The sequence below is a fragment of the Saimiri boliviensis genome, chromosome 14 (genome assembly GCF_048565385.1).
Source record: "Saimiri boliviensis isolate mSaiBol1 chromosome 14, mSaiBol1.pri, whole genome shotgun sequence".
Lineage (NCBI taxonomy): Eukaryota > Metazoa > Chordata > Mammalia > Primates > Cebidae > Saimiri > Saimiri boliviensis.
This window is the reverse complement of record NC_133462.1, coordinates 40,108,952-40,162,139: the sequence shown is the minus strand read 5'-3', so window position 1 is coordinate 40,162,139 and position 53,188 is coordinate 40,108,952. Positions and strand designations below refer to the sequence as shown.

General features: G+C 51.9%; 4 protein-coding genes across 4 annotated transcripts; 2 read left to right on the top strand and 2 right to left on the bottom strand.

Moving 5' to 3' along the window:
• Positions 1–18,733: 18,733 nt before the first annotated feature.
• Positions 18,734–25,643, top strand: CLPP (caseinolytic mitochondrial matrix peptidase proteolytic subunit). The gene is made up of 6 exons (XM_003938854.3): positions 18,734–19,005; positions 19,104–19,175; positions 19,684–19,780; positions 21,701–21,888; positions 22,448–22,553; positions 25,277–25,643. The coding sequence occupies exons 1-6, from the start codon at positions 18,820–18,822 to the stop codon at positions 25,447–25,449; spliced, it is 822 nt and encodes a 273-aa protein (XP_003938903.1). The 5' UTR covers positions 18,734–18,819; the 3' UTR covers positions 25,450–25,643.
• A 5,373-nt stretch (positions 25,644–31,016) lies between these two features.
• ALKBH7 (alkB homolog 7) lies at positions 31,017–32,931 on the top strand. Its single transcript, XM_003938855.2, has 4 exons — positions 31,017–31,269; positions 32,120–32,293; positions 32,382–32,506; positions 32,714–32,931. The coding sequence occupies exons 1-4, from the start codon at positions 31,066–31,068 to the stop codon at positions 32,874–32,876; spliced, it is 666 nt and encodes a 221-aa protein (XP_003938904.1). The 5' UTR covers positions 31,017–31,065; the 3' UTR covers positions 32,877–32,931.
• Positions 32,932–32,987: 56 nt separating this feature from the next.
• On the bottom strand, positions 32,988–35,407 carry PSPN (persephin). Its single transcript, XM_039466090.2, has 2 exons — positions 33,590–35,407; positions 32,988–33,505 (listed from the first exon to the last, which is right to left on the bottom strand). Exons 1-2 carry the CDS (start codon positions 33,897–33,899, stop codon positions 33,183–33,185), a joined length of 633 nt encoding a protein of 210 aa, XP_039322024.2. The 5' UTR covers positions 33,900–35,407; the 3' UTR covers positions 32,988–33,182.
• A 4,122-nt stretch (positions 35,408–39,529) lies between these two features.
• GTF2F1 (general transcription factor IIF subunit 1) lies at positions 39,530–51,492 on the bottom strand. Its single transcript, XM_003938853.4, has 13 exons — positions 51,053–51,492; positions 50,923–50,969; positions 49,947–50,019; positions 45,861–46,054; positions 43,564–43,734; positions 42,880–43,064; positions 40,969–41,122; positions 40,827–40,888; positions 40,628–40,747; positions 40,409–40,482; positions 40,183–40,321; positions 39,855–39,972; positions 39,530–39,768 (listed from the first exon to the last, which is right to left on the bottom strand). The coding sequence occupies exons 1-13, from the start codon at positions 51,062–51,064 to the stop codon at positions 39,564–39,566; spliced, it is 1,554 nt and encodes a 517-aa protein (XP_003938902.1). The 5' UTR covers positions 51,065–51,492; the 3' UTR covers positions 39,530–39,563.
• Positions 51,493–53,188: the final 1,696 nt, after the last annotated feature.

Below are 53,188 nucleotides of genomic sequence, written 5' to 3'. Positions count from 1 at the left end.
GGAATAGGCAGACATACAAGACTTATAAAGAGACTTAGACTCCCACACAATAATAGTGGGAGACTTCAACATTAATATTAGAGAGATCAGTGAGACAGAAAATTAACAACGATATCCAAGACTTGAACTCAGATCTGGAACAAGTAAATGTAATTAACATTTATAGAACTCTCCACTTTAAATACACAAAATACACACTCTTATCAGCACCACATCATATCAACTTAGAAGTTTAAACGAAATGTTGGTTGGCTCCTTGTTTTTCTCTTCCCTCATTTTCTTTCATGTCTCCATTATTAAGGACAATTACAGGCATACCCATATTTAGACTGCATTCTAGCCCGGGCAATAAAGCAATACCCCCATCCTCTCTCCCTCTTCCTCTTTCTCTTTCTTCCTCTTCTTTATTCTTTTTCTTATAAAAAAAAATAAAAAATAAAAAATAAATAAATAAATAAAAAAGGAAGGAAATTCTGATACAGACAATGTGAACGAACGTTAAGGACATCAAGCTTGGTGAAATAAGCCAGACACAAAAGGACAAATCCTGCATGATCCCACTCCTAGGAGGTCCCTAAGTCCTTAGAGTCACTGAGACAGGAAGTTGAACGGGAGGTACCAGGGGCTGGGGAGGGGGATAGGGAGTGCGTGTTTCTTGCAGACAGAGTCGCAGTTTGGGAAGATGAGAAAGTTCTGGAGAGGGTGGTGGTGATGGTTGCACAGACACATGAATGTGCTTAATGCCACTGAACTGTGTACTCAATGATAATTAAAATGGTCAGTTTCTTGTTATGTAACTTTTACCACAATTTAACAAAGTATCGATTTAGGTTTTTTTTTTTTTTTTTTTTTTTTTGAGACGGAGTTTCGCTCTTGTTACCCAGGCTGGAGTGCAATGGCGCGATCTCGGCTCACCGCAACCTCCGCCTCCTGGGTTCAGGCAATTCTCCTGCCTCAGCCTCCTGAGTAGCTGGGATTACAGGCATGTGCCACCATGCCCAGCTAATTTTTTGTATTTTTACTAAAGACGGGGTTTCACCATGTTGACCAGGATGGTCTCGATCTTTTAACCTCGTGATCCACCCGTCTCGGCCTCCCAAAGTGCTGGGATTACAGGCTTGAGCCACCCTTAGGTTTTTAAAAGAGAGGTTTGAAGCCGAGCACGGTGGCTCAAGCCTGTAATCCCAGCACTTTGGGAGGCTGAGGCGGGTGGATCACGAGGTCAAGAGATCGAGGCCATCCTGGCTGACATAGTGAAACCCCATCTCGAAAAAATAAATAAGAAATTTTTGTTTATGGATCTGATAAAATCTAGATCTCTAATATTTTTAAGCCCAGGCTCCTTGGACACTGCAACTCTTTTCAGAAAGTTTTTTGCTTATACACCAGGAGTCCCCAAACTACGGCCCGCAGGCCGCATGCGGCCCCCTGAGGCCATTTATCCGGCCCCCCACCGCACTTCAGGAAGGGGCACCTCTTTCATTGGTGGTCAGTGAGAGGAGCACAGTATGTGGCGGCCTTCCAACGGTCTGAGGGACAGTGAACTGGCCCCCTGTGTAAAAAGTTTGGGGTTTGGGGACGCCTGTTACACACAATTCATTCTTGGCAGCTAATTAAGCCGAAGAAGCCTGGGAATCAAGTTTGAAACCAAGGTTAATAAAGTTCTTTGCCTAGTATTTAGTTTTATTTTTTATTTCATTAACACTAATCTGTATGCAGTAAACAAAATTGCTTATAGAAAGCTAATCATGGCATGTAATATGGCTGATAACCTTTGGAATTTGATTAAAGATTTAAAATCAGCCGGGCGCGGTGGCTCAAGCCTGTAATCCCAGCACTTTGGGAGGCTGAGGCGGGTGGATCACGAGGTCAAAAGATCGAGACCATCCTGGTCAACATGGTGAAACCCCGTCTCTACTAAAAATACAAAAAATTAGCTGGGCGTGGTGGCGTGTGCCTGTAATCCCAGCTACTCAGGAGGCTGAGGGAGGAGAATTGCCTGAACCCAGGAGGCGGAGGTTGCGGTGAGCCGAGATCGCGCCATTGCACTCCAGCCTGGATAACAAGAGCGAAACTACGTCTCAAAAAAAAAAAAAAAAGATTTAAAATCACGGTGTAGTAAAAAAAAAAGAAGAAGAAGAAAACAACTAAAGCTTGACCTGACTCTGTATAGCACCCTTCCACAAATATACACCATTTAGCTACAGCCCTAGCCCCCAAATATCCTCCCCAGGTAGACCAGTGGGACAAACAGACATCACCTCCACCACCCAGCTCCCCAGCAGCAACACTGGCTCCTTCCCCACGGAGCAATCTTGAAACAGTCTCTGCTCTTGAGTGTGGGGGAAGCAGACGGTCTCTGAGGCCCCTTTAGCTGCTGAGATCCCGAATCTGGGCGAGGGTTTAAGAGCAGGCAGTAAGGTAGTGACTGGTGCCCACGCCCAGCCCAGCCTGGAGCACTTGGGCAATCTTGGCAATGACTAGGGAGGACAGAGCAGCCAGGCGGCTGGGTGGGAGCCCAGGGAGAGCTCTGCCTCTGCTAGGGGGAGAGGAGGGGCCAGAGAGAGGGTGACAAACAGAGGCGTGTGAGCTCCCAGCAGTTACTGTAACAAATGCCACAACCTTAATAGCTTAGAACAACACACATTTATCCTCTTACCTTTCTACAGGTCTGGACGCTGGAATGAGTTTTACAGGCTACAGGTGTCATCACAGCTGTGTTCCTCGTGGAGGCTCCAGGAGAGAAGCCATTTCCTGCCCTGGCCAGTGTCTAGAGGCCACCCATGTCCCTCAACTGGGGGTACGGTCCTCCACCTTCACAGCCACAGTGCAGCCTCTTCCAGTCTCTCTCTCTCTTTTTTTTTTTCTTTGAGATGGAGTCTTGCTCTGTTGCTTAGGCTGGAGTGCAGGGGTGCAATCTCGGCTCACTGCGACCTTCACCTCCCGGGTTCAAACAATTCTCCTGCCTCAGCCTCCGGAGCAGCTGAGATTGCAGGCATGCACCACCACGCTTGGCTAATTTTGTATTTTCAGTAGAGACGGGTTTTCTCCGTGTTGGTCAGGCTGGTCTCTCCCAACCTCAGGTGATCCACCCGCCTCAGTCTCCCAAAGTGCAGGGATTACAGGTGTGAGCTACTGCACCCAGCCTCTTCTTTTTTGAGATGAAATCTTGCTCTGTTGCCCAGGCTGGAGCGCAATGGCACGATCTCGGCTCACTGCAACCTCTGCCTCCCAGGTTCAAACAATTCTCCTGCTTCAGCCTCCTGAGTAGCTGGGATTACAGGCACCTGCCACCACACTTGGCTACTTTTTGTATTTTTAGTAGAAATGGAGTTTCACTATGAGCCAGGCATGGTGGCTCACGCTTGTAATCCTAGCACTTTGGGAGACCGAGGTGGGCGGATCAAGAGCTCAAGAGATGGAGACCAACCTTGCCAACATGGTGAAACCCGTCTGTACTAAAAATACAAAAAAATTGCTGGGCGTGGTGGTGCGTGCCTGTAATCCCAGCAACTGAGGAGACTGAGGCAGGATAATCGCTTGAACCTGGGAGGCAGAGGTTGCAGTGAGACAAGATTGCGCCATTGCACTCCGGCTTAGTTAACAGAGTGAGGCTCTGTCTCAAACAAACAAAAAAAAAAAATTAGAAGTGTGTGATGTTTGCAATTCACTTTGAAGAGCAGCAAAAAGATAAGATGGTGACTAGATGAAAGTGTGGCTATGTTAACAGCTCTGTGATTGAGCAAACAGAACGAAATACTAACTGTAAAATCTAGGCCAGGCATTGGCAACCACAACCAGTCTATTGTTTGGTTTATTTATTTATGCATTTTAAGACAGAATCTCGTCCTGTCGCCCAGGCTGGATTGCAATGGCACTATCTTGGCTCACTGCAACCTCTGCTTCCTGGATTCAAGTAATTCCTCCACAGCCTCAGCTTCCTCCTCAGCTGGGACTAGAGGCGCCCGCCACCACACCCGCCTAATTTTTGTATTTTTAGTAGATACAGTGTTTCGCCATTTTGGTCAGGCTGGTCTCAAACTCCTGACCTCAGATGATCTGCCTGCCTCTGCCATTCAAAGTGCTGGGATGACAGGCGTGAGCCACGGGGCCAGCCTCCGTGTGCTGTTTGTAAATGAAGTTACATGAATAAATTTGTACTGGCACACAGCCCCACCTGTTTGTAAGTTGTCAATGGCGACTTTTATGGTATCATGCAGCAATCCCCAATCTTTTCCTCATCCCGGCCCAGTTTTGTGGATGACGATTTTATCACAGAGGTGGAGGATGCTTTCAGGATGATTCAAATGCATTATATTTATTGTTCACTTTATTTCTGTTATGATTACACTGTCATACATAAGGAACTAGTTAAACAGCGCACATCATGTAGAATCAGTGGGAGCTCTGTGCTTGTTTTCCTGCAACTAGACAGCCCCATCTCGGGGTGATGGGGGGCCAGGAGACACTGACACATCATCAGCCATTAGACGTTTTGTTTTTTTTTCGAGATGAAGTCTCACTCTGTTGCCCAGGCTGGAGTGCAGGGGTGCGAGCTCGGCTCACTGCAACCTCCGCTTCCCAGGCTCAAGCAATTCTCCTGCCTCAGCCTCCTGAGTAGCTGAGACTACAGGCACACACCTCCACGCCTGGCTAATTTTTGTATTTTTTGTAAAGACAGAGTTTCGCCATGTTGCCCAGGGCTGGTCTCAAACTCCTGACCTCAGATGATCCACCCGCCTCGGCCTCCCAACGTGCTGGGATTACAGGGGTGAGCCACCACACCCGGCCCAGCTAATTTTGTAATTGTAACTACTGGAAACGGGGTCTCCCTATGTGGCCCAGGCTGCTCTCAAATTCCCAGGCTCAAGTGATCCTCCCACCTCGGCCTCCTAAACTGCTGGGATTCTAGGTGTGAGCCACTGTGTCTGGTGTGGGTTAATTCCATGATTCAGTAGAAGGGTTTTCAGATAAAATACAGGACACCCAGTTAAATCAGAATTTCAGATCAACGATGGATAAGTTTTTAGCATAAATATATTCCAAATACTGCAGAGAATCGGATTAGCCTAAAAATTATTCTTCATGTATCTGAAATTCAAATTTAAATGAGCCTTTTTTATGTACTAAATCTGGAAACACTAATCTGAAAGTATCTCTTGAACTGAGCCTGTCTCATTCTTTCCTCTAAAAAAAAAGTTCCAAAAAAAGTTTTCATTAAGTGGCATTATGTCACTTCTTTTTCTTTTTCTTTCCTTTCTTTCTTTCTTTTCTTTTTTTTTTTTTTTTGGAGATGGAGTTTCACTCTTGTTGCCCAGGCTGCAGTGCAATGGCAAAATCTCGGCTCACTGAACCTTGCACCTCCCTGGTTCAAGCAATTCTCCTGTCTCAGCTTCCAGAGTCGCTGGGATTACAGTCAGGTGCCACCACTCCCGGCTACTTTTTTATTTGTGGTAGGGATGAGGTTTCTCCGTGTTGGTCAAACTGGTCTCAAACTCCTGACCTCAGGTGACCTGCCTGCCTCGGCCTCCCAAAGTACTGGGATTACAGGCATGAGCCAGCACAGCTGGCCGGCATTACGTCATTTCTATTGCCTCCTCCACCAAAATCCAATAGCACCAAATGGGTATTCTGAGATTAATCTTTTCTTTCACTCTTTTCTTTCTTTTCCTTATCTTTTTCCTTCCTTCCTTCCTTTGTTTTCTTTCTCTTTCTTTTTCTCTCTTTCTTTTTTTTTCTGGATCTCACTCTGTCACCCAGGCTGGAATACAGTGTTGCAATCACAGCTCACTGCAGACTCGACCTCCTGGGCTCAAGCGATCCTCCCACCTTGGCCTCCCAAAATGCTGGGATAATCCTGAGGCCTCTTTCCTTGGCTTGTAGGTGGCTGTCCACGCACCATCTATATCTGGTGGTCAGCCATCACTCCCAGCCCCTTTTTCCCCCAGTCGTCTGCAGGAAAGTGCTAACAGCTTGCCCCCAAATGTATTGCTGCTAGGATTTCTGCCAGATTCTAAGATTCAAAGGTTTAAAACTTGTCCATCTAGCTGAGAACTCATGTTTTTTTCTTCAACATCACACTGGAACTTACTCTGGTCCAGCAGAGAGACGGTTCTCTGCCCTCTCTCTCTTTTCTTTCCTTCTTGAAGGCTGAGCCCGAGGAGGGAAAATAGGAAAAGGAAAGATAAAGAGGGAACTTACCGTTATGGCTTGGATTGTATCCTCTAAAAAGATCTGCTGGCCAGGCGCAGTGGCTCATGCCTGAATTCCAGCAATGTGGGGAGCCGAGGCGAGCAGATTATGAGATTAGGAGATCGAGACCTTCCTGGCTACCACAGTGAAACCTAGTCCCTACTAAAAATACAAAAAAGTAGCCAGGTGTACTGGCACATGCCTGAAATCCCAGCTATTCAGAAGGCTGAGGCAGGAGAATCGCTTGAACCCAGGAGGCAGAGGTTGCAGCGAGCTGAGATTGCACCACTGCACTCCAGCCTGGGTGACAGAGCGAGACTCCGTCTCAAAAAAAAAACATGTGTTAGCCGGGCGCGGTGGCTCAAGCCTGTAATCCCAGCACTTTGGGAGGCCGAGGCGGGTGGATCACGAGGTCGAGAGATCGAGACCATCCTGGTCAACATGGTGAAACCCCGTCTCTACTAAAAACACAAAAAAGTAGTTGGGCAGGGTGGCGCATGCCTGTAATCCCAGCTACTCAGGAGGCTGAGGCAGGAGAATTGCCTGAACCCAGGAGGCAGAGGTTGCGGTGAGCCGAGATCGCGCCATTGCACTCCAGCCTGGGTAACAAGAGCGAAACTCCATCTCAAAAACAACAACAACAACAACAACAAAAACAAAAAACAAAAAAAAAAACATGTGTTGAAGGCAGGACCCAGTGACTCACACCTGTAATCTCAGCACTTTGGGAGGCCAAGGATGGAGAATTGCTTGAAGTCAGGAGTTTGAGACCAGCCTGGCCAACACCACAAGTCCCAGTCTCTACAAAAATAATATTTTTTTTTAAAAAAAAGATAAGGTACAGAACCCCTGGTCCCTCAGAATGTGACCTTGTTTGGAAATAGGCTCTTTTTCTTTTTCTTTTTTTTGAGACAGACTCTCACTTTGTCGCCCAGGCTGGAGCGGAGTGGTGCGATTTCAGCTCACTGCAGCCTTAATCTCCCGGGTTAAAGCCATCCTCCCACCTCAGCCTCCTTAGTGGCATCTACAGGTGTGTACCTCCAAGCTTGGCTAATCTTTTTGCATTTTTTTGTAGAGACAGGGTTTCACCACATAACCCAAGCTGGTCTTGAACTCCTGGCTCAAGTGATCTGCCAGCCGTGGCCTCCCAAAGTGCTGGGAGTATAGGCATGAACCACCACGTGGAAATACAGTCTTTAGAAAGGTAATAGAGTTAAGATGATGGCCCGTCCCGGTGGTTCGAATCTGTTATCCCAGCACTTTGGGAGGCCAAGGCGGGTGAATTACCCGATGTCAGGAGTTCAAGACCAGCCTGACCAACATGGCAAAGCCCCATCTCTACTAAAAATACAAAAATTAGCCAGTCTGTATATCTTGATTGAGGTAGTGATTACATGAATATGTACATACATCAAAATTCATCAAACTGGGGCTGGGCTCGGTGGCTCACACCTATATAATCTCAGCACTTTGGGAGGATGAGGTAGGAGGATCACTTGAGCCCAGGAGTTTGAGAAAGGCCTGAGCAACATGTTTAAATAATGTGTCTTCTAAAAATATGAAAATTAGCTGGGCGTGGTGGCACATGCCTATAATCCCAGCTACTCAGGAGGCTGAGGCAGGAGAATCCCTTGAGCCCGGGAAGTGGAGGTTGCAGTGAGCCAAGATCATACCACTGCACTGTAGCCTAGGTGACAGAGTGAGATTCAGTCTCAAAAAAAAACAAAAAACTCAAACCATAAACTCAAAATGGATACTTTTATTAGATGAGCATTATACTTCATTAGAATTAACTTCAAAATGACCATACCTCTACCTCTGGCCCTCAAGTAATCCTTCTGCCTCGGCCTCCCAAAGTGCTGGAATTACAGGCCTGAGCTACTGTGTGGGGCCTCACTTGAGTTTTGAAAGGATCCCTCTGACCACTGTAGGGAGAAGAGTTTGCAGGTGAGCAAGAGCTGAAGCTATAACAAAACGGAGGAAGTCTGGCATGGCATGGTGGCTCAGGCCTGCAATCCGAGAACTTTGGGAGTGAGAGGATCACTTGAGGCCAGAAGTTTGAGGCTAGCCTGCACAACACAGTGAGACTCCCATATCCACAAAAAAATAAGAAAAAAGAAAAAAGCCCAGGTACTGTGGCTTCCGCCTGTAATCCCAGCATTCTGGGAGGCCAAGGCAGGCAGATCGCGAGGTCAAAAGATCGAGACCATCCTGGTCAACATGGTGAAACCCCACCTCTACTGAAAATATAAACATTAGCTGGGCGTGGTGGTGCACGTCTGTAGTCCCAGCTACTCGGGAAGCTGAGGCAGGAGAATTGCTTGAACCTGGGTGGCAGAGGTTGCAGTGAGCCGAGATCACGCCATTGCACTCCAGCCTGGGTGACAGAGTGAGACTCCACCTCAAAAAAAAAAAAAAGAAGATTAAAGACTGAGCCCAGGGGCTCTCCAAGACAGAAGGGTCTCTTAAAGGACCAATCTGATAAAAGGGAAAAAAATCTTTCATCACAAAGAAAACATACATTTACAGGAATTGGTTAACTAAATTATGGGTTTTGATATCATCGACATGGAATTCTCCACAGGCAAAAAAAAAAAAAAGACGACAAAGCTCTGAGTCATGGTTTGGATTCTCCAGAAGCAGATCCTGAGATAGATTTTGGTATGTGAGATGTTTATCGGGAATTCACAGTTGTTAAGGACAGAAGCAGGGCAGGCCGGGCGCGGTGGCTCACGCCTGTAATCCCAGCACTTCGGGAAGCCAAGGCTGGCGGATCATGAGGTCAAGAGTTCCAGACCAGCCTGGCCAATATGGTAAAACCCCGTCTCTACTACAAATACAAAATTAACTGGGCATGGTGGTGGCCGCCTGTAGTTCCAGCTACTTGGGAGGCTGAGGCAGAAGAATTGCTTGAACCCAGGAGGCAGAGGTTGCAGTAAGCCGAGATCGCACCACTGCATTACAGCCTGGATGACAGAGTGAGATTTGCCTCAAAAAAAAAAAAAAGAAAGAAAGAAAGAAAGAAAGAAAAGGAAGGAAGGAAGCAAACAAGCAGGGCTGGGCTTACCTGTGCTCCCAGTGCCTTGGCAAGCAGAGGCAGGTGGAAGATGGCTTCAGCCTGGAGTTTGAGATCAGCCTGGGCAACATAATGAGATTACCATCTCTACAAAAGAAAAGAGGCCGGGCACAGTGCTCACACCTGTGATCCCAGCACTTTGAGAGGCTGAGGTGGGTGGATCATGAGGTCAGGAGATTGAGACCATCCTGGCCAACATGGTGAAACCTCTTCTCTACTAAAAATACAAAAATTGGGCATGGTGGTGGGCACCTGTGGTCCCAGGTACTCGGGAGGCTGGGGCAGGAGAATAGCTCGAACCCGGGAAGTGGAGATTGCAGTGAGCTGAGATCACGCCACTGCACTCCAGCATGGCAAGAGATCAAGACTCATCTCAAAAGAGAGAGAGAGAGAGAGAGAGAAAGAGAGAGAGAGAGAGAGAGGAGGGAAGGAGGGAGAAGCAGAAGAAGGGAGGGAAGAAAGGAAGGAAGGGAGGGAAGGAGGCAGGGAAAGAAGGAAGGAAAGGCAGGCAGGCAAACAGGACTGGCAAAGGGAGAAGCTGAAGTGGTATTAAGCATGGGCAAAGCCTTGGCTATTTAGGGAAGGACTCTGGAGCCAGTGCGCCCCATCAGAGCAACCCAGGTGAAGTCAGAATACCCGGACCTTTATTCCTCTGCCTCACCCAGTCACTGGCTGTGGGCTGCCCTGGGACAGATGGGACTTTGAGGGAGGTGGCTCTCTGCACCTGAAGGTGACCCTAAACGTGGAAGCTGGAGGTTTCTGCTCACCATACATCCCTGGCTGGGCAGCAAGTTTCTCCCTGAAAGGCGATCTGGACGCCACGCGTGGTGGCTCACGCCTGTAATCCCAGTACTTTGGGAAGCTGAGGTGGAACAATCATTTGAGCCCAGGAGTTCAAGACCAGCTTAGGCAACATAGCAAGACCTCATCTCTACCAAAAATACAAGAAGTAGCCCAGAGTGGTGGTGCATGCCTGTGGTCCCAGCTTCTCTGGAGGCTAAGGCAGGAAGATCACTTGAGCCCAGGAGGTTGAGGCTGCAGTGAGCCATGATTGCACTACTGCACTCTGCCTGGGTGGCACAGTGAGACCTTGCCCTGTGTCAAAAGAAGAAAGAAAGGAGAGGAAAGGAGAGAGAAGAGAGGAGAGGAGAGGGGAGAGGAAGGAAGGAAGGGAAGAGGAGGGGAGGGGAGGGGAAGGGGAGGGAGGAGGGGAGGGAGGAGGGGAGAAGAGGGGAGGGGAGGGGGGATGAGATGGGGGAGGAGAGGGGAGAGGAGGGGAGGGGAGGGAGGATGAGATGGGGAGGGGAGGAAAGAGGAGGGGAGGGGAGGGGGAGGGGAGGGGAGGGGAGGGGAGGGGAGGGGAGAGGAGGGGAGGGGAGAGGAGGAGGGAAGGGAGGAGAGCAGGGAGGGGAGAGGAAAGGAGAGAAAAAGAAAAGAGGCCGGGCACAGTGGCTCACGCCTGTAATCCCAGCACTTTGGGAGGCCAAGGTGGATGGATCACAAGGTCAAGAGATCAAGACCATCTTGGCCAACACAGTGAAATCCCATCTCTACTAAAAATACAAAAATGGGCTGGGTGTGGTGGCACGCACTCGTAGTCCCAGCTACTCGAGAGGCTGAGGCAGGAGAATCACTTGAACCCAGAAGGCAGAGGTTGCAGTGAGCCAAGATTGCGCCACTGTACTCCAGCCTGGGCAACAGAGCTAGACTCCATCTCAAAAGAAAAATAAAGAAAAGAAAAGAAGGAAGAAAGGAAGGAAGGAAGGAAAGGAGGGAGTAAGGGAGGGCAAAATAAAAGGAAAGAGAGAAGGAAGGAAGGAAGGAAGGAAGAGAAAGAGGGTGTGGGTACTACAGAAGGAACACTCCGTGACAGCAGGGATTGCTGTCTTTCTTTGAGTTTGTTCACTCTATCTTACAGGACTAAAAATAGCAGGAGCTGTACCCCAATGCTGTGCACATGGTGAATGCTCAGTCAGTATCAACGGATGAATACACGCATTTCCCAGCTCCTCTGCAGCCAGGTGTGGCCATGCGAGTAGCTCCTGGCCAATGGAGACCTCATGTGACAGAATCACCCTCCCAGCTCTGGACGCCAACCTCCAGACTGACTGGGAGAGAAAGACATGTCTATCTTGTCTGAGTCATTGGTACTTCTCTCCCTCAGTCATACCTAACTATATAATTAAACCAGCGACGGTGCTCAGTAAATAGGAGTTATACTCCATAATATGGACACTTAATAATCTGGTTTAAAATCTGGCCAGGATCGGTGGTTCATGTCTGTAATCCCAGCACTTTGGGAGGCCAAGGAGGGAGAATCATTTGAGCCCAGGAGTTTGAGTTCTGCCTGGACAACATAGCAAGACCCTGCCCTTACAGGAAAAAAAAAAAAAAATAGCCAAGTGTATTGGCATGCACCTGTGGTCCCAGATACTCAGAAGGCTGAGGCAGGAGGATTGCTTGAGCCCGGGAGGTCAAGGCTGCAGTGAGCCATGACTGGGCTACTGCATGCCAGCCTGGGTGACAGAGTGAGACACTGTCTCCAAAAATTAAATAATAAAATAATTTTAAAATTCAAGGCATTAGACTAGTCCCCTCTTACAAGATGTTTATTTGCCATTCTTTGCTAATGTGGATGTGACAAACTATCTCCAGAGATAGCCGCCATCACTTTTCATCCCATTATGCCCCTGCCACTCCTCCCTGAAGTCTATTTCACCTCCTCTTCCCCTTGAATTTGGGTTTGGCCATGTTACTCGCTCTGACCAATGCAATGGGGCAGAAGAGCTACCATGTGACTTCCAAGGCAAGCATTTAAGAAGATTTTGCTAAGTCTCTCTGAAGCCAGTTACCATATGGGGAGTAAAGACCACCATACTGTGAGGGAGCCCAAGCAGCCATGTGGAGAGAGAGATGCCTAGCTGGGGCTCCAGACGTGTGACTGAAAAATGTTTCTTGTGGATATTCCAGCCCCAGCAAATCCTAGCTGAGCTCAGTCCAGATTCTCAAATTAAGAGAAATGATAAGGTGTGGTTGTTTAAACTCCTAAGTTGAGGGGTGGTTTGTTACACAGTGTTAGCTAACTGAAACACAGGTGTATGAACAACTCCGCCATAAGCAACTTTGGGGTCAAATCTTAGTGCACAGGTGCACAACTTTAATCGTTTCCTAAAAACAAATAGCTGAACGTGGGTTCTGTGAATTTGAAATTTAGTGTCAACTTTGTTCCCAGAGAAGCTGTAGCAATGTCCATGACCCATCTGTCGGGGCATCCATTGACCCACAGCCTCTTCCGCACTGAGGGTTTCCCTTACTTTTCCTAATTTTCCATTTTTTTTTTCATTTCAATAAGCCCATTTGCATTCATTCCAGAGAAGGTAACAGTGATGACAGCTTTTCTCTGATCATAACTGAGTGATAACCAAAAACAAGTAGGGCAGGTCGATTTGCAGCCGAGAGCCAAAAGACTCATTTATTCAGAACTTACCCAGCAAGGTTTGGAAGAAGGAAAACAACAACATTAAACATTTATGGAGTCCGGGTGCGATGGCTCACGCCTGTAATCCCAGCACTGAGAGGCCAACGTGTGAGGATCACTTGAGGACAAGAGTTCAAGACCAGCTTGGACAACATAAGAGAAACTCTGTCTCTACAAAAACAAAAATTAGCTGAGCATGACGGTTGTACCTGTAGTCTCAGCTACTTGGCAAGCTAAAGTGGGAGGATTGCTTGAACCCAGAAGGTCGAGGCTGCAGTGAGCCATGTTCATGACACTGTACTCTAGCCTGAGTGACAAAACAAGACTGTACTCAAAAAAAAAAAAAAGAAGAAGAAGAAGGTGAAGAAGAGGAGGAGAAAGAAGGAAAAGGAAAGGTTGGGCGTGTGGCTCACACCAATATCCCAGCACTTTGAGAGGCTGAGGTAAGAAGATCACTTGAGTCCAGGAATTTGAGACCAGCCTGGACAACAGAGTGAGACTCTACCTCTACAAAATAAAAATAAGTCAAGATAAATAAAGTTGCTTTTTCTTATTCTTCTTCTATTTCAGATCACTATCCACTATAATTTAAATCATGGTTCTTGGCTGGGCACCGTAGCTCACGCCTGTAATCTCAGCACCTTGGGAGGGAGAGGCAAGTGGATCACCTAAGGTCAGGAGTTCGAGACCAGCCTGACCAATATGGTGAAACCCCATCTCTACTAAAAATACAGAATTAGCCGGGTATGGGCCGGGCGCAGTGGCTCAAGCCTGTAATCCCAGCACTTCGGGAGGCCGAGGCGGGTGGATCACGAGGTCAAGAGATCGAGACCATCCTGGTCAACATGGTGAAACCCCGTCTCCACTAAAAAATACAAAAAATTAGCTGTGCATGGTGGCGCGTGCCTGTAATCCCAGCTGCTCAGGAGGCTGAGGCAGGAGAGTTGCCTGAACCTAGGAGGAAGAGGCTGCGGTGAGCCAAGATTGCGCCATTGCACTCCAGCCTGGGTAACAAGAGCGAAACTCCGTCTCAAAAAAGGAAAAGACTTAGCCGGGTATGGTGGCACATGCCTGTATTCTCAGCTACTTGGGAGGCTGAGGCAGGAGAATCACTTGGACCTGGAAAGCGGAGATTGCAGTGAGCTGAGATCCAATCATTGTGCTCCAGCCTGGGCAATAAGAGCAAAACTCTGTCTCAAAAATACAAATAAAATAAAATACATAAATCATGGTTCTCAGGCCAGGTGCGATGGCTAACACCTACAATCCCAGCACTTGTGGAGGCTCAGGTGGGCGGATCGCCTGAGTTCAGGATTTTGAGACAAGCCTGGCCACACAGAGAAACCCCGTCTCTACTAAAAATACAAAAATTAGCCAGGCATGGTGGTACATGCCTGCAGTCCCAGCTACTGGGGAGGTTGAGGCAGGAGAATCACTTGAACCAGGGAAATGGAGGTTGCGGTGAGCCAAGATCGCACAACTGAACTCCAGCCTGGGCAACAGAGCGAGAGTCTGTCTCAAAAAAAAAAAATAAATATAATAAATAAGTATATAAATAAATAAATCGTGATTCTCAACTGGGAGCGACTCCGCCCCCTGGGGGATACTTGGCAATGTCTGAGACACTTTTTATTGTTAGGGGGGCATTTTTGGGGGGCATTTCTTAAATTGATGAGGGTAGGGATGGAGGCCCTTCTGTTATCCAGTGGGCGGAGGCCAGGGATACAGCTCAGCACCCTACAGTGGCCTGGATGGCCTTTTGTCCTCCCAAAGAATTCTCCAACTCAGATTTTCAATCATGCCAAGGTTGAAAAACCCTAGTTTAAGTGAAACGCAATAGAATAGGATAAAATAGAATAGAAAATATCAAAGGACATTGCTCAAATGCTAAGTATCATTTCATAAGACTTTTGCATTTTTGTGTACTCAGACACTAGATTAGATATGCTTCTCCTTGGGAGCCCTAATCAAAAAGGTTTAACCGGCCGGGTCCAGTGGCTCACGCCTGTAATCCCAGAATTTTGGGAGGCCAAGGCAGGAGGGTCGCTTGAGCTCAGAAATTTGAGACCAGCCTGAGCAACATATTGAGTGAGACCTTGTCTCTACAATTAAGAAAACTTTTTTTTTTTTTTTGAGACGAAGTTTTGCTCTTGTTGCCCAGGCTGGAGTGTGATGTCGTGATCTTGGCTCACTACAACCTCTGCCACCCAGGTTCAAGCGATTCTCCTGCCTCAGTCTCCCAAGTAGCTGGGACTACAGGCATGGGCCACCATGCCAGGCTAAGTTTTCTACGTTTAGTAGAGACAGGGTTTCACTATGTTGGTCAGGCTGGTCTTGAACTCCTGACCTCAGGTGATCTGCCCGCCTCAGCCTCCCAAAGTGCTGTGATTACAGAGGTGAGCTACAGTGCCGGCCTTGCCTTGACTTGAGATTTACATGTTGGAAAGAAGCTGGACTCCCAGCAGAGTAAAGCAAAGGCCTTGTGGCTGGATTGAGCTTGGTGTATGGGGTATGAAAAGCAGACCAGGGCAGGGAAGGAGATAAGGAACCGTGGTTCAATTTAGCTTTCTCAGCCAGGTGCGGTGGCTCAACGCCTGTAATCCCAGCACTTTGGGAGGCCCAGGTGGGTGGATTAATTAGCTGACGTCAGGAATTTGAGACCAGCCTGTCCAACATGGGGAAACCTCATCTTCTAAAAATATAAAACTTAGCTGGGCGGGTGGCAGGTGCCTGTAATCCCAGCTACTTGGGAGGCCGAGGCAGGAGGCTGCAGTGAACAGAGATTGCTTCACTGCACTCCAGCCTGGACTACAGAGCGAGACCCTGTCTCAAAAAATAAATAAATAAATAAAAGCTTTCTCATGGATCTCTTAGAGTGAATCGTGAAGAAGAGACAGTGGGTCACAGTGACATGGGCGAAACTGGAGCACCTGTTAGGGAGCTATTAACAATGAAGAAGGTGAAAAGCAGTTGCAATGCAATTAGAAGTGAGGCTGATTAAACAAAGGGAGACAGGGAGGGCATCTAAGAGGACCCCACCACCCCACGACAGAGACTGGGAGGGCATGGGGTGCGGGCCAGCGTCCGGAGGAGCGGAGGAGTGGTTGCAGGGATGGTGGCAGCTGCTGTCCCGGCCCTTCTCCCCAGGGCGGGGGCAGGAGCTAGGGCCCTGGGGGAACCGGCTGGGCAGGACCACCCACCTGACTCACAGCAGAAACTGGGACAGCGGCTGCCCTCCTACCTCCTCAATCCCAGTGTAAATGAAGGTAAGATTCAAGACTTCTGGCCAACACCCTCTGAGCCCCAAGGCCGGCTCCCCACTCTGAGGCCCTGCCTGCCAGCGTTAGCTGCCATGTGGGCGTTCTGCTTCCAGTACCTTCAAGGCATTCTCCGAACTCTGCCACCTTCATCTCCTTCCCTCCGTCTTACTCCTGATTTTACAACACTGGGAGGGTCTGTGTCCCCTTCTACCCCCCCGTCAGGCTGGAGTCCTCTTGAGGTTACAGAGGGCACAAAACTATTCTTATCTAGGGCACCCAGCATCAAGTTTAAGAGTCCAGCGCGCACAAACACACACACACACACACACACACACACACACACACAAGGAGTCCAGCACAGCCAAGCATGATGGTTCACGCCTGTAATCCCAGCAGTCTGGGAGGCTGCGGCAGGAGGATCGCTTAAGTCCAGGAGTTCAAGACCAGCCTAGGCAACATAGGGAGACCCTGTCTCTACAAATAATTTTAAAATTAGCCAGGTGTGGTGGCATGCGCCTGTAATCCCAGCTACTAGGGAGGCTGAAGTGGGAGGACAGCTTGAGCCCAGAGATTCAAGGCTGCAGCATGCTATGTTCGCATGACTGTATCCCAGTCTGGGTGACAGAGCAAGACCCTGACTCAAAATAAAAAAAAAGAGTCCACTGAACCAGGCGCGGTGGCTCACACCTGTAATCCCAGCATTTTGGGAGGCCAAAGGTGGATCACTTGAGGTTGGGAGTTTGAGAGTAGCCTGACCAACATGGAGAAACCCCATCTCTAGTAAAAATACAAAAATTAGCCAGGCGTGGTGGTGCATGCCTATATCCCCAGATACTCGGGAGGCTGAGGCAGGAGAATCACTTGAACCCTGGGAGGCAAAGATTGCTGTGAGCCAAGATCACACCATTGCACTCCAGCCTGGGCAATAAGGGCAAAACTCCATCTCAAAAAAAAAAAAAAAAAAAAAAAAAAAAGAGTCTACCATTTATCTCTTAGTAAACTACATCAAAATCCCTTTCGAGAGTCTCTCTGAATCTGCTGTGATTCTTTTGTTTTGTTTTGTTTTTGAACCCTGCCTCCTGGGTTCAAGTGATTCTCCTGCCTCAGCCTCCCAAGTAGCTGGGATTGTATAGGCATGTGCCACCACACCCAGTTAATTTCGTATTTTTTTTTTTTTTTTTGAGACGGAGTTTCGCTCTTGTTACCCAGGTTGGAGTGCAATGGCGCGATCTCGGCTCACCGCAACCTCCGCCTCCTGGGTTCAAGCAATTCTCCTGCCTCAGCCTCCTGAGTAGCTGGGATTACAGGCACACGCCACCATGCCCAGCTAATTTTTTGTGTTTTTAGTAGAGACGGGGTTTCACCATGTTGACCAGGATGGTCTCGATCTCTCGACCTCGTGATCCACCCGCCTCGGCCTCCCAAAGTGCTGGGATTACAGGCTTGAGCCACCGCGCCCGGCCCTAATTTCGTATTTTTAATAGAGATGAAGTTTCACGATGTTGGTCAGGCTGGTCTCAAACTTCTGACCTCAGGTAATTCACCACCCCTCAGGCTCCCAAAGTGCTGGGATTACAGGCGTGAGCCATCACACCTGGCCTGAATCTGCTGTGATTCAAAGGACTGCCGGGGAAAAGAAAAAAAGAAACACTTCAAACAGACCCCCATGTGAGAGGACTTGAGGACCTCTCACACTTGCACGGACCCCATCTAACGAATCAATAACTAATTCAAATTGGGCACTTTTTTACACATTTTTGGACCCTTTCTGAGGACCTTCAGCGCAAATCTAGGAGGTAGGTTATCATTATCCCCACCCTGCAGATGCCTCCAAAGCCCTCTGCCCTTTACCTAAGTCGTTTATCACCTCTTCACCTCTTGGTTCAGTGCGTATTTAATGAGCACCTACTCGTGCCAGACACCATTCTAGACTTTGGGGATTAAGTGGCAGCTCTTAGGTAGTGACATTGAACCCAATGATGAAAAAGCGAAGGTGTGACAAAAAAGAGAAGACCCAACATTACCAAGAATCTTCCTACTTCCTCCCTTTTGCCCATTCTTTTCCCTCTGCTGGAAATGCCTTTCCCGAGCTAACAAACTTCTTACTCTTCAAAGCCCAATTCCAATAACAGCTTTTCCTAGGAAGGCTTTCCGGTCTTCTCTCCAAGCAGAATCCATAACACCCTTCTCTGGGCTCTCACAGCCTAAGGTCCCTTGCTCTAGTCCACAGGTGGCCAAAGAATGAATGAAGAGGCCTCAGTAAGAATCGGCTACACCAGGCTGTACATTACAGTACAATTGCACGCTACCACACCCGCAAATACATACATATAAAATATATATAAAAATATATATTATATATATATAATAAATATATATATTTGCGGGTGTGGTAGCGTGCAACTGTAGTCCCAGCTACTCCAGAGAGCAAGGTGGGAGGGAGGGTCTCTTGAGCACAGCAGTTTGAGACTGCATTGAGCTAGGATAGCGCCACTGCACTCCAGCCTGGGCTACAGAGGCTGTCTCAAAAAAATAAAAATAGATAAAATAAAACAGAAAAAATATAAAACGAAGCCAATTGGTCGGTTAGGTGACTCGAACCGGAGGCTCTAAAACTTCTCCGGCCCCGCCCACTCTATTTCCTCCACTGGCTCCGCCCTTTTAGGCTCCGCCCCTAGCCCCGTCCCACCCTTAACGGCGCCCGCCCAGCCTTCCGGAAGTGGGCGGCCTAGCGAGCGCGCCACCCGGGCGCAAAGCACACCGGGCGTTGTAGTTCCGCCATCGGACGGAAGCCAACCGGGACGCGCTGAGGGATGTGGCCCGGAATATTGGTGGGGGGGGCCCGGGTGGCGGCAGGCAGGTACCCCGCGCTGGGGCTTCGCCTCGCCTCTCGCTTTGCAGCGCAGCGGACGCCCCAGAGCGGCCTGGCCCTGCAGCGGAGCCTGCACGTGACGGCGGCCCGAGCTCTCCCGCTCATTCCCATCGTGGTGGAGCAGACAGTACGGCAGCCGGGCGGGGACACGGCCCGGGGGCTCCGGGCCGGGTGGGGATCGGCAGTGTGCCCCCCGATCCCCCACCTCCATCTTTCTGTCCACAGGGTCGCGGGGAGCGCGCCTATGACATCTACTCGCGGCTGCTGCGGGAGCGCATCGTGTGCGTCATGGGGCCGGTGAGCGCCCCGCGCCGGGACCCTCCCGAGCGCCTGCCCAGACCTCCTCCGCCCCTTCTTCCCGAAGCCTTGACTTTCTTCCCGCAGGCTCCACTCTCCTTCCAGCCTCCTCCCCTCTCCCTCTGCCTCCCCTCCTGGCTCCCGCCCCATCACGCGCTCCTCACCCCTTCCCCTCTGCTCCTCACCTCTTGATCTCCGACTGCCTTCCTGACACCTGGTGGCACCGCTGCCTTCATTCCTAGGCTCAAGACTCACCCCAGCCATTCTGACCCCTTCCTTTCCTGTGTCCTGAGCCCCCTGACGACCCCTTTTCTGTGCTCCAGACCCCCTGGGTTCTAGCCACTACTCTCTCCCATCCCCTTCTGGGTCCTAAATTCTTCCCGACCCCTTTTACTTGGGCTCTGGCCCCACTTCCTGGTTCCCTGACCCATCCCCAGTCTCCTTAAAACTCTCTCTCCCCACCCCAAATCTGGTGTCAATCCCCACCCCCCACCCTCTCCACCTACAGATAGATGACAGCGTTGCCAGTCTGGTCATCGCACAGCTCCTCTTCCTGCAATCCGAGAGCAACAAGAAGCCCATCCACATGTACATCAACAGCCCTGGTGAGCAGGGCCTTTCCTAGGTGCCAGGGACACTCATCAGGGCACACGGGTGACTCGGGACCAGAATCCCGGGTCAGCGATGTTCTCTCTTTGGGAAAGGGTGCAGAGTGTTGGAGTTCCACAAGTGGCTTGAAACCGCCAAAAGGTGCCTGTGGCTGGCTTTTAAGCCTGGGTTCACAAGTCAGGATGTGGCCTCTTTGATCCTGCACGTCCTGTTATGCCAACTTGACCCAGCTGACATTTAAAATTGGTAGATTTTAGGCTGGGCACAGTGGCTCACGCCCATAATTCCAACACTTTGGGAGGCTGAGGCAGGCCGATCACTTGTGCTCAGGAGTTCAAGACTAGCCTGGGCAACATAGTGAGACCCCCATCTGTATTTAAAAAATACAAAAATTAGCCAGGGGTGGTGGTGCTTGCCTGTAGTCCCAGGTACTCAGAAGGCTGAGGCAGAAGGATCACTTGAGCCCAGGAGGTCAAGGCTGTGGTGAGCCCGTCTCAAAAATAATAATAATTGGTAGATTTTTTTCCCCCTCTTAAAAAAAAGTAGTCTATTTTGATTGAGCACTTATGATGCAGTCATTTTGCTTTTTTTTTTTTTTTTTTTTTTTTTTTTTTTTTTTTTGAGACACAGTCTTGCTCTGTTACCCAGGCTACAGTGTAGTGGCACAGTCTTGGCTCACTGCAACCTCCGTCTCCTGGGTTCAAGCGATTCTCTGGCTTCAGCCTCCCAAGTAGCTGGGATTACAGGCATATGCCACCATGATGACTGTCTAATTTTTTGTATTTAGTAGAGATGAGGTTTCACCATGTTGGTTAAACTGGTCTTGAACTCCTGACCTCAAGTGATCCACCCTGGGCCTCAAAGTGCTGGGATTACAGGCGTGAGCCACCACACCTGGCTTGGTTTCTAGTTTCTCTTGGAAATTTAGTAGATGTGGTCCCGTGGGCCCACTGGCACATGTGGCAAGAGTCAGCTGACTGTGAAGCAATGGCTGTCCCTTTTGCCCATACCTGGTCCTTGTCACCTGTTTTTGTCACTTCCCTGGAAGCATTTGTGTTTGTGAACCCTGCTTTAAGGAGCTGTTTCTAGGTACAGTACAGTGGCTCATGCCTGTAATCGCAGCCACTTGGGAGGCTGAGGCAGGCGGATCACTTAAGGTCAGAAGCAGCCTGGTCAACATGGTGAAACCCCATCTCTACTAAAAATACAAAAATTAGCTGGGCGTGGTGGCGTGTGCCTGTAATCCCAGCTACTTGGGAGGCTGAGGCAGGAGAATTGCATGAACCCGGCAGGCAGAGGTTGCAGTGAGCTAAGATCGTGCCACTGCACTCCAGCCTGGGTGACAGAGTGAGACTCCATCTTAAAAAATTTTTAAAAGGGCTGCTTCTGTCCACTTATGGTGGCCTGTGCCTATAATCCCAGCACTTTGGGAGGATCGCTTGAGCCCTGGAGTTTGAGACTAGCCTTGGGCAACACAGTGAGACCAAGGCTTAATTCTTTAAAAAAGGAGGGGGTCGTGACCAGGCACAGTGGCTCACGCCTATAATCCCAGTCCTTTGGGAGGCCAAGGCCAGTGGATCTCAAGGTCAGGAGTTCAAGACCAGCCTGACCAATATGATGAAACCCCATCTCTACTAAAAATATAAAAATTACCCAGGCATCATGGTGCATGCCTGTAATCCCGGCTACAGGGGAGGCTGAGGCAGGAGAATGGCTTGAACCCAGGAGGCGGACATTGCAGTGAGCTGAGATTGCACCACTGCACTCCAGCATGGGTGACAGAGCAAGACTGTCTCAAAAAAGAAAAAAAAAAAGGAGGGGGGCTGTGTCTGTTCCACCCTCCCCAGGGTTAGGAGATGGAACAGGGAAAGCATCGGGGGGCCTGGTCCAGCCCCTCACTTGCCCCCTGCCCACAGGTGGTGTGGTGACCGCGGGCCTGGCCATCTACGACACGATGCAGTATATCCTCAACCCAATCTGCACATGGTGCGTGGGCCAGGCCGCCAGCATGGGCTCCCTGCTCCTTGCCGCCGGCAGCCCGGGCATGCGCCACTCGCTTCCCAACTCCCGCATCATGATCCACCAGCCCTCAGGGGGCGCTCGGGTGAGTGCCAGACATGTCAGCTGCTGTCGGGGTTCAGGACACGGTCTAGGCAGAAGGACTGACTAGGCAGAAATCAGGCGTGGGACTGGATGTCTTAAACTGTGCAGGCTTGGCTACATGTGGCAGCTCAGGCCTATAACCCTAGCACTTTGGGAGACAGAGGCGGGAGGATCACGTGAGCTCAGGAGTTCGAGACCAGCCAGGGGAACATAGTGATACCCCATCTCTTTAAAAAAAAAAAAAGGGGGGGGATGGTTAGCTAACACCGAGAGAGACAGAGACAGAGACAGAGAGAGAGAGAGAGAGACACTATTCTTCCCAGTCTGCAAACCTTCAGATGCAGAAAATAAGAAAACATAGTTAATCCAGTCAGAAAGCATTCCTGGTGGTGGCAAGACTGAAGCAGGATATGGGGGGATTTACCCAGTCCCGGTCCACTAGCCTGAAACCGGAAGCCCAAAGCCCAGTCAGGGCTCCTGAGTGCCACCTCCAGCTTCCCGGTGAGGGGCTGACGCTGAGGTCAGCCTTCACCCTCTCACTGCCCTTGGGTGTCCCTCAGGGCCAAGCCACAGACATTGCCATCCAGGCAGAGGAGATCATGAAACTGAAGAAACAGCTCTACAACATCTACGCCAAGCACACCAAACAGAGCCTGCAGGTGATCGGTGAGCACCCCCCCTTACCCAGCATGCACACACCGACCCAGCATTGTTCCAGGCTGGGGCTTCACCTGGGCTCTTCAGACATTCAGGGCTGGATCCCTCTCTGGGATGGGGACCATCCTGGGCACTGCAGGATGTGTGGCAGCATCCCTGGCCTCCACCCATCCACACCAGCACCCACCATCTGTGACAACCAGAAATGTCTGCGGACATCACCAAGTGTTTCCTGGTGGGCAGAATTGCCTCAGAAACACTGTTCTAAGCCCTTTAAAAATATCGCTGGGCCTGGTGGCTCATGCCTGTAATCCCAGCACTTTAAGATGCCAAGGCAGGTGGATGACTTGAGGCCTAGAGTTCAATACCAGCCTGGGCAACATAGCAAAACTCCATCTCTACTAAAAATATAAAAATTAGCCAGCCATGGTGGTGGGTGCCTGTAATCCCCGCTGCTCTGTAGGCTGAGGCAGGAGAACTGCCTCCTCTCCTGGAAGGTGGAGGTTGCCGTGAGCTGAGATCGTGCCATTGCACTCCAGCCTGGGCAACAGATCAAGACTCCGTCTCAAAAAAAAGAAGCCCCAGACTGCCCCATGTCAGGTAAATGGGTGCACAAAAGGTGGGTTTCTTCACGTGCTGTACACAGCACCAAGAGTGAATGGTCTACTAGCCTGGCCAACATGGTGAAGCCCTGTCTAAAAATTAGCCAGGCGAGGTGGTGGGCACCTGTCATCCCAGCACTGTGGGAGGCTGAGGTGGGCGGATCACCTGAGGTCAGGAGTTCAAGACCAGCCTGACCAACATAGTGAAACCCCATCTCTACTAAAAATACAAAAATTGGTCAGGCGTGGTGGCGAACGCCTGCAATCCCAGCTACTAGGGAGGCTGAGGCAGGAGAATTGCTTGAATCCAGGAGGCAGAGGTTGCAGTGACCCGAGATTACACCACTGCACTCCAGCCTGGGCCACAGAGCAAGACTCTGTCTCAACAACAACAAAAAAAGAGTGACTGGGCCACAGCATCATGGATGAAACTTTCTAATGTTGCATGAAAGAAGAATAAACACTCTATGATTCCATTTACTGAAACTATAAAGACAGGCAGAGCTGGCTGGGCGCGGTGGCTCAAGCCTGTAATCCCAGCACTTTGGGAGGCCGAGGCGGGTGGATCACGAGGTCAAGAGATCGAGACCATCCTGGTCAACATGGTGAAACCCCGTCTCTACTAAAAATACAAAAAAAATTAGCTGGGCATGGTGGCACATGCCTGTAATCCCAGCTACTCAGGAGGCTGAGGCAGGAGAATTGCCTGAGCCCAGGAGGCGGAGGTTGCGGTGAGCCGAGATCGCGCCATTGCACTCCAGCCTGGGTAACAAGAGCGAAACTCCGTCTCAAAAAAAAAAAAAAAAAAAAACAGGCAGAGCTAATTTATGCTGGTAGAGTAGTGGTTACATTGGAGCTTGGGGAGCAGGTGGAAAGGACTAGTGACTGTCATGGGCCCAAGTGGGATTTTGGGGGTGCTGGAATATTCCATCTCTTGGTATGGATGCTGGTCCTGTAGGATATGTTCAATCTGAAAATCCATCCACCAGACATTTAGGAATCATGCCGTTTCCTGGATGTATATTACACATCAACATCAGGTTTTTTTTGTTTGTTTGAGACAGTCTCGCTCTGTTGCCCAGGCTGGAGTGCAGTGGTGCAACCTAGGCTCACTGTAGCCTCCACCTCCCGGGTTCAAGTAATTCTCGTACCTCAGCCTCCCAAGTAGCTGGGATTACAAGCATGTGCCACCACACTGGGCTAATTTTTGTATTTTTAGTAGAAACAGGGTTTCGCCATGTTGGCCAGGCTGGTCTCAAACTCCTGGCCTCAAGTAATCCACCTGCCTCGGCCCCCTCAAAGTGCTGGGATTACCCCAGCACTTTGGGAGGCCGAGGCGGGTGGATCACGAGGTCGAGAGATCGAGACCAACCTGGTCAACATGGTGAAACCCCGTCTCTACTAAAAATACAAAAAATTAGCTGGGCATGGTGATGCGTGCCTGTAATCCCAGCTACTCAGGAGGCTGAGGCAGGAGAATTGCCTGAACCCAGGAGGCGGAGGTTGCGGTGAGCCGAGATCGCGCCATTGCACTCCAGCCTGGGTAACGAGCGAAACTCCGTCTCAAAAAAAAAAAAAAAGAAAAAAAACGTGCTGGGATTACAAGTGTGAGGCACTCTGCCTGGCCTGATAACAATTGTTTTAAAATTGAAAGTGGTCTCTAAGTGATACCTCAGGGAAACTGAGGCACTGCAGAATGAGGACATGTCTTAGTCAGCTTGAGCTACTTAACAAAACACCACAGACTGGGTGGCTTCAACAGAGATTGACTCCTCAGTTCTGGGGGCTGGGGAGCCCAAGGTCAGGGTGCCGGCTGATGGGTTCTTGGTGAGGGCTCTCTTACTGGTGTGCACACGGCCACCTTCTCACTGTGTCTTCACATGGAGACAGAACAAGCGCACTGGTGTCTCCACTTAGAGGCCACTAATCCCACCAGGGGGCCCCTGACCCCGTCTCCCCCTAATGACCTCCCAAGAACCCCATCTCCAAATCCCATCCCACTGGGGGGTTGGGGCTTCAGCATATGACCTTGGGGTGGGGGACACAAACATTCAGGCCAAAACAGGATCCCAACCTGGCCCCGGTCTCTGCTCTTCCCCTAATGTGTCTTGCCTCCTGCTTCCCCTCCAGAGTCCGCCATGGAGAGGGACCGCTACATGAGCCCCATGGAGGCCCAGGAGTTCGGCATCTTAGACAAGGTTCTCGTCCACCCTCCCCAGGACGGTGAAGATGAGCCCACGCTGGTGGAGAAGGAGCCTGCAGTAGCGGCGCCGTCCGCAGACCCTGTCCCAGCAAGCACCTGAGAGCTGGGCCTCGTCTCCAGAATCACATGGAGGGGCCGGGGGCCGCCCAGACCCCCAGCTGGGCCCTGCTTACCCCTCGCTGCTGAACCTGGAGGGACTCCTTGAGGAACTTTGAATTTGCAAGGGTGCCCCCTACGGACGGGGCATTCTGGCGGAGACACTGTGATTTTAAATTAAATCTTTGTGGTCTTTGCTCTGCGTCTGAGACGCCCTCCCTCTCTGCACCATGACAGCGTGGATGCGTCCGTGTTCCACACGCCCCTTCTGCACTTGTCCTGACCCCAAGAGGCAAGCAAGCCATCCCTTCCTTCAGCAGATTCTCCTGATCATGTCCTGTATTCCAGGCAGTGTTCTTTTGTGAAGAAAACACAAGAAACCATCCTCAAAGGCTCCATTCCTGTCGGGGTAGAGTTATTTAAAAAAAAAAAAAAAAGCCGGGCGCGGTGGCTCAAGCCTGTAATCCCAGCACTTTGGGAGGCCGAGGCGGGTGGATCACGAGGTCGAGAGATTGAGACCATCCTGGTCAACATGGTGAAACCCCGTCTCTACTAAAAGTGCAAAAAAATTAGCTGGGCATGGTGGCATGTGCCTGTAATCCCTGAGCCCAGGAGGCGGAGGTTGCGGTGAGCCGAGATCGCGCCATTGCACTCCAGCCTGGGTAACAAGGGCGAAACTCCTTCTCAAAAAAAAAAAAAAAAAAAAGAGGCCAGGTGCAGTGGCTCACGCCTATAATTCCAATGCTTTGGGAGGCCGAAGTGGACAGATCACTTGAGGTCAGGAGTTTGAGACCATCCTGGCCAACATGGTGAAACCCCATCTGTACTAAAAATACAAAAAATTAGCTGGGCGTGGTGGCAGGTGCCAGTAATCCCAGCTACTCAGGAGGCTGAGGCAGGAGAATTGCTTGAACCCAGGAGGTAAAGGTTGTGGTAAGGCAAGATCATGGCATTGCACTCCAGCCTGGGCAACAGGAGCAAAAAAACTGTCTCAAAAAAACGCAAAAAACAGGGACCAGGCTCAGTGGCTCACGCCTGTAATTCTAACACTTTGGGAGGCCTAAGTGGGCAGGTCATTTGTCAGGAGTTTGAGGCTAGCCTGGCCAACACAGTGAAACCCCATCTCTACTAAAAATACAAAAAGTAGCTGGGCATGGTGGCGTATGCCTGTAATCCTAGCTACTCCCGAGGCTAAGGCAGGAGAATTGCTTGAACCGAGAGGCAGAGGTTGCAGTGAGCAGGATCACGCCGTTGCACCCCAGCCTGGGCAACAGAGCAAGACTCTTTCAAAAACGGAAACAAGGAAGGGCATGCAGATGTGAGGTGAGCGTGTTACAGTTTTACATGGGTTAGTCAGGAGAGGCCTCACTGAGAAGGCGGTGTTTGAGCAAAGTCTCAAAGGAGGTGAGGGATAGAGCCTGTGTCCAGGCAGAGGACACAGCCAGCAGAAAGGCCCTGTCAAAGGACTGTACCTGGCATGTGAGAGGACCCACAAGGAGGCCCGGGGCTGAGGGAGGGTGTAAGAGATGAGATCAGAAAGTAGAAGAGAAAATTAGCCAGGTGTGGTGGCACGCTTGAACCCGGGATACAGGTGGCAGTGAGCTGAGATTGCGCCACTGCACTCCACCCTGCGCGACAGAGCGAGATTCGGTCTCAAGAAAGAAAAAAGTGGAGGTGAGTGAGGAGGATAGATCATAGAAGTCCTGACGCCTAAAAGGAGAGAGGTGAACCGTAGAGAGAGAAGCGGAAAAAAAATTAGGATGACTACAACTCCTGAGGAGTGCACGATGAACAGAAACGAGAGCAGTTAGCAGAGCTGGAGTAATCCAGATGAAAGCTGATGGCAGCTCTGGCTGAGTAGCAAGAAAAAGTCAGATTCTAGCTAGGTGGGATGTAAGAGAGCAATTTCCAAAAACTCCGAGCTGATGGCCCAAACCAGTCAGGAAGATGGAGACCCATCACCTGAGATGGAAGTGTAGAAAAAGGAACAGATTTGGGTGGGGATCAGAAGCTGATTTTGGATAGCTTATAATCATACCTGGTGCTCGATATGTCCCTCGACGTCAGGGTCAAGAGGTTGAAATAAAAATGTAGGTGGCATCAGCGTGTAGGTGAATTAACAGTCAGCCTGAGCCCTGGCTACTGGATTCAGTGTTGTGGATGTCACTGGCCGCCTTAAATCAGGGCATTTCCGGAGCCGTGGGAGCCAAAAGCCAGGCTGGAGTGGATCCAGAAGGAATGGGAAGAAACATATCAGAGACAGACAAGTCTTTCGAGGAATTATGCTAGCAAAGAGAGCAGGGTTGGGGCGGAATGTAGCTGTAGGGAGAAATGGGGTCAATATTTTTTAAAATTCAAGCATTGGGGCAGGCGTTTATACTCAGTAGTTACAGTGTTTGCACTTTTTATTAGAGACTTTTTTTTTTTCCTCTGGTGGGAAACGGAGTCTCGCCCTATGGCCAGGCTGGAGTGCAGTGGCTCCATCTTGGCTCACTGCAACCTGACTCCCTGGTTCAAGCAATGCTGCCTCAGCCTCCCAAGTCGCTGGGATTACAGGCAGGTGCCACCACGCCCAGCTAATTTTTGTATTTTTAGTGGAGAAGGGATTTCATCATGTTAGTCTCAATCTCCTGACCTCATGATCCACCCGCCTCGGCCTCCCAAAGTGATGGGATCACAGGTGTGAGCCACTGCGCCCAGCCTCATTATGGACGTTTAAAATACATACAAAATTACCCAGAGCTCTGAAAGGCTGAGGGGAGAGGATCACCTGAGCCCAAGAATTCCAGGTAGCGAACTATGATCGTGCCCTCGTACTCCAGCCTGGGCAGTAGAGGGAGAAAATAATTAAACATTTTATTATTTTTTTTATTCTGTAAAAAAATAATTAAATATAGACTGGGCATGGTGGTTCACACCTGTAATCTCAGCACTTTGGGAGGCTGAGGCAGATGGATCACCTGAGGGGAGGAGCTTGAGGCCAGCCTGGCCAACATGGTGAAACCCCGTCTCTAGTAAAAATACAAAAATTAGCCGGGCATGGTAGTGGCAGTCCATAATCCCAGCTACTGGAGACTCTCCAGCTGAGGCAGGAGAATCGCTTGAACCCGGGAGGCGGAGGTTGCAGTAAGCCAAGACCGCGCCGCTCTACTCCAGCCTGGGTGACAAAAGTGAAACTGTCTCAAAAATAAAAACAAACAAACAAAAAAGTTGGGCATGGTGATTCGATGCTTGTAATCCCAGCTATTCGGGAGGCTGAGGCACAGGAATCGCTGAAACCCGGGAAGCGGAGGTTGCAAATCTCTAGGACCCGAGAGTGCCACTGTGCCGTTGGTGACACTCAGTCTCAAAAATGAATAAATAAATAAGTGTAATCAAATATATACAAAAGTAGAGAAAACAGGGTAATGAAACCCCACTTACTTATCACACCAATTCAACAATTAATTCACAGCCAAATGTGATTCTTCCCTATCCAACCCTGCCCCTACAGCCTGGATTTATGGAGAAGCAAATTCCAGAGGTATTTTCATCTGGTTTTTTGTTTGTTTGTTTGTTTTTTGTTTTTCAGTTTGCATTTGTAAAATAGGAGGGATCTTTTTTTTTTTTTTTTTTTTGAGACAGAGTCTTGCTGCGTCGCCCAGGCCAGCGTGCAGTGGTTCCATCTCGCCTCACAACAACCTCTGCCTCCTGGGTTCAAGCAATTCTGCCTCAGCCTCCCGAGTAGCTGGGATTACAGGCGCGCGCCACCATGCCAGGCTCATTTTTTGTATTTTTAGTAGAGATCGCGTTTCACCATGCTGGCCAGGCTAGGCTGGTCTCTAATTCCTGACCTCAGGTGATCTGCCTGCCTAGGCCTCCCAAAGTGCTGGCATTACAGGTGTGTACGGTCCAGCCCTACTAGGGTCATGGGGTGTCCCTATTGCTGTGCTGAGGCACTGGATCTGAGAAATAAGGAGACAGGACACAGAAAGACAAAGAAAGCACAACGCCACTTACAAGCAGAGACAGACGAGGCCCTGAACGTCCCGAAGCGTCTGCATTTATTGGGTATAGGTTAGGGGGCAGGGTAGTGAGTGAGGTCATTTTAAGGATAGTGATAGAGTCAAGACAATCACGTCAGCAATAAACAAGGGGTCCACCCCGATCAGGTCACCAAGGAGGTGGACGGTGTGCAGTAAGGAGGGTGCAGTGTGCAGCATCGCTTATCTAAGGGCAGGCTATTTGTAAGGATATCTATAGCAGGATGCTCTGAGTCAGCACAGTGGCAAAAGAGCTGATAGGTTATACAGCCCCTGCTGGCAGCTTCCAGTGATTTCTATAGGAGGATGCTTTGAGTCGGTACAGGAGTAACAGAGCTGTCAGTGTATACAGCCACCTAGGCACGATTATACCGGAGGGGCTTAAAGCCCTAGGACGCTCTCAGGCTTGCCAACCTGAGGCCAGCTTTCCACAAGAACTGGATGCAAGGTACTACAACTCCCTTACAGGAGGAGTGACTCTTGCTCCAAACCTGCTATACAGCAGGTGTGTTTACAATACTGAAAGCTGGCGCCTGGGCCAGCCTGCTATGTAGTCTGTGCCCTTTCAGGCAGGGGCACTACTGCCTGGGCCATAGATTCTTGTCCTGGTATAACTGTTGTTCCCTGAAATCATGCACTGCACCGTGTCTGCTCTAAACGTTCCTCCGGCTAGAAGCAAGATATGATTTTATATTTATATATGTACACACGGCTGCTTATTCCTTAATTTATGCTCTATACCGTGTCTGCTCTAGACATTCCTCTATGAACTAAGATATATATATGGAAATAACTGAATAATAAGATATTCTTCAGGCACTAATTGTTCCGACTATAAACTAATACATGATTATATATATAGGAAATAACTGAGTAGTAACACTATAAACTAAAATACTCTTCAGGCACTAATTGTGCCAGGGATCTGCTTAGCCCTACTGCCTCGGTACGCAGATGAGGGGTTACACACAAGGCATGAGCCACCGCAGCCGGCTGAGGAATCTTTAAAGTAATAGTAATACGGAGACAGGGAAATGAATGATGCTTCGCTTTGACCTTTGGCCATAAGCCCTAACTCTGGATATCTGGCCCCACCACAAACATAACCGGGGCCTTGACGTCAGTCCCCTGACCCCCGGACCCCTTATCTCGGCCTGACTGTACTCTGTCCTTAACCTCTAGCCCTAGTCGACTCCGGAACCGTGGCCTTGGCCCCAGCCCCGATCCCCCTGACCTCGGACTAAAGACCAGATACCGCCCATATTCCCTTGTGAGGTCTTCGCCAAGCAACCCCATCGTTGTACCTTTCCCCTCTAATAAGTAAAGAGGCGGTGCTAACCTGCAGACGGACTTGCGACTCAGCCAATGGTTTAAGCCATTCTGGAGTGGCGCCCAATAAGCTCTCAACACAGGAGGCCGATTCTAGAAGAAAGCCAATAGCCTGTGAAGGCAAGTCTAGCAGCAACCAATAGCCATGAGTGAGAGGCGGGACTCTGAGGGAAGCCAATCGCTGGACGGGGCTGACGCAGCTACAGCCAATGGCTTTTGGCGGGGGCGTTTCCCGACGTTGGCCGCTTCCATGACCGGGCTACACGGCTATGGCCGGGACTGGCCTGCTGGCGCTGCGGACGCTGCCCGGGCCCAGCTGGGTACGAAGCTCGAGCCCGTCGGTGCTTAGCCGCCTGCGGGACGCGGCCGTGGTGCGGCCTGGGTTCCTGAGCGTGGCGGAGGAGGAGACGCTGAGCCGAGAGCTGGAGCCCGAGCTGCGCCGCCGCCGCTACGAATACGATCACTGGGACGCGGTGAGACGAGGCGCGGCGGTAGGGGGCGCGGCCTCCGGACGCCGAGTGCCGGATGGGGCGAGAACACGCTGGGGGCGGTCCCTAGAGCGAGGATTTGGGGCGGGGACAGAGACGAGCGGCGGGGCGGGGCCATGCTGGGGGCGGGAACAGGGGAAGACCAGTGCAAGGATGGGCCGGGGCCACGCTGGGGCGGGCACAAAGGAGACCAGTGCAGGATGGGACAGGGCCACTCTAGGGGCGGGGCCCGAGGAGTCGAGCGTGTATGGACGGGGCTGGGGTCACGCCGGGGAGGTGCCCCGTGTGGGTGGGGATGGGGAAGACGTGCTGGATGGGGCAGGGCCTTGCTGGGGGCGGTACCTAGCGCAGGGATTTGGAAGCCGGGCTATGGTGGGGTCGGGGCTGAAACTCCGGTAGTGGGATGGGCGGGACTTCGGGGACGAGGACCTTGGTCAGGGAGCGCACTTTTGTGATGAGACCAGGGCCATAACTGGAGGCAGAATCTGGAACTGAGAGGTGTTTGGGACCAAGGTTAAGGGTAGAAACGGGTGTGGAATCAGAGGACGTTGAGGGACACAGGACACTTGGGTGGGGTCAAGTTGTATGGAGACTCAGCCAATTGAATACTGGAGCAAGCATTGGGGACTTGGAATTGTAGCCTCAGGGTGAGTACTAAGGACTGAGGTCACACCTAGGTAGGGCCATGGTTGGGGGGATAGCGGGGTTTGAGTTGAGGGCAGGATCAAGAGTCACACTAGGAAAACCAGCCTCTTGCCCTGTTTTCTGCCCCTTCATGCCTCAGTGTCCCTGTTCCCTCTGGGAGCCCCCAGGCTTGACCAAACTGTTTGTGTAGGCTATCCACGGCTTCCGAGAGACGGAGAAGTCGCGCTGGTCAGAAGCCAGCCGAGCCATCCTGCAGCGTGTGCAGGCGGCCGCCTTTGGCCCCGGACAGACTCTGCTCTCCTCCGTGCACGTGCTGGACCTGGAAGCTCGGGGCTACATCAAGCCCCACGTGGACAGCGTCAAGGTGGGTAGAGGCCGGCGCCTTGGCGCTCCCAGCACGGGGGTGGGCAGGCCAGGTCAGAACCTGACCCATCCCCTCCTCCCTTTTGCAGTTCTGCGGGGCCACCATCGCTGGCCTGTCTCTCCTGTCTCCCAGCGTTATGCGACTGGTGCACACCCAGGAGCCGGGGGAGTGGCTAGAACTCTTGCTGGAGCCAGGCTCCCTCTACATCCTTAGGTACCTCCAGCCAGGCAGCCCCCACCCATCCAGGAATGTGTGACACCAACCCAGTGCCCTGGGTACCTTCCCTCAATCCACCCCTCCCCAAAGACTCAGCCTTTACCCCAAGGCTTGTGTGAGAGGCAGTGGGGGGCTGGAACCTGGGTCTGCCTGGATAGGGGGCTGTCCTCCCTGCAGCCAGTTACAGCCTGTTTTCTTCTGCAGGGGTTCAGCCCGTTATGACTTCTCCCACGAGATCCTTCGCGACGAAGAATCCTTCTTTGGGGAGCGCCGGATTCCCCGGGGCCGGCGAATCTCTGTGATCTGCCGCTCCCTCCCTGAGGGCATGGGGCCAGGGGAATCTGGACAGTCGCCCCCAGCCTGCTGACCCCCAGCTTTCTAGACACCGGATTTGCGAATAAAGCTGGGAATGGACAACTCAATATTGCATTGGCTGCTCACTGGAACCAGGATCTGCAGGGGAACCCAGGATGGCACTGGCCCACAGGGAGCTCCAGGTGCAGCTGGCTGGATACAGTCAAGGTCACAAGGCCAGGAGAGTGGTGTCCTTTATTGCAGTCATTGCTGGTCGCCCCAGCCCACTCCCGTCCTTGTCTCTGCATCCAGGTCTCCAATAAAGAACTCAGCCAGGCTTCTCCAGTACGGAAGCTCCTGGGTACCAGACTGGGCACCCTCAGCCGACACAGCCGCAGGCAGCCGCCGAGAGCTGGGGCAGCCACTGCCAGCGGTGGCGGTCGTCCAGGAAGGCCACGTCATCGTAGCGGGTGGGCTGGCAGCAGGGCCCGCCGTGGGCTTTCCCCTGGCCTTGCAGCTGGGCCAGTGCCAGGCCATGCTGGGTGCGGGCACCCCGGGGGCAGCTGCCGGCGCAGTAGCGGAAGATGACCTTCTCCTCCGAGGCATAGCCTAGGCCCAGCTCTGCCACCGACAGAGTCAGGCTCCACAGCTGACACGGACCGGACGGGGCTCGGCGCAGGCGGGTGAGGGGGCGGTGAGTGGCTGCCGGAGAGAAGGGTGCTGACAATGAGCAGGGTCAGGGCTGGGTAAGTTGGAAAGTCACAGAGGGTCCCTGGGAGTCCTTACCCAGCCAGGTTCCTCCAGCCTCTGCCACCTGCTCAGACGAGAACTCTCCATTGGCCACAGGAGCCCCACGGGCATCAGGGTCCCAGCCCTGTCCCAGATGCAGGGACAGGAGCAGCACAGAGCCCAGAAGGACCTTCCCCACGGCCATTGTGATGGGCAGGTCCTGAGGGTGGGAGGTGTGCCCCGCATTTATGCCCTGCTGGGGCTGGGAGCTACCCGCTTCACTGCCGGCCCCTGTGGCCAGAGGGCCCCACGTCTGCAGCAGCTTATCTCCTACGCCCTGGAATCCAGGCATCCACTCCTGCCCCATACCCCACCCTTCTAAGAATTAAGGGCTCACCCCCAGCCCACCCCACCCCGACATTCCACACACCCATTTCCGACACCCCAGACACCCCCTGATTTACGAGTGCTATACTGGCAGCCAGGGCGGGCAACTTGTATTCACCCTGGCCTGCTGCCTGGAGCGGGAGTCGGGGGCTTCATGGGTCCCCCAGTGGGGTCTGTCCCCACTAAGTCAGGGTGCTGGGACTCAGGAGCCCCCACGTGTGTCCTGTGCCAGGTGGGACGGATGCGAGTGCTGGGAAGGGTGGCTTGGCAGGGACCGAGTCCACGGGAACCCTCCTTGGTGGCTCCCGCCTGGAGGATTAAGACATCATACCCCTGTCTCCGGGCCTGGCTGAGTCAACTTCAAAACAGGAAAAGGGAGAGGCCTAGGGGAAGCCAAGAGTGGGGACACAAGGGGGCAGGGACGCCTGTCTCGGGAAGGCCGGCCTGAGACCCCCATAACTGCAGCCCCTTACTGGGATGTGAGCGTGTCAGAGCCCACAGGGTGATGGAGGCCATCCAGGTCATGGTAACGTCTAGCACGATGCAGACAGTGAGATGCGGGCTCTGGGGGCGTCTGCACTCAGCCCTGTGAGCCCAGTCCTCTCACTGGTACAGGGGAGCTCATCAGAACCCCTCCCACTTGGCTTGGTGAGGAGAAATGGGTGCTTAGTGTTTAAGCCGGTTCCCCTAGCGTTGAATGCAAAAACAAGCAAACAGCTTGTGACTGTCCGAAGGGGTGCTTGACCCTAAGCACCCACAAGATGGGGGAAAATCAGAAAATGCTCACACAGGTGTGTGACCCATGCACGCCCTGTGCTGTTGGTGTGGGTGTAAATTGCTAACAGCTCTTCGGATGAGCAGCTGCTCGAGGGCACAGGGGATCTGATGCTTTCATGTTAAGAAAGACTGGAAGTAACCTCAGCTCCATCCATGGGGGGGACTCCCTCGATGATTATGTTGCGGTGTTTTTCCTTTTTTTTTGGAGATGGAGTTTCACTCTTGTTGCCCAGGTTGGCGCGATCTCGGCTCACCAAAACCTCTACCTGCTGGGTTCAAGCGATTCTCCTGCCTCAGCCTCCTGTGTAGCTGGGACTACAGGCATGTGCCACCACGACAGCTAGTTTTGTATTTTTTTTTTTTTTTTTGAGACGGAGTTTCGCTCTTGTTACCCAGGCTGGAGTGCAATGGCGCGATCTCGGCTCACCGCAACCTCCGCCTCCTGGGTTCAGGCAATTCTCCTGCCTTAGCCTCCTGAGTAGCTGGGATTACAGGCACGCACCACCATGCCCAGCTATTTTTTTTGTATTTTTAGTAGAGACGGGGTTTCACTATGTTGACCAGGATGGTCTCGATCTCTTGACCTTGTGATCCACCCGCCTCGGCCTCCCAAAGTGCTGGGATTACAGGCTTGAGCCACCGCGCCCGGCCTAGTTTTGTATTTTTAATACAAATGGGGTTTATCCATGTTGATCATGCTGGTGTCGAACTCCTGACCTCAGGTGATCCGCCCGCCTCAGCCTCCCAAAGTGCTGGGATTACAGGTGTGAGCCACTTCGCCCAGCCATATTGTGGTTTTTCTTACTGAGATAATTTTCAGATGGAGAAAAAAGCCTGGGCGCAGTGGCTCACACCTATAATCCCAGCACTTTGGGAGGCCGAGGCGGGCGGATCACCTGAGGTCAGGAGTTTGAGACCAGCCTGACAAACACGGATGTGGGTAACACCCACCATGGGCACCGAGGAGGAGAACCGTCCAGACCCCAGGCACAATTAGGGCCTGAGGAATATCTTAGTTTATAGTATTATTACTCAGCTATTTCCTTCATGTAAATCCTTCATATATAATCATATATTAGTTTATAGAACTAGTGCCTGAAGTATAACTTACTATTTATACATATCTGGTTTATACAATCATACTTAATACTTATATCTAGCATACTTAGTTCTATATAATCTTTCAATATAATCACATAGGTATTGTAGTCGGAGCCGTACTGACACATTTAGTGCTGAGTTATATAATCCTTCCATATAACCATATAGTAGTTTGTAGTAGGAGGAATGCCCAGAGCAGTCACAGAGCAGAAGCAGTACATGGGAAAACAGCCAGACCAGGACGAGAACCAAAGACTCAGGTGTACACAACCTTTTCTGTACACGACCCTCTACTACTATGCACGGCAAGGCCCCCTGCTGTGCACAGCCCACCTCTCTGCCCAGGTGACATAATGGGGTGGTCCCCATGCTTGGGACTCACATGATTATGTATGCCCTATACAGAATGTATGCCCAGAACAGAAGCAGTACATGGGAAAACAGCCAGACCAGGACAAGGACCAAAGACCCAGGCGGTGGCATCCCTGCCTGAAAGGGCATACGCTGTATGGCAGGCTTGGAGCAGGAGCCTCTCCTCCTCATAAAGGAGTTGTAGTACCTTGCATCCAGTTCCTGTGGAAATAGGCCTCAGGCCTGAGATCCTGGAAGTAACCGAGGGAGAAGAACCCCTCTGGTGTGACCGGGTCATGGTGGCTGTACACCCTGTCAGTCTTCTCACTTCTGTGATAGCTCAAATCATCCTCCCATAAATATCTTAAGAGAAGAGCACACATCTGTCAGCTCCCACTGCACTGGCTTACAGTATCCTTCTATTAGAAATACTTTAAAGTCTCCAGCCCCCAGAAAAGAAGTGTTGTGCACAACACCTGATGCACACAGCCCACCTCCTCGCCTCGGTGACCTAATGCGGGTGGACCCCTTTTCTGTACACAACGCTCTACTACTACGCACAGCAAGGCCCCCTGCTGCACACAGCTCACCTCTCTGCCCAGGTGACATAATGGGGTGGTCCCCTCGCTTGGGACTCACGTGATTATGTATGCCCTATCGCTAAGCCTATAGATGATGACCTCACACACGACCCTGCCCCCTGCTTGTACCTAATAAATATAGATGCTCTGGGGCATTTGGGGGCTGTCACTGATCTCTGCTTACAGGTGGCATGGCCCCCCGAGTCCAGATGCTCTTCACCAGTTCTTCAGTGTCCTGTCTCTTCTCAAATCCTGCACCTCAACACAGCATAAGGGACACTACACGACCCTGTGGGGCCCCAATAGCCCTATACGTGGAGAAACCCCGTCTCTACTAAAAATACAAAATTAGCCAGGCATGGTAGCGTATGCCTGTAGTCACAGCTACTCCCGGAAGCTGAGGCAGGAGAATCGCTTCAACTTGGGAGGCAGAGATCGCGGTGAGTTAAGATCGCACCATTGCACTCCAGCCTGGGCAACAACGAACTCTGTCTCCAAAAAATATAAAATTAAATATAAAACCCAAAAATTAGCTGGGCATGGTGCCTCTCATACCAGTTACTCAGGAGGCTAAGGTGGGAGAATTGCTTTAACTTGGGAGGCAGAGGCTGCAGTGAGCTGAGATGGCACCACTGCCCTCAGCCCTGGGTGACAGAGCAAGCTTCCATCTTAAAAAAAAAAAAAAAAAAAAAACAGCCTGAAGTCACCCAGAATTAAGCAACGGACCTGGCATTTGTACCCAGGTCCACCTGAATGCAAAGCCCCTGCTCTAACCATGGGGCCACACGGCCCAGCCTCCTTGGACAAAGGTCCAAGCAGTGGGGATGGCTGGGGTGAAACCACCAGGGCAGGGGCTCCCTCCAGAGCTGCCTCCCTGCTGCTCAAGAAGGCCTGGCAGAAGAATGGGGAGAGGCTGGCCTGAACTGGGACATTCCAAGGAATTAGCCCGACATCTCAGGCATTCCTGCTCATGCAGCCAAGGGCCGCAGAACTGGGTGGGGAAGCTTTCCATCTGCAGTTTCCAAACACCGGCAAGATCGAAGGAAGGGGGTCGCCCAGAAGATGAGTTCAAAAGTGGGTGCAGCCAAATTCTAATTCCAGCCACACTGCTGCCCAGAAACTGGAAAAGCCCACCCTTCCAGAACCTGGCATGACCAAGCTTGGAGGAAGGAAAGAAGCCCCCGAAATATCACAGGGAACCTGAAACATAGGGTCCCGCAATCGGGGGTTTGGCTTTGGTGGTCACGTAGGTACAGAGCCTGCAAGCCGAGAACCACACACAAAATGGGCTGGGGCTGGCGCTCCTGGGCGACTGGCAAAAGCCAAGGTGGAACCATCTGGAAGGACTGCCTGCAAAGTAGGCCACCCTGGATTCCCACAGAGCCCCCAGCTGGCCATGAGCATCCAACTCCAAATCACAAGAAAATCTATCACCAAGGGGAGTCAGAAGAAACACAAGGAGGCCCATGAACTTCAGCTTCTAGATACATTAGACCACAAAGTAAGGATGCCTAAAATGGAAACATTAGCCGGCGAAATGGTACACACCTGTGGTCCCAGCTACTCACCAGCCTGAGGCAGGAGGACTGCTTGACCCATGAGTTCAAGACTGGCCTGGGCAACACAGTGAGATCTCATCTCTACAAGAAATTTTTTTAATTAGCTGGGCATGGTGGTGCACAGTACTTTAAAGGCTAAGGTGGGAAGATGGCTTGAGCCAGGGAAGCGGAGGTTGCAGGGGGCCTGCAGTCCAGCCTGGGCAACAGAGCAAGACACCTGTCTCAAAAACTAAAAAAATAAAAACATGAACCAGGCGCAGTGGCTCAAGCCTGTAATCCCAGCACTTTGGGAGGCTGAGGCGGGTGGATCACGAGGTCAAGAGATCGAGACCATTCTGGTCAACATGGTGAAACCCCGTCTCTATTAAAAATACAAAAAATTAGCTGGGCATGGTGGCATGTGCCTGTAATCCCAGCTACTCAGGAGGCTGAGGCAGGAGAATTGCCTGAACCCAGGAGGCGGAGGTTGCGGCGAGCCGAGATTGCGCCATTGCACTCCCGCCTGGGTAACAAGAGCGAAACTCCGTCTCAAAAAAAATAAAAATAAAAATAAAAATAAAAACATGAAGGGCAAAACCAAAACCTAAGGAACAAGACATTATCCAAGTGTCTGTTACAATACCAGATCTAAAAAGGAAACAAAGAAATCTAAGCAATTTATTTACTTTTTTGAGACAGAGTCTCACTCTGTCACCCAGGCTGGAGTGCAGTGGTGTGATCTCAGCTCACGGCAACCTCTGCCTCCCAGGTTCACAAGAGGCAATTCTTGTGCTGAGAAGGCTGAGGCCTCCAGATAGCTGGGACCACAGGCACCCACCACCATGCCTGGCTGCTTTTTTTATGTGTGTGCCAGGGTCTCGCTCTGTCACCCAGGCTGGAATAGTGTCACCATCATAGCTCACTGCAGGCTTGAACTCCTGGGCTCAGCCTCCCAAGCAGCTGAGACTGCAGCCACTCACCATCATGCCTGGCCCAAACTGAGGACCTAACGGGCTATGTGGTAGACCGTCACGGCTGGAGAGAGGCCTAAGGAAGCACTGCTACCCGGTGGGCAGCACAGGCCTGGTCAGCGCGAAGGAGGCTGAGCAGGGAGACAGAGGACGAGAAGAAGGCCTACCAGGCAGCTGAAGATTCCAGAAGGGCCAGAGGAGGAAATGGCTTAAACTTTTCCAAACTTGCTAGCTCTGGGGCCCTGGGAGACAGGGAGCAGGACGGCAAAGGGACAGTGAGAGCCTGACAAGTACTGGGGAGCAGAGCTGTTTATTGGACAGAGGCTCACTCCTTGAGGGAGAAATGCATCTTATCGTTGATCATCTTGCGCTCGGGGTTGAGGCGCTTGAGGATCTGGGCCAGCACATTCACCGTCTGGTCGCTGCTCAGCCCCGTCTTCTTGGTCTGGAATTTTTTCAGCAGGTCTTTAGTGGTCATGGGCTTCCGCGTCAGGTAGCGGCGCACAGCGTCCTCAGTCACCTGCACGTCTCTGTGGATGGAAGGGTGGGGAAGGCGGCATCAGTGAGACTGTCCCGGCAGTCCTGGCCCTGCCCGCTGCTCTCCTCGACAGCTTACCCGCTGCTGGGTGTCGACTTGCCCGATGGTGGCTGGGGAGTCGACTTCCCGGACAGGCTCTGGGGCCCCGCGTCCAGACGCAACCTCTTGGCTGCAGGCGCCTCGCTCACCCGCTTCCCTGCAGGAGTGGGGTCAGGGCTGAGTTGTCGGGGCAGGATGCCGAACCCCTTGGCAGGAACCCGGGCTGGGCAGTGCCAGGATTAGGGTTCAAGGGAAGAAGGGAGGGACAGGCCTCCACTCCCATCTGCATCCCCTCTCTGTCCCGAGTCCCAAAAGCAGAGGTCGGGAGGCCGTGGCTGTGGGGACTGCAGAGGCCACGGATGCTCACCTTGCTCGAGTTTGCTGGCGGCGGCACGCAGGGTGGAGGAGGTGCTGCCGCCCTCTGTGCTGGGCGTGCCCGGGCGGCTGTTGCCCCGTGAGCTCCCTCCCGACAGCTTCCGCTCTCTCTTGGGCGGTGTCTTCTTCTTCTGCAGAGGTCAGGGTGGGGTGAGGGTGAGGGGGCTGAGTCTAGAAACGGACACCCAGGCCTCCCTCGATGCCAGGCTGGGCCTTACCGCCATGAAGAGGGCCGAGGAGGCCTCACTGTCAATGTCGCTCTCCTCTGAGCTGTCTGATTCATCGCTGCTGTCTGTGGGGCACAGGACAGGGGTCAGGGCCCAGCACCCACCCATACCTCCACTGCAGATGAGGGAGGTCTGCAGAGGAGAGGGGAGGAGGCAGCAGGGTACCGGGGCCCGACCCGAGCCTCCAGCGCAGGAGCCACACGGCCGCACCTTTCCTGCGCTTCTTCTCCTGCGGGGTGGGTGCCTTCTTCTCCTCCTCCTCCTCCTTGTCCTCCTCAGGTGGCTTCTCCTCCTCACTCTCCTCGCTACTGTCGCTCTGCTCATCGACACCTGCGGAGACAGAGTATGAGCACCCACCCCGCGCCCCCCTCCCCCATCTCCCGCCAGGGCCTGCCCAGCCGCCACCTACCCTTGGGCCCCTCCTCCTGCTGTGGCACCTTGGCCTTGGTCTCAGGCTCTTCCATGGAGCTGCTGTAAGACAGGGATCGGGGAGGGTGAGTGTGCTGCCTCGGGGCACATGGGGTCTCGCAGCCGCCTTCCGTGGGCCTCACCTGGAGCCGTCCGTCATGTAGTCCACCTCCTGGCCCTCGAAGTCCCCATCATCGCTGTCCTCGAAGGCCTCGTCATCTGAGCCCTTCTTCTTCTTCTTCTTCCCGCTGCCCTTGGCCAGGGGCGCCTTCTTCTTGGCCTTGGGGGCTCTGCCACCTGGAAAGCAGGGAAAGAAAGGGAAGAGGCGGCGGCAGCGGGTGTTTATTGTGTCTTTCACATTGTATGCCGTTTGGGCGCCTGGGGGGCCTCACCAACTGGGGAGACTGCCTCTCCAAGGCCGGCCCCAGAAGCTCAACTCTCCTAAACAAACCCCCTGTCCAGACTCCACCCACCCACCCACGTTCTCTAACGCTCACAGACCACTGCCTCCCTCTCCCAGACCACCCCCAGCCAGGCACCAGTAACCAGGGACAGCCCTACAGCCTGAGCGCACAGGTGACTGAAACTGGCCAACCCAGAGTACAGTTTCTCATGGGAACCCCGGAAGAGGCCACAGCCAGGCCAGGTGCAGCGGCTCACACCTGTCATCCCAACACTTTGGCAGGCTGAGGCTGGAGGATGGCTGGAGCCTAGGCGTTCGAGACCAGCCTGAGCAACACAGTGAGTGAGACCCCAGTCTCTACGAAGAATACAAAAATTAGGCTGGGCACCGGGGCTCATGCCTGTAATCCCAGCACTTTGGGAGGCTGAGGCAGGCAGATCACCTGAGGTCGGGAGTTTGAGACCAGCCTGGCCAACATGGTGAAACCCCGTCTCTACTAAAAACACAAAAATTAGCCGCGTGTGGTGGTATGCACCTGTAATCCCTGCTACCTGGGAGGCTGAGGCAGGAGAATCGCTTGAACTTGGGAGACAGAGGTTGCAGTGAGCCAAGACTGTGCTGCTGCACTTTTATGAGCGACAGGGCGAAACTCTGTCTCCATTAAAAAAAAAAAAAAGGCCGGGCGCAGTGGCTCAAGCCTGTAATCCCAGCACTTTGGGAGGCCGAGGCGGGTGGATCACGAGGTCGAGAGTTCGAGACCATCCTGGTCGACATGGTGAAACCCCGTCTCTACTAAAAATACAAAAAATTAGCTGGGCATGGTGGCTCGTGCCTGTAATCCCAGCTACTCAGGAGGCTGAGGCAGGAGAATTGCCTGAACCCAGGAGGCGGAGGTTGCGGTGAGCCAAGATCGCCCCATTGCACTCCAGCCTGGGTAACAAGAGCGAAACTCCGTCTCAAAAAAAAAAAAAAAAAAAAAAAAAAAAAAAATTAGCCAGGCATGGTGGGGGACAAGCCTGTAGTCCTAGCTACTCTGGAGGCTGAGGTGGGAGGATCACTTGACCCTAAGAGGTCAAGGCTACAGTGAGCTGTGATTGGACTCCAACTGCACTCCAGCCTGGGCGAAAGAGACAGAGATCCTGTCTCAAAAAAAAAAAAGCCACGGCTCCACCCTCCTGGGCTCTGACAGGCTCTCCTTGCCTCCTGAGTGACATCACTGCTCCTCTGGGCAGCCTCGCCTGACTCTCATTCTTTTTTCTCTGAGACAGAGTCCCTCTCTGCTGCCCAGGCTGGAGTGCAGTAGCACGATCTCAGCTCACCAAAACCTCCATCTCCTGGGTCCAAGTGATTCTCCTGCCTCAGCCTCCTAAGTAGCTGGGACTATACATGCACACCACAACATCCAGCTAATTTTTGTGTTTTTAGTAGAAACAGGGTTTTACCATGTTGGCCACGCTGGTCTCAAACTCCTGATCTCGATGATCTGCTCGCCTTGGCCTCTCAAAGTGCTGGGATGACAGGCGTGAACCACCGCGCCCGGCCCCACGAGTCTCTCATACTAGGGCCACTGTGCGCAATGGCAGACTTTGCCTTCACTGGCACTGCCTGAGCAGGCACCTCTGTGACCTAATGCCCGGCCCCCCATACTCACCCTCCTCACCGCTGGCGTCACTGGCATCGGACGACATCTCCAGGTCGTCCTCCAGGTCGTGGATGCGCAGCTCGCTCGCCTTCCTGCGGCCACGCTTCTCCTTCTCCTCCTCGTCCTCGTCCTGGTCCTGGTCCTTGAGCCGCCGCTGCTGCATGATGCTGAAGTGGTTCAGCACCTTGTTCCTCCTGCAGGCCAGGCACAGGGGACTCAGGCCGGGGACCATCCTGCTTCTTTGCTGGCACGGGGCTAACCCCAGGGGCACCACCCACACACCCTTCCATGGGATGCAGTCCCCGGGCACTGGGGCTGTGGCCCAGGACTCCCTGAAACCACACGGATACAGCTGGCCCTTCCTGCCTTCCCTCTCCCCAAGAGTTCCTCAAAGAGCAGGTCCCCACACACTGCTGGAGTCTTAGCCTCTCCCTCCTGCGACCTACAGGAACCAAGGGGGCACTGAGACCCCACCCTGCTCTGCCAATTCCAGCTCCAGGTCGCCCACTTTGAGCTCTGCGTGCCCCACTTTGGGCCTAAGGCCTCGCATCTGTTTCCTCCTGAGCTGACAGCTCCAACAGGGCCAAGCGGGGTCTGCCCTGGTCACCGAGTCCCCAGCTCCCCCAGCACAGCACACGGCAATGTGCCCCATTTCCCTCACCTCTGTCCCCAGCTGCCACCCAGCCCGCTCACCTCTCCCACTCCTCCTCGGCCTCCTCGGCAGTGAGTGTGCGGTGCCGGGCCAGCGGCGTGAAATTGTACCAGTTGTGCACAGGGAAGGCTTCAAAGGCCCCGTCGGGGCACTGGGTGAAGATATAGTAGGACGTATTTTCTGTCACGCCTCCCTTCTTGATGCCCTTGAACCTGCAGGGAGAAAAGGTCATGGCCGGGCCCAGAGGACCAGCCCCAGCCCTGTGTGTGTCCCCCAGGCCTGCCTTCTTGATAGTACGTGTCACAGGAGGAGGACCACGGAATGATGAGCCTGTGCGGCCTGGCAGCCCCTCCACCACCTGAGCCTTATCCCTTTCCACATCCGGGGAGCAGGCCCAGAGCCTACCCTGCGAAGTGCCGGATGTGTGCGCATCGGCGTCATTTCTGGAAAGACCGGGTGAGATTATCCCAGCCCTGCAGTCAGCCCATCGGGCCCTGCCTCCAGCTCTGCTACTTGTGGGCCACGGGTGGGAAACTTGGGAGCCAAGTCGGAGGATGGAGCAGGAAGACATGGCCAAAAATTTTTTTTTTTTTTTTTTGAGACAGTCTCACTCTGTCACCAGATGCCAAGCTGGAGTGCAGGGGCACAATCTCAGCTCACTGCAACCTCTGCCTCCCGGGTTCAACCGATTCTCCTGCCTCAGCCTCCTGAGTAGCTGGGATTACAAGTGTTCACCACCATGCCCAGATAATTTTTGTATTTTTAGTAGAGACAGCGTTTCACCATGTTGGCTAGGCTAGTTTTGAACTCCTGACCTCAAGTGATCCACCCACCTTGGCCTCCCAAAGAGCTGGAATTACAGGCATGAGCCACCACGCCTGGCCACAGCATGGCCAAATCTGAAGTGGACACCTGGCCCGGGCCACCATTCCCTCAGGCCTAAACAACCGCCCAGCCTCCTCGAGACCTCCACCTCATCCTCTTCTACCCAAAATGTCCAGGCAATCTGGCCGAGCACCCTTCCCTGCCTATGGCTTTCCAAGGCTCCACTGGGCCCAGTGCGTCCTGGCACCCACTGCCCTGTGTGAGCCCCCTGTGTCTGTCACTTTCACACACTGTGTGCCTGGAGTGCCCTTCATCAATCTGACCTGTACCCTTCCTGTTCTGCCCTCAGCCTGCCCCCTCTGAGAGGTCTCAAGTGTCATGAACCACCCAAGCTTCCTGCACTGTGGCACTCATCAGAGCCAGGCCACAAGCACCAACTCAGTTCATCTTTTTTTTTTTTTTTGAGACAGCCTCATTCTGTCCACTAGGATAGTGTGCAGTGGCGCGATCTCGGCTCACTGCAACCACCGTCTCCCAGGTTCTAGTGATTTTCCTGCCTCAGCTCTCCCGAGTAGCTGGGATTACAGGCACATGCCACCATGCTCAGCTAATTTTTTGTATTTTTAGTAGAGACAGGGTTTCACTACATTAGCCAGGCTGAAACTCCTGACCTCAAGTGATCCACCTCAAGTGCTGGGATTACAGGTGTGAGCCACCATGCCCAGCCTCAGTTCATCTTCAAAACTAGAATCCCAGGGCCTGGGCGGTGGCTCACACCTGTAATCCCAGGATTGCTTGACCCCAGGAGTTCAAGACCAGCCTAGGCAACACAGCAAGACCTCATGTCTACCAAAAATACAAAAATTAGCCAGGCATAGTGAGGCACGCCTGTAGTCCCAGCTACTCAGGAGGCTGAGGTGGGAAGATCTCTTAAGCCCAGGAGCTGGAGGCTGCAGCAAGCTATGATCGCACCCACTGCACTCCAGCCTGGGTGACAGTGAGACCCTGACTCAAGATAAATAAAGAAATAAGATAGAATAAATAAATGAACAAAAAATAAAACCCAGCCAGGTGCAGTGGCTCACACCTGTAATCCCAGCACTTTGGGAGGCCGAGGCAGGTGGATCACCTGATGTCAGGGGTTTGAGACAAGCCTGGCCAACATGGTGAAACCCCATCTCTACTAAAAATACAAAACTTAGCCAGGCGTGATGGTGCTCCCCTGTAATCCCAGCTACTCAGGAGACTGAGGCAGAATCGCTTGGACCCGGGAGGTGGAGGCTGTGGTGAGCCAAGATCATGCCACTGCACTTCCAGCCTGGGTCACAAGAGCGAAACTCTGTCTCAGCAAATAAATAAACAAATAAATAAAACCCCACAGGGATGAAGTGCCGGCACCTCCATCACACCAGTGGGAATCTGAGGTTCAGAGAGGGCACCCCACAAATGATGCAAGCTGAAGGAGGACATAGACTGGTCCCTAAGCCTGCACTGCCACCGCCCTACCACTCACTTCCTGCCCGATTTGCCATTGACGCGGAGCAGCCAGGGCTGGTCCTCGGGCCGGAACTCCTTGAGGACGATGCCGAGCTTCTTCCTCCGAGCCTCCTCCCGGAGCTTGCGGTTGAACTCGCTGCCCGCGCCGGACTCGGCCATCTCCTCCTCTTGGTAGATTTTCTTATTGCTCAAGTCTCGCTCCAGCCGGGCCTGTGGGTGCAAGAAGCAAAGACTCTCAAGGTCCCTGGCTGTGCTTGGGCAGTGCCCCCATCCAGGAATGCCCGTCCTCGTGCTAGGCCGGGCTCTAGATGCTCAAAACCAACTTCCCACTGGGCAACAAAGGAGAATGGTAGCCCTTGGTGAATCTGGGTAAAGGGAATTTGGGCCAGCCTTGCACTGTGTCTATTTTTGCAACTTGAAAACTTGAGATTATGTCCAAATTAAAATTAAAGAGAAAAAGACCTGGCTGGGTACAATGGCTCGGGCCTGTAATCTCAGGACTTTGGGAGGATGAGGCAGGTGGTTCATGAGGTCAAGAGACCGAGACCATCCTGGCTAACATGGTAAAACCCCATCTCTTTTGAAAACGGAAAAATTATCCAGGCATGGTGGCGGGCGCCTCTAGTCCCAGCTACTCAGGAAGCTGAGGCAGGAGAATCACTTGAACTCAAGAGGCGGAGGTTTGCAGTGAACCAAGATGGCGCCACTGCACTCCAGCCTTGTGACAGAGCAAGACTCTGTCTCAAAAACAAAAAACAAACAAACAAAAAAGACCACCTGAGCCAAAAAACAAACAAAAAACACCACCTTGCCTGAATCAGGCAAGAAAAAGAAATAAAGCGTATTCAAATAGGAAAGGAGGAAGTCAAGTTGTCTCTATTTGCAGACGACATGATTATATATCTAGCACACCCCATCGTCTCAGCCCCAAATCTCCTGAAACTGATAAGCAACTGCAGCAAAGTCTCAGGATATAAAATCAACGTGCAAAAATCACAAGCATTCCTGTACACCAGTAACAGATTTAAAGAGAGCCAAATCAAGAACGAACTGCCACTCGCAATTGCTACAAAGAGAATAAAATACCTAGGAATACAACTAACGAGGAACGTAAAGGACCTCTTTAAGGAGAACTACAAACTACTGCTCAATGAAATGGAGAAACATTCACGTTCATGCTTAGGAAGAATCAATACCGTGAAAATGGCCATACTGCCCAAAGTAATTTACAGAGTCAATGCTATCCCCATCAAGCTACCAATGACCTTCTTCACAGAACTGGAAAAAAACACCTTAGGCCAGGTGCAGTGGAGCACCACACACTGGGGTCTGTTGGGGGAAAATAGGGGAGGGACAGCAGGGGGTGGGGAGTTGGGGAGAGATAGCATGGGGAGAAATGCCAGATAAAGGTGAAGGGGAGGAAGGCAGCAAATCACACTGCCACGTGTGTACCTAAGCAACAATCTTGCATGTTCTTCACAAGTACCCCAAAACCTAAAATGCAATTAAAAAAAAAAAAAAAGACCACTTCGTGGTCAAGCAGGCCATCAGAGGCAAAATTCCTTATCTGAGGAATTTAAAAGTAATTAGACTTCCCTATCATCTATAGTAGGCATCTGGTTCCAGGCTTCTTTTTTTTTTTTGAGACGGAGTTTCGCTCTTGTTACCCAGGCTGGAGTGCAATGGCGCGATCTCGGCTCACCGCAACCTCCGCCCCCTGGGTTCAAGCAATTCTCCTGCCTCCGCCTCCCTAGTAGCTGGGACTACAGGCGTGCGCCACCATGACCAGCTAATTTTTGTATTCTTAGTAGAGACGGGGTTTCACCATGTTGACCAGGATGGTCTCGATCTCTTGACCTCGTGATCCACCCGCCTCGGCCTCCCAAAGTGCTGGGATTACAGGCATGAGCCACCGCGCCCGGCCTGGTTCCAGGCTTCTTTTCAAAAAATGTGTAACTAAAATTTCTATACATCTCCAGAATGCATGCATATCAAAACTCTTTGTGCTGTGGCTCACGCCTATAATCCCAGAACTTTGGGAGGCCAAGGCTCACTTGAGCTCAGGAGTTTAAGACCAGCCTGTCACCAGAATGGCTTGAACCCCTGGGAGGCAAAGATTGCAGTGAGCTGAGATCATGCCACTGTACACCAGCCTAGGTGACAGAGTGACACTGTCTTTAAAAAAAATTTTTAAAAAGACCAGCATGGGTAATATAGTGAGACCCTACCTCTATTAGGCTGAGGCAGGCAGATAACGAGGTCAGGAGTTCACGACCAGCCTAACCAACACGGTGAAGCCCTGTCTCTACTAAAAGTACAAAAATTGGCTGGGTGTGGTGGCGCACACCTGTAATCCCAGCTACTCAGGAGGCTGAGGCAGGAGAATCACTTGGAACCCAGGAGGCAGAGGTTGCAGTGAGGACAGATCATATCACTTCACTCTAGCCTGGGCAACAGGGCAAGACTCCATCTCAAGAAAATAAAGAAATAGCCGGGCGCGGTGGCTCAAGCCTGTAATCCCAGCACTTTGGGAGGCCGAGGCGGGTGGATCACAAGGTCAAGAGATCGAGACCAACCTTGGTCAACAAGGTGAAACCCCGTCTCTACTAAAAATACAAAAAATTAGCTGGGCATGGTGGTGCGTGCCTGTAATCCCAGCTACTCAGGAGGCTGAGACAGGAGAATTGCCTGAACCCAGGAGGCGGAGGTTGCGGTGAGCTGAGATTGTGCCATTGTACTCCAGCCTGGGTAACAAGAGCGAAACTCTGTCTCAAAAAAAAAAAAAAAGAAAAAGAAAAGAAAATAAAAAGGTCAGGCACAGTGGCTCACACCTGTAATCCCAGCACTTTGAGAGGCCGAGGTGGGTGGATCACCTGAGGTCAGGAGTTCGAGACCAGTCTGACCAACATGGTGAAACCCCATCTCTACCAAAAATACAAAAATTAGGTGGGAGTGGGGGTGGACACCTGTAATCCCAGCTATATGAGAGGCTGAGGCAGGAGAATGGCTTGAACCTGGGAGTTGGAGGTTGCAGTGGGCTGAGGTCGTGCCATTGCACTCCATCCTGGGCAACAAGAGTGAAACACCATCACAATAAATAAATAAATAAATAAATAAATAAATAAAAAGAAACTCATTGTGCCAAACTTGTTGACAGTAGGCACCAAAATCTCTACAAATGTAACCATTAATCATGACCTATGTGACCAGTAAGGTCCCAATTACCTTTACGCTCTTGCTTTAAGGGCCATGTATACAATTTCCAAAACACTCTAGAATCCAGCCACATCACATCACCTCCACGGCCTCCAGGTCCCCACCAGGACTCACCTAGACCAGTCAGTCCGGTTGCTTCCACCCTGGTCTCCCTTTATCCACCCTCAAACCCACAGTTTGCCTCCCCACAGCAGCCAGATCACATTACAACTTCTCCGTGGAGGATGCTTTAATGGCTCCCAAAGTCCTTTCTAGAGCCTCTGATGGCAGGGGCTGTGGGGAAGGCCCTAGCCCAGTCCCCTCCCTTGCCCAGATAAACCTTGGCAAAAACGGTCATCAGTGGGCACAAATTCTAAATGTTTTCCTTTAAGGAATGGCCTCCTGTGGTCCTACCAAACCTAACTTACAGGGACACCCAGGAGCTTGGCCTGGGCCTTTGCCATCTTTTTTTTTTTTTTTTTTTGAGACAGGTCTTACTCTGTCACCAGGCTGGAGCGCAGTAGTATAATCATAGCTCACTGCAGCCTTCAACTCCTGGGGTCAAGTGATCCTCCTGCCTCAGCCTCCTGAGCAGGACTACAGATGCACACTACCACATCCAGTTAATTATTTTATTTTTGGTAGAGATGGAGTCTTCCTATATTGCTGAGGCTGTTCTTGAACTCCTGGCCTTAAGCAAGCCTCCTGCCTCGGCCTCCCAAGTGCTAAGATTACAGGTGCGAACTATTGCACCCAACTCTTTGTCATCTACCTTATCTTCACTTGGGAAAAGTGAGAAAATTAATACTTAGTTACTATGACAGCTAAGCAACTATTACAGCCACCAAGGTCAGGGTCAGGTTCTCTCACCACCCCAGCCCCCGACCCCCAGGACCCAGGCACTTACCTGATTCCACGTGGCAAAGTTGACTTTATCAGCTGCATTAAAAGCCATGATGTTATACTTTTTGGTTGTATTCCTAGAGTGGATTAGAAGAGACAGCACCAATCCATCAATTCAATTCAATCACTAATTTAATCAATGTGAACAAATCATTAATACAGTCAGTCATTCAATTGGATCATTAATTCAATCAAATCATTAACTCAATCGTTCCATTCAACTGAATCATTAATTCAATCAAATCATTAACTCAATCGTTCCATTCAACTGAATCATTAATTCGATCATTCCATTCCACTGAATCATTAATTCAGTCACTCAACAAACCCACCCAAGTTCATTCAGTCTGTTTTGCCTGTCAACTCTGAATACGGAAGACTGCAAGAATTCCCAGTCTGCCAGAGAAACTAGACCCATCCCCTCTTAACGGCACGCAGACGAAGAACAAATGGAGGAACAAAGACTGGGGGAAACCCAAGATGTGGCGATTATTGGGAACTCAGCCTTGGGGAGGAGGGAGGACAGTCAGGGAGTGCTTCCTGGAGGAAGAAGATACTGGAGCTGAGTTTTGCAGAATCAACAAGAATTCTGCCAGGAGAGTCACAGCTTAGGGGTTGAGAGGAGGCACTCATGGCAGAGGGAACAGGATGTACAAAGGCCTGGAAAGGAAAGGCAGCCTGCCCATTTTGAAACAGGACGAGGAATATGTCCTTACGGCTACAGCCTGGGCATCACGGCATCATATTCTCTCGAACGTTAGGCCAGGAGGCTGAATCGTGCTGTGTATTAATGCACTCATTCATACAAAAAGCAGTGTTTGCCTCCAGAGAAGCCTCAGCTTAATCGCCGCCCTGCCCTCCAAGTCTCCCCCGTTCTGGAGGGAGACCCACAGACAGGGCCAGAAACGCCAGGCTAAGACCGTAAAGGTTTTCATTTTTGCGGGGTGGAGAGGAGTGGGAGATGGGGTTGGGGAATTTACCTCGGAACTCGAACGACGTATTCAGTGACATTCTGGCTGCTGGGGCCCTGCGGACAGAGGAAGCGGACGGTGAGTAAGGTGCCGCCGAGGTCGCCGCCGGGACCCCCAACCCCGCCAAATCCACACTCACGAGGGCCGCCATGGGCAATGGTCAGTGGTTCCGATCTGGTCCGACCCGGGTTCCTTTCTTCTCCCCTGGCTAGTGCGTCCCTCGATCTCGGGGAAGCCGCCGGCCGGTGTCTGGTCTCTCTGTTCCGGTCCCCGTGTGAGGAGTCCAACCTTAGGTGCCTCTGGCACTGGGAAAGTGTAACCGGACGAGCTGCTCAGGATATTCGGTCTACGCCTCCGCGGCCGCCTAACCCGAAAGCGAAACCCTCTGGCGGCCGCGTCGCGATGGCAAGCTTCTAAGCGGCTGTGGCCACCTCAATGCGCCGTCACTTATGTTCCTCGGCGTCTATGACCACCTCAAAAGAGCCACCCCGGTCCCTTTTCAGACGCAGCGACAAGGCCGAGTCTGAGCTAAACTAACCATCCTCTGTCGCTGGCGCTCCTTTATATAGCGCAGTCATCAAATGTGGGACCGCCCTCCTTCGTGACGTCACACCCGAGGACCGCGGGGCATCCTGGGTGGGAAAAAAAGCAGGTAGTCCCTACGGGCTCCCAGGCGCTTTGCGCATGCGCCATGCCGCTCGGGACGTTGGGGCCTAGAAGGCCGCGTCACCATAGCAACAGAGGCCTACTCGGGTCCAGTCGAACTGTTGCTTGGCTCCCCGTGGACTTGTTTGGGGTTCATTTCCTCTACCTGCCCAGAAGGGGTGGACCCCGTCATTCCCACAAAATGACCGGGGTGGGGACCCTTGTGACGTTGAGCCGAGCCAGGAGGGGTCAGAGCCTGGGCGGAATCGGGGTGCGACCACCCCAAGGGCTGCTGGTGGGATGGGTCTCTGCAAAGCCAAGCTGCCTCAGATGGGCAGGGCTCTGAGGCCCCAGGACAAGAGTAACGTCGCGCGTGTGGCTGGCTGACTTACTAAGGGGAAGGGAAGGAGGCTCTAGAGGACGGGAGGGAGGTGCAAGCTCCCCTGCCCCATTCCAGGCGTGCACACACCGCTCAAGCATGGCGGTAACACAATTGCGCATGCTCGCAGCACAACCATTCATTGCTCTCGTTGGGAAATACTCAAGCACGCTTCTGGGTTCCGGGCTCCGCCAGGTGAATCTATCAAACCAGCTCTCTGTCCTCTGGGGGTTACAGTGTCGTGGAGGAGACTCATAAAATGGGAATCTACAACCCAGGAAGGAACAGGAGAAGCACAGCGGGGCTCTGAGGGCTCAGAGAAGAGGGGAGGTTTCAGTTGGCCACTGAGGGATGCATAGGAGTTGGCTACGCAAAGGGAAGGGGAGCAAGACACAAAAGTTGGGCCATGAGGTACAGACACCATCGATGTGTCTGGTTTCACTTATTCCTCATCCACCACTAAATGTCAAGAACTGCCAACTCCTCGACATATAGGAGTGAAAGAGGCAGAAATAATCTGTGGTGTAAACTTTTTTTTTTTAATTCCTGGAGTGGATTAGTGTAGGGGGGAGACCCCATAAGTTCCAAGGCAGGAGTCAGAAACCTCAGCCTATTCCCATATAATGAAGAAGAAAATAACTAGAAATATAACAATAGTTGTTATTCATAGGTGATCTTATTCATATGTGATCTTAGTTATTCATAGGTGATCTTAGTTCTTTTACTAATGCTTTTCGGTCTGTCAGGCCCATGTAAGGGCAGCTGGAGGGCGCCGGGAAAGCGCCCGCTGTTTAGCCAGCTAGGGAAGAAGATGTTCAAGATGGTCAAGATGTCTCCTTCCTCTGGGGAGCTAGGAGAAAACTCCGCTCCTCCAAGCTCTTGTGGTGGGCCTGACGGCTGTCAGGCAGACCGGCAGCCTATGTGATGCTGTGCTTCAGTGGTCACATTCCATGTCCACTCTCATGTTCCGCTTCTGCACCTGGTTCCTTTTTTCTTAGAAGATACAATCAGTAAAAGAATATGAATCTTAATGTCTTTGTTCTTTCTTGACAAGTATGGAAAAGTGCTGATGCATTATTCTACTGGAAAGCCTTGGGCCCCTACCTATAGGACACATGATGTACTTGACCCTATCACTGACCACCAGTGCCACGCTCTAACTACCCTGACCCCAGCTTTGTACTCAATAAAAGTCAGAGTGTTTGGACAATCAACTCCACGTTTGGTTGGCAGTGGACCCCTGGGCCCAAA

Bases quoted from the DNA above. Each gene is read 5' to 3' on its own strand.
- CLPP (XM_003938854.3), top strand. From the start codon at position 18,820: ATGTGGCCCGGAATATTGGTGGGGGGGGCCCGGGTGGCGGCAGGCAGG. The intron at 19,176-19,683 runs GTGAGCGCCCCG...CTCCACCTACAG, and splicing joins TCGTGTGCGTCATGGGGCCG to ATAGATGACAGCGTTGCCAG. The intron at 19,781-21,700 runs GTGAGCAGGGCC...CCCTGCCCACAG, and splicing joins CATGTACATCAACAGCCCTG to GTGGTGTGGTGACCGCGGGC.
- ALKBH7 (XM_003938855.2), top strand. From the start codon at position 31,066: ATGGCCGGGACTGGCCTGCTGGCGCTGCGGACGCTGCCCGGGCCCAGC. The intron at 31,270-32,119 runs GTGAGACGAGGC...CTGTTTGTGTAG, and splicing joins AATACGATCACTGGGACGCG to GCTATCCACGGCTTCCGAGA. The intron at 32,507-32,713 runs GTACCTCCAGCC...TTTCTTCTGCAG, and splicing joins GGCTCCCTCTACATCCTTAG to GGGTTCAGCCCGTTATGACT.
- PSPN (XM_039466090.2), bottom strand. From the start codon at position 33,899: ATGGGGCAGGAGTGGATGCCTGGATTCCAGGGCGTAGGAGATAAGCTG. The intron at 33,506-33,589 runs GTAAGGACTCCC...TCTCTCCGGCAG, and splicing joins GGCTGGAGGAACCTGGCTGG to CCACTCACCGCCCCCTCACC.
- GTF2F1 (XM_003938853.4), bottom strand. The intron at 43,735-45,860 runs GTGAGTGGTAGG...TTCTCCCTGCAG, and splicing joins AATGGCAAATCGGGCAGGAA to GTTCAAGGGCATCAAGAAGG. The intron at 40,322-40,408 runs GTAAGGCCCAGC...TGACCTCTGCAG, and splicing joins CCTCGGCCCTCTTCATGGCG to AAGAAGAAGACACCGCCCAA.